The following is a 72,089-nucleotide window of genomic DNA, read 5'->3' on the forward strand; positions in this document are numbered from 1 at the left end:
AAAAGTAGAGTTTAAAAGGGAAAATTCCTTCTAGAACAAATTTCACTTTAATATAGAGTAATAATATAGACAAAATAAATTAATACTCTGTATAATACAAAATTATTAAGTTCTAACAAAATTAGTCAATAGATAGATTCAAAATTAATCGCAATATAAAACTCAACTTAATTAAATACAAAACTAATCGCAAAATAATTAAGGTGAACTGCACATGGCTTATATACAAACAAAATTAAATTATGAAAATGTGATATTATAATTTTTTTTTTTTTAATAGTTTCAGTTATATTCATAAATATAGACAAAATAAACTCAATACACTTTATGATACTGTACCAAATAATTAAATTCTAATAAGATCAGACAGAAAAATTCAAAATTAATCGCGAAACCCAACTAACCAATGTTTATCCCTAATCACCTTAAAATCCAACATATGCATACACAACTACACAAGTCATAATCAATAAAAAGCAAGAAAAAAGAAAGAGTGAGGGCAACATCAATTGCATTGCAATAATAAAAAAAAGGGAAATGGACAAAGTTGTCTCCCCATGGTCAAGAACAGCCATTCCTTTTGTACCAATGGTCATAAAAGTAGGGTTTTAAAATCGATGCTAAAAAAATTAATTTAACCCCCTAAAAGCCAGCTGAAATAATTGTCCTTCACTATATCTTTTCCCTTCTATAGTTTTATCCCTAGGTATTCTACTATGCTATATTCAATATGCTCCATTTATGCTTTATCTTTAACAACAAACGTGAACATCCCTATTTTTTTAGCTTAGATTATTAGTCTTCTTGGCATTTATTATATCCCTCACTAACTTCATTTCTTATTAACCAATAACCATGTATTGTACGAGTATGCATTTTTCTCTCTCTTCTGAGAGAAGGGTTACTTCAATCAATCTAGTACCACGTGAAATGTCACGTTACCTACTGCTGTTTCCTGCTTTGGTCCATGCTCCTGTGTTGTTCTTCATCTTTTGCCCTAAATTTGGGCTGATTCATTTCATGCATTCTTATAACTTAAATTTCCTTTTCTTTCTTTTATTTTAAGGAAATTTGAAAATAAAAATATTAATATTCTGTCTGTCTCAATTTATTTACTTACTGTGGAAGACGATATTAACAAAATATCTTAATACGTGCAAATTATTATTAGGTTACTAATAGACTATAAAACCAATTACATACTAAGATTCCAACTACATATTGCTTTTGGTTTTTCAAATAAAACTTGGTAATCTTTTCTCAATCCTATTACATTCTTGTTCTGGTATTTTCATTCGTAGTTATCTCATAGCTAATTATTTGCACATGATTGTATGTAATTGAAATTGTAGTGTGAAAAATTAAATGAGTAAGTATGAATAATTATCATGTAATTATCTTAAGAAAAATTACATGATTGTATGTAATTTATGAATGTAGCAAGCAAGTAGATCAATATAGAAATGAAAAATAGAACAAGTAAATTGAGACGGAAAGAGTGTTACTTTCTTTTGCCCCACCTTATCATAATGGTTGTCGTACATGTTAAAAATTAAATTAAAAAAACTCCTTTAATAGTTATGTGCTACCCATTATCAACAGCTATATTCAACAAACATCTAGATTTTTCTCCCTCCCTCCCTAAGAACCCTAACTTTTTTTTTTAACACTACTAGGAGTAGTAATTAATTATTAACATAGTTTCAACATCAAAAGACAAATAAATGTAACCATGTTTGATTCAAATTACAATGCAAATAGTATTCTTCCTATTTATCAAAACAATACCCATCACCACCCTTTTGATGATCATCTCTTTAATAACTTTCCTAGTCACTTGCTTGATGATGATGAGCTTTTTTTAGACACCATTTTGCCCTACAACACTCCCCCACCACCGCCACCGCCACCATCACTAGTATCAACTACGATCAATGAAACTACCAACGTAGATCAACACATTGGAGGGAGTAACAATCCCGGTGAGAAGGCGGCACCAAAGAAAGGGATCAAGAAGAAGCAAGACCGTGTAGGAGGATCATCAAAAAGAAGGACGGGGAAGAAAGATAGGCATAGCAAGATACATACCGCTCACGGTCCGAGGGATCGGAGGATGAGGTTGTCTCTCCAAATAGCAAGGAAGTTCTTTGATCTACAAGATATGTTGGGATTTGACAAGGCGAGCAAGACGATTGAGTGGTTGTTTAACAAATCTAAGGCGGCTATTAAGGATCTTTCCGACAAGAGTTGCACTAGTATCTTACCTTCATCTCCTTTAGAAGAAATGATTAAAGGTGATTGTAGTAATAACAAAGAGAAATTATTGTGTGAAGAAATGATGAACAAGAAAATGGGAGAAAATAATAGTAATAATAACAACAATAATAATAAGAAGGGAGGAATAATGTTTAAAATTAATGAGAAAAGGAAGGAGGCAAGAGCTAGGGCAAGAGAGAGGACAAAAGAGAAGTTATTAATCAAGAATAATAATAAAGAATACCCTTTAGAAATGGAGGAAAACCCTAATTCTCTTGATAATGTTATGAGGGTTAATGAAGTAAACCAACAACAACCATTAGAAGATCATATGGCTTCTGTGGGTATCATTGAGAAATTCTTGGCCACCACGGCCTCTTCGTCGATTGATGATTCTCAAGATGAAGCTCTTGCTAGGGCATTTTCCATGGATTTAGGGCAATTTGGGGCGATATCTACTACAATGGAGGGTACAATGGTTGTGAATTCCGAGTACAATAAAGTCCAAGGCCATAATTGTGCATTCATGGACAGGACATACAACCAAGGATATATTGATTAAGGTATGTATGGTTTAGTATTTTCCTAAACTATATGTATAAATCTTTTGTTGATTCATTATTGTAGGGTTCAAGTAGAATGATTAATGACTCTAATTAAGAGTGTGTGGTTTCATGTATGTGTGTTTTCTTGGTTATTTTCCGAGTGTAAGGATATGATTAATTGTGTATAGTGCTTGTTTTCTAAATTAATGGATGAGATTGAAGTTCTTTGAAGTCTTGGAGTGAACTCAATTCTTATTATTTGATTAAAATTCTCTTATCCTTTTATTACATTCTAGCGTCTTCTTATCAATTAATTACAAATTTACAATTAAATTTTATAATAAACAATATAAATGGTGTAGTTGTACATCAATCAACGAAACTCTTTAATCAATCACTTTCATTGTTTTGTTTATACTAAATTTCAAGTGAGTATTAAAATAATTGAAAAGTAGAACGGAGAATTTTATTTTTTTTATAAAAAAAAAAACTCAGTTTGTATCCCTTCTTATCTATACTCCTTACTTTACTATCAGTTGTAATACGACTCTGTTCTCCTTACTTTATTTTCGATCACTTATAAGTTCTAATATGACTCTGTTCTCGTTAGTTATTTTTTACAGAGTATTTATTAAACTAACTTTTTAATGTTTGAAGCAAGCATGTATAGCATTTTCCATTTGAATGAAAAAGTAGAAGATCTAAAAGGGTGTAAGCCAAGCCACAATCAAGCATGTACTCCTATAATGAGTGTATTCAAAACGAGAAAAATCAAATCATAAGGAAATAGATAGGTCTTAGACAGTTGGATGTATTTGCTTATAACAAAAAGTGTGCATTATTAAATTTTCTTTTAACATTTAGTATAACAAAACTCAAATATAAGAAAGAGTAAAGCCTTGTTAGTTCAATAATTCTTTACCAGTGGCATTAGTGGGCCATCTAAAACCCTATTAATTATATTTAATTTAGCAAAAAAGAAATAAAGAGTTACACCAAAAAAAAAGAACTAAAATAAAATAGTTAAGTTTGTTGGGTCATGCATCTATTACTCTATTAACATTAAATGTACAAACATTCTCATAGATCAGCGATCCCTAACAAGTAACAACCCTAATTGGCCTGGTTGAGAATACATCAAAACTGGTGCTCCATGAATACGAACAAAACATGATTTTTCTGATAGTATAAAGCTTTAAATAGATGATTGATCTGAGCCTTGTTTAACAATCAGCGGTTGGTCTGCTGACATTGAATTATATTAGCTTATATTATGAATGGTATGTTATCTTTACTTGAAATAAGGTGTTATGATATGAATTTTGTGAAGATTGGTCTAATTTGAACTTCACTAGTCCGGTTTGATCTGGTTTGAATAAACTTTGGGTGCGTTCTCTCTCTTAACTTTATAAATAAATTTAAGTTTCCTATTCAATAATTTTAGATATGTTCAGCTAAGTTTCAAGTAGTGGTACTTATAAGTTCTACGGAGTAATAAGTTTAGTTTCTCAAATTTACTTTTTCAATTACAATCAATTCCAATAAGTTCTTATAACTCTAATCTCCAATACCTGTATATAAGTTTAGGTCAAATAAATTAAAGGAAGAAAATGCACTCGTATGCAAATTTACATCAATAATAACATAAAAATAATGTTATTAAATGGGCCGGGGTACATGATCTAGTCTAAATCATTTTGAACCGATTTAATCTTACCTAATTTTATTATAAAAGTTAAATTAATTCATGAAATAATGTAAAGAAAACATAACCACTGTGCCACTTTGGTATTAGCTACTGCATTGATAATGTTTGGTTAGATTTTAGTACAAGCTGTTTACAAAATCAACACTCCCTCATTCTCTTTTATTTATTTGCACAATGAGTCCACTTTTTATGAGAGCTTTTTGAGTCAGATAAAAGGATGCAAATTAAATTATAAGGGGCGGAGGGAATACTTCGTAGCATAGTATTTGGAATTTTCAGATGCTGGTTGTTTGCTGTCCATGTGCTAGATAATGGTTAACTTGCTTATTTATTGTGTGTTTTAGAATTGTGTTGGTACTTAAATGAGTTAACTCGTGCTACATATTTATGTCCAAACTAATGAATAATACTACTAGTACTAAATGTGCTGATAATATGAGTAGCACATTATTCAAATTTAAAAACCAAAAAAAAAAATTGTTAAATTGACACAGAGTTTTTGTGGTCCTTGTGGATTACTGTACTATGCTCAAGCAGAAAAACACACCTATTGAACTTATACTTGATATTTTATACCAAGTATTTTTTATATGGTTGAAAATAGGGTCTAGCTACGAAAATATATAAAATACAGGACAAAAAAAATGAAAGAAGTTTGAAATTAAGCGTCAAGATATGGATTTGCTAATTTTATAATAGAAAATATGGATTTTAGATCAATTCTTAATTACAAAATTTCTGATTTGAACATATAGAGCATATACGTTTAATAAATAAAGTCCTTTATATATATTTTTGTTGTACTTTACACTTAAGAAAGTCTGCATTTGTATATTGTACCGAGTACTTGAATAAGGAATCCTATATTTTATTCGGTTTAAATTTGTCATTGTAAGTTGATTAACTCATAGGGTTTGTACACATATAGACACCTAAAGTTCCACACCAACAATTACACATATACAATAGCGGGGTGGTAAAAGTTTAAGTAGATAGATAAAAAGGTACTCATAAATCATTTTCAGTGTATGTATTTCATTACACGTTGCGACTGTTGCAAAGGTAGATTTGGTACACATGGAATAGCATTTAAGAATGTCTATCATAAAGCAACTTAGGGCCTGCTCACTTCAGCTTAATTTCAGTTCAGTTCAGTTCAGTTCAGCTTTTAATTTCATTCTTCTAATAAAATATTCATGTCAGCTCAATTTAGTTCAGTTCACCTTTAATCAGTTCAGTTCAATTCAGCTCACTTCAGTAAATGTGAACATGCCCTTAATAAGAGTTTTACAAAGTAGTTTGGTTAGGACTTAGAAGACAGTAAGATTTATAAAATTGGATCGGAAAGTGTCTTAGGAAGAATATGCGTTATATATGGTTGTATATTTATTAGACATATTATTATGCGTTATAAATGGTTGTAACTTGTAAGATTCTACATGAACTCAATGATGTATCAAGTAAGTATGTCTTATAAAGACTCTAACAGGCAATAGAAATAAGTACAGAGTATATTATACATTATTGGACGTATAATATAGAACATGGCAATGTCTTGACTCTTAAATAATTAATGAATCAAAAGATTTAATTGAATACAACTAAATTTATACCTCGTACTTATACTATTTTATTAGACATTATGATTATAGAGTGTAGTTAATTTGAACTGACATTATATGAAGTATGAATACTCATATTAAAATAACAGAGAGAATCCAATCAAAGTATATTAATATTATGCGGAATACTTGGTAAGAAATAATGTTTGCTAAAATAATTTTATTTTTTTTAAAAAAAAAATAGTTGAACCAATCATAGCCTTAATAACTTAATATAATCATTCTTACAATTATTATTCTGTTTTTAGACATTCCAAAAAGGATTACACGAATATTATTTTCAACCAAAAGGGGTATTTTGCAGTGAAATTACTGAATCTTTTTCTGCAATTCCGTACCATTTCAATGCATGACCTAAAGGGGTAATGCTGACTTAAGCTATAATATTCAAAACCCTAATTTTATGGGGGAGTGGGCTTTATTTTACAGTCTTTTGCACTGGATATCTTCTTTCTAGGAAAAACCGTATATTCCATTTAAATACTTAATAATAAAATAATAAAAATAAATTATGAATTATAAATCATAAAAATAGACAAAAAAAAATTGGAAATTTTTTTAGCACAGAAAGAGTGGAATAGGAGAAGTGATGTGCCACAATTTCAAAGCCCATCACATCGATCAAGCTAGATAATTGTCACCTCACATAAATGTGATTGGGTCGTAGCAATTTTTTTCAACACATAAAATCCCAAATAACATCAATGTGAGCACGTCGATGTTTAATTCTACGCACGAACTAAACTGTGTAACATCTTGGAAATCTAAACATTGTAGCCACCAAACTATGTAAAAAAAATATTGTGAGTTGTGACAGTAGGATCATATCCCTTAAAAACAGGGAAATTTTTTATTTTTATTTACACCATAGTAATAATATTTAGAATAATAAGAGGTGACTCAACTGATAAGCAATTTTATATCGCTTAAGGGAGGTATGAGGTCCTATCCTCACCGTATGCAGAAACTCTTGTTGGGGGACTCATATACCATAAGTGTGGTGTGCTACTCGAGTCGGATTCGGATGTTCTCGGAGCTAAACTTCGGTGAACCGCATGGGCATCATAAAAAAAATAATAATAAATATTTAGGGTAACATGTAAAGTAGGTTTGCCCAAATCAGTCACTCTCTCCATTTACGATAATTTGGCTTTTGCATTAGCCATTATGTACACTTCAATATAAACGCCTTTTTTTTTGTTGTTGTTGTTTAGAGAATAGAGAGCCACAAAAGTGGATAATAGAGAGCTACAAAGGCAAATAACGAGAATTGATTATTCTAGGATAAAAAGATTCTTTATAACCAGGAGAAAAGCTCTAATCACGTGAGCTATCTCTCACTCTTAAACTAATTAGGATATCTTATAAGAATTACAAGAAAAGTAAACTGGATAGGTAATTTATTTGACAATGTAGAATAGATAGTATGTTATTGGTCATTAAAATCAAATTAAAAAATAATGGTGCTGAAATGCAAGAATGCAATGCGATTTTGAATCCCTCAACAACCAACATTTTTAGTAATTGCTAACGCGCGCTATGGCTAGCCTCCTAGCCATGTCCGGTGAGCGCGTTTAGTTATTGTCTTATTGACAACATAATGATGGAAAATAATTTGCAAACAAATGTTAGTTTTTTAACGGTATAAGTGTCCACACACTAATCTTAAGAGTTTTTTTTTTTTTTAAAAAAAAAGACAATTAACATTAATTAGAAAAAATTAGTAAATAAATATTTTAAAAGATATAATTGTCCAAATATTATGCATAAGAGTTAAATCATTAAATCACACAAGGATATGTTTAGAAGCAATTAGAGGTTGTTCACATTTACTTAATTTCAGTTCAGCTCCAATCAGTTCAATTCAACTCCAATCAATTCAGTTCAGTTCAGCTCCTAATTTCCCTCTCTCATAAAATATTCATTTCAGTTCAGTTCAGTTCAGCTCCAATCAGTTCACTTTAGTTCAGTTCGATTAATTAGTTCAATTCGATTTATTTCAGTTCAGTTTAGTAAATGTGAACAGGCCCTTAACATCAAATCAATAGGGGCATTTAGATAAACAAACATTTTAATAGTCCTCATACTATTTATAAGCATTTTTCTTGTACTTTTTAAAAGATACGAATATATATGTCTCCCATTTGATTATAAATGTTTACTAGCATGTAAAAACAAGTGTTAGTATCTTATTATGTTCATCTATATTTTTCAATTTATCAATTTTCATAATTTTTAGAAATGCATAACTAAAATTCTAAAAAATACGGAGTATTTATATCAAAGGTGTGAATTGACAAGTGTATTAATCTAACACACTACAGATGCAAAGTGCCTACAGAAAATCTTAACTACTATGATTAGAACTAGAATGCAATTTTATTTTTATTTTTTTGTTTGGGGGGGGGATAGAAATACTAAAACTCTGGTTTATTATTACATAATGATAATAAGCTATGATACACCTTCATATAAGCTCTGTGTTAATAATATAGGAGTTACTTTATGAGCGTTTTAGGGGTTATTTTGTTATTTAAGGGTTATTCATTAAGTACAATAAGGAATTACTCTTTTTTTTCAACCTGTCTGCATAGAAAATACGTTGTAATATGATTTGCTGTTTTGGACTCTTTTTCGTTCTGAACCAGTCTAATCTATCTTTGGACTAAGGGGTCGTTTGGTTTACACGGGGTAAACAGAATGGAATGAACAAAGGGAAAGAAAGAGAATGGAATGAAATTACCCAAAATTATGTAAGTTGTTTGTTTTAAAAACAAAGGGAAACACTATCACCAACTTCACCACCACACAACCACCACACGCCCACCTTATTTCTTCAATTCCCACATTTCCCAGCCACCACCCAGCCCCCCACCAACTCGCCGCACATCCCCAACCACCACTCACCGCCCTTCGCCCCCACCAAACGCTGCCCTGCTGCTTGTCGCCGCTGCTCTCTACCCTCGCCGTTGCTCGCCCCGCTGCTCACTGTTGCTCTCGGCGAGGGTGTTAGCAGTGGTGGGTTTGGGTTGTGGGGGTCTCGGGGATGGTGAGTCGATATGGGGTGTCGACGATGGTGAGCCGGTGGGTTTGGGTTTGTGAAATTGTGAGGGTGTTAGATCTGGGTCTTATCGGTGGGCAGCGGTGGTCGGGGAAAGGGCAGCGATGGCGGTGGAGGTGTGACTGGTGGCAGTTGGGTGGTGAGGGTAAGGTAAAAGGGTGGTGGCTAGTGTGGGTGTGGTGGTGGATGGGTGGCTAAGGAAAGGGAATGGGAAAGTCTACGAGGGGGATGGGGAATGAAGTTAGAAGGATTTGGGGTAATGGAGGGGGTAAAGGGAATGAAAGAAAGTGTCTAACAAACAACAACAAAGGGAATCGGCTCAGTTGATTCCCATTCCCTTTGATGAAAACCCCCAACCAAACGGCCCCTAAAAATTTATCTTATTTTCACAGCATGGATTCATGTTCATTTGTGTAAGTGTTTCCTGTAAATTGCATTCCTCCAACGTCTCTTCACATTATATCAAAGTTCAATGGTTTACAATCTCTATTGCATGGTATATTTAGAATGAGTATCTTCCCAACTCTCAACTGAAAAAATTCAAATAATTAAATAATTGGAGTAAATGCTATGGAGTACTTATGAAATTTAATAATTAGAGTAAAAGTAACACAACGTTGATTTTTTTAGTGTCGATAGAGCCACGAAGGGTAAATAATTTGAGCATGATTTGATCACATTTTGCATATACCATCTCTGAAATCAACTCCAATGGTTAGGAAAAGGGACTAGCTTGCAAATATAAAAAATCTTAAGCTAGTAGCTACACCATTGTTGCACATGTTGTTGATTAGCTTTGGCAAGCAAATCAGCTTTGTAGAGCTTAGCTTGGCAAATATTTATTAGATAAAAAATATTATTAATTTAAAAATAAATTAATTTACAACTAGCTTAACCATTGGAGCAACAAATAGCTTGAATTTTTATAGCTTAAGAAGATGATGTGACATGCCAAGCTATTAAATAAATTACCCAACGAACCATTATAACCAACTATCCTATTCAATTCGCCTTAAAAAAATATTCAGTATAAATAATTCATTTTAATAAAAATTAGCTTAGTTCAGCTCAGTTCAATTTAGTGAAATTAATTTTAGTTCAATAAAAATCAATAACTCTAAAAAAAAAAAAAAAAGTAGAGAATCAATTATAATAGTTTATGTTCAATAAAATTAATTCTAGTTCAGTAAAAAATAAATAAATAAATAAATAAATAAATTTAAAGTTCTGTAAACATCTCCAATGGTTTACAAAAAGGACATGCTTGCAAATTAAATTAAATTGTAAGTATATAGCTTACTATTGGAGTGACAATATTAATGTAGCTACGTCAAGCAATGTTGCTCAAACAAGCTACGTATTAGTTATTTTTCAAAGAACACTTCACCTACTTATATTATGACATGTGTATAATTAAAACTATTTAATTAATTAATTTATTTTTTCAAACTACAACATTTTATTTATCACCATTAGAGCACCTTGTACCTTAATAATATACTAGCCCAAAATTTTGATGTATCAAAATAAGCTACAACCCTGATAGCTTACTATTAGAGATGCTAAACCTTAATTCTTTCTATGACATGTCTGTTTATTTTTTATTTTTTGGGAAGTAAAATTGACATGTAGTAGTATACGCTATGCTTTAGCCTTTAGGAGTTTAGGCATGGCTTTTGATTCTTCTTGCAACATGATTACAAACTGGTCAAAAACATTATTAAGGCGTGGTCAAGTCAAAATTGATGGTATATAATATCTGGCCTCCTGAACAAAATCAATGAGAAAGGTACAAAGTCCAAAATGTTGGGAGGACATTTCTACATATTCCGTAATTAGGGGTGTTCGTGGTGTGGTTTGGATCATAAACCGCACCAAACCGCAAGAGTGCAGTTTGTAATTTTTTCAAACCGCACCAAACCGTACTTTTAAAAAAACCGCACCGCAAGATGCGGTTTGGTGCGGTGCGGTTTGCGGTTTAACCGTATTTTATTAAAATTGTAATCATTCTTTTTAAAACAAAACTTTTATTTTATATTATAATTATTAGTTGATAATTTAAATATTAAACTCTTTTTATTAACCTTTAATTAACTTTTTTTTAGAAGAACCTTTAATTAACTTATAGTAAAAAATTAGCTCATATATTTTAGTTCTTTTAAATAATTTTAATGAAAATATAGTATAAAAATCACAAACCGCATTAAAGTGCGGTTTGCGGTGCGGTGTGGTCTCAATAATTTTGGAAACCGCACCAAACCGCAAACCGCAGTTTGATCATTTTAAAAAACCGCACCGCAATTTTCAAACCGCACCAAACCGCAAAATTGCGGTTTGGTTTGCGGTTTGGTGCGGTCTAAACCGCACTCTGTACAGCCCTATCCGTAATAATTCATTATAAAAAGTCTTGGGTAAGGCGGTTAGACGATAATTTTTGTAAGGTAGTTAATTTGAAAGTAATTTTAACTATTTTTATGGTAATTTTAACCCTTTAAAGGATAATTTTTAATTTGTTGTTGGTTTGAATCTTATTTTAATGTGTAATTTCTTATAAATTCATGATTACGTAATATAAAGGCTAATATGATTAATTTAATAATTTATAAGTTTTTTGTAAGATAAAAGTTATTATTAGAAAAATAATTACTTTTGTTGTTTAAAGGGTATCTTTAAAATACTTTTAAAAAACTTTAACCCGTCTTACAATAAATTAACATACACCCGCCTTTTTAGAGGATTTGTGAAACTCATTAATTCTACTGTCATACGACAACAATTAACCATAATTCTTCAAAATCCCAGTAGGTATAGAGTACTCAATTATTGTACATTTCACCATTTTCCCTTAAAAGAAAAACCTATCAATAACTATTTATCTCATTGCCACTAATTCCCAATTTTATTACTCCGTATATTTTATTTTATTTAATTTTTAAGCAAGGGACTCCATTATACTTTGCATGTTTTCTTTCACAAATAATATATCTCATGCATTAACCTGAATAAATTCTAGTTATTTAAAATTTTAGACCAAATGTTTGGATAGACAAATCAACTTCTTCTCCTTACAAAGTATTTCTAAATTTTTGAGTATCATCAGTAACAAACTTTTAAACTTAAAATATTTTTTTCATATTTAAATTATTTAGCTTTTACCTCTTCTAACTAAGATTTATTGATTTTTAATGTACCGTTATAAAAAATTAAGAATATGACCTATTTGTAAAAGAGAAAGAGCAATAGAGGACATACACTTGTCCAAATGGCCGTATATTAAATACGAAGAATACTAGATGTAGTCTTATAAACATGAGTAGAATATAATAAAATTTCTTAACATCAATTTTAACATTTATTAAGTGACAGACTTGGCTTCAACAAATAATAATAATAATAACTACAGAAATTGAACAAAAAATACAATATATTTGCACATAGCTACATACATCAACCCGTATCATGCAAATTACCCTAGCTTATATATATACTAGATGAATTTTTATTTTGAATTCGATGGATAACAACAAAGGAGCTAGCAAGATATATAGGCTTAAGTACTAAACAAAATAAGACTATTCAATTATCTTCTTCATTTTTTTACTTTTTTTTTTTTAACACGTTATCTTCTTCATTTGTTAATTTAACTTTTATTCCTTCCCCCTTTCTTCATTTCCTAAAAGGGATACACTTTTCCTAATATCTCACAATCAACCCTAGGAATTTAGGAAATGGTTTGGCCAAACAATACAAGCAAAAGCCTGTATACAAAGAGGGTATTATTTATATGTTATTTCGTACAAGTTTATCAATTCCGATTAAAGAGAAAGACGGTGTTATTGGGGTAGACATTGGGACAACACATTAAAATAAGTAAGAATTATTTTTTAAATTTATATATTTTCAAGTATTCTACTACTACAGGAATAGTATAGACATAGGGAAAAGAAACGGGAGAGAATGGAACATGACTAAATGAGTATGCAATGTGAAAAAAAAAAAAGGAAAATGAGTATTAATAAAAATAAATTAAAAAAATTAAAAAAAAATAAATAAAAACACTAAAAATATAAAACAGGAAATAGAAAATATGGGGATTCTGTTGCATACCTTTTTGCTTCCAAACAAGGCCATCTTAAAAATCGGAGCCGTAATACTGTACCTCTTTGTCCCTATTATTTTTATGCATTGAGCACACACTCTTTACTGTTTGATTCAGAGTATTACGTAACAACTCTGCTAATAAAATATTTTGATTTTCCCACCCACTAATAATAAACTAGTCTACAAAATCATAACATACAAGTTGATCTTAAATTCCTTTTACGCTTATGTTACTACATGTTCTTTAAGGGTCTTTAATTGCATACATGAATTTGAAGTTCAGAATTTATCAAATATGAGCGAATTTAAGAGAATCTACTGATAAGTGTGTTTTCAGTTTTTCACCAAGACTATCGCATATGTAGAAATTGGGGTTGTGATCAGTAAGGATGTACATTGGGAGAACGAGTGCTAGCACAAACGTAACGCTGCTGGTTAATAATTCGGTAATTCCTTACTCGAGTTAGGGCTACAAATTATGTTCTGTATATGCTACATTCGACAATCGAATCTTAAATTTCAGACACTATGGGTGGGTATTGAGTAACATTGATATGGGAAGAGTATTATACGAGTACCCCATAAACTAGAGTATGGACTAATTTAGTTAAGCATACTAGTTAATACTTTATGCGAACTACCTTTGAAATCACTTCTTGATTTCGCTTCTTGCGGTCATTTTGTGCACGAAGGGGAAACCAATCAGCATACCAACTTATCGTATAAAAAACTCATAAAAGATTACACAAACTTACAAGACCTATAATATATACATGTAGAATTTGGAAGGCAAAGTTAAAACCAATTTTTTGTAACAAATTTGCCATTCCATGTCAGAGTTATACCATGCATACAAACAGAGGCCAATTTGTCACTTCATTTGGAAAGTAGGTACTCAAGAAACTGGCGTGACCAAGTTTTTGCTCTGTTAAACTTCACGAATGCATTTCGCCATTCATGTTTCTACTAGCTTCAGTCACCTAGTCTCTCAGGCCCTGTGTCTGCCTGAGGAAACACCACTCTTTGTCCATGAGGGCTTGTATCCTCCAGCCAGCAGATTTGAAACTTTACCCGCTTTGATCTTTCTTCTTTTAGACTCAAGCACCAAGCGCCTATTATCTGTTGAGGAAGATCCAGATGGTCCACCAAAAATCGAGGAGGTCGAAATCAATGCTCGTTTTAGTTTCCTATTTTCATCAAACTTTGTTGAAAACTTCACACGGGAAGCAGTGGCAGCATCTTCACTGGATCCTGGCAGCAATCGTATACCAAGACCCCTTTTCCTAGATGCAACTTCTTCTTCAGCGACTCTCTTCTTTTGACTCTGTAAGGTTGTGCATGCAATCAATACAAAAGTGTAGTATTTCAAAACAAGTTTGGGGTGAAAGAGAGGAACGCGGGGGGGGGGGGGGGGGGGGGGGGGGGGGGGGGGGGGAGGGGATCAGAGGGACACCGTCCAAGGGCAGATATACCCAGAGCTCTCCACTCCCCTTCCACTAAAAACCCTCATATCAAGTCAGATGTACAAAGAATAAGCATGAGACAAGAGTAAGCAGAGTTTACGTAAACATACCCTCAACCGGGCCCGTAAGGCTTTATTAATGGAATAGTCATCAAAATGCCTTGCATCAGATGCACGCTGAAGACGTACAAGTACCGGCTCCTCTTCCTTTTTCTTCTTCAAGTCCTCCTCTTGATGCTCAAGACGGTAAAATGGGTCCACAAGTTTACCTCTTTCTGAACAGGAAAAAAACAATGAGTTATAAGCAAAGCTAACAAGGGGGAGAAGGGTCAGGGCATCCTTAACTAAATTTATTGGACTTCTAAACAAAAGGCCAGTAACTTCTTGGTTTTTCCAGGGGTGGGTCTGGGGAGGGGGTCAATAGAGTCGGTAAGTCTAGCCCCTGACTTGAGTGCGAGATAGAACCTTACTTAACAAGTAAAACCAATTCAAAACTTTCAAGATTTTTTTGGCTAAAATAGTCTCTACTACAACTTATAGAGATATATAAATACACAGTTAAAATACAAGCACGTACAAATAAAATACTAAATATATAGAACACAAACAAATTTTGATACAGAGGCAAAATATTTACATAAAACTGATCAAAACCCACAAGATCTCACAAAAAACTTTATTTTCCATATTTAATCACCAAACAATATCTTTGAAATATTTGTTTGATATTAGGCATAATTAAGCATACAAATCCAACAAAGTTCTTCTAAAATAATTATTGGGGTCTGAGAAGTATCCAAGACAATTTAGTATACGGTCAGTGTAGGTTACATGGCATGCCGCCAAATATTATCTAAGATGCTACTTAGACAGGCATACAACTAGAGTAACTCTAAAGATTTGTGATGGACTATTGAACATGGGAAAAAAACATTTACCAACCTTCTTCCGTAGGAAGTTCCAATATCTCTGCATCCTCTGCGTCATACTCTTCGATCTTTCGTCGAGCACCCTTGACGATCACATACTCACAATTTTTAGGATCTGTATGAATCTCAATCTCATGCTTGCAGCAAGCTGACTTCATGGTGAAGCTCCATATCTGAAACAAGAATGAAGTAATCAATGATAAAGACTAGTCATCATGAAAAAACAACTTACATAGTGCTTCATTACCTAGATACAAAACACGTTAATATTCAAACAGTTACAAAGAGGACGAAGCAATTATCAATAAACCCAACCAAGTTACAATGAAATCAAGAGAGTGCCAAATGTGAGATGATCCTTACAAATATGAAAAGAACACAATAACTTCCATCAGTAACATCTCATTTACAAGCTTAATTTTAGGGGTTATAGGGTTGAATCTTTTGGAATGGAGTTAAAGTCCATATCATCCAATTTGTTGTTTACTTAGGCATTTATTCGAAATTTGCTACGGTTTGGATTGTACCAAATTCTAATTCAGTTTGGTTTCGGTTTGGGCCTTTATCCAAACCGTGCACCGAACTTTCACCCCTAGTCAAGTGGGGTCTTGTAAAGTTGGTCTCAGTGTATATTTTTTAATTATAAACTTTTGTTTTTTAAAAAATAAAAAAAAAAATATTTGAAGATATTAACATCTGAAATCATGCATTGGCAAATGTACAGTGCTAACTAAAAGAAACAGAGGAAGTACATTTTTAAATAATGGACAATTGTAAAGTACAACATATGCATATATTCTTGATTCTTAAGGACTTTTCCAAAGTGCCTTTCATGTTACAAATTACAAGTACATACTGATGCATTTTACAATGATTAGTACTCTGAATCTTACTTTAAACCCTAATGTCCAAAAGTTAGGTTGTATAACAAAGTTATCTCTTCCCTTTTCCTCTTTTCCACATTTCTCTTCTACCACCAATATATAATTCGATAAAACTAAGATGTCAAAATGAAAATAATCGGGTATACACTACAAGAAAACAGCCAAATAACGATGGAAAAATTCCGACGGAATTCCGTCGGAACGGGTTATCGCAATATAATTCGTAGGAAAAACAGCTTTTTCCGACGAAATTTCCGTCGGAAACACTATTCCGACGGAATTCAGTCCGCCGGAAGATATTTCTAGGGCTGGGAAAATCCGTCGGAAATTTCCGACGGACTTTAATCCGCCAGAAATTTTCGACGAAAATTCCGTCCGAAATCTGTATAAAAAAACAAAAAAAAAAGCTTACCCACCACCGCACCACCATCCACCACCCCACACCACCAGCCCCCCTTACCCAAACACCGCACCACCATCCACCACCCCACACCACCAGCCCCCCTTACCCAAACACCGCACCACCAGCCCCCCTAACCCACACCACCACCCACTACCCAACCACCAAAACCTCCACCAGAACCCCCTACACACCAGATCCATCCCCTAACCACCCCACCACCCACCAAAAACCACCACCGCCAACGACAACATACAATCACAACCCGAAAATAACAAAAAAAACAATAAATAAAGAAACAATTAAATCTCAACCTAGTAAATTAAACACCACCACCACTAAATCAGTAAATTAAACACCACACACCACCACCCAAATCCCCCAAAATCGGAAATTAACACCCAAAAACAAAAATTAGCCCATAAATCTAAAAATTAACAACAAAATCGAAAAATTCCACACAAAATAAATCAAAACAGAATTTCGTTTAGAAAAAAAAACATTAATTTTATTACAATTATCTAATAAAATTCATAAATTTACATAACAATTACAAAAAAGTAACTAGATCTACAATCTAACCTAAATTAAAACTAGATCTACAAAAAAAACCTTGAGAGTGGGTGGCTCGAGACGGTGGTTGTCGCCTTAGTAATTGTTGCGGGTTGATGTTGTTGCGGGTTGAAGTTGTGGTGGTCGTCGTTGTTGTTGCGGGTTGATGTTGTTGCGGGTTGAAGTTGTGGTGGTCGTCGTTGTTGTTGCGGGTTGATGTTGTGGCGGTCGTCGTTGTTGTTGCGGGTTGATGTTGTTGGGGGAAAGAGGCGAAAGAGATTGAAAGAGAGGAGAGAAGAGGAAATGGAAGAGGAGAGAAGAGGAAACGGAAGAGGAGAGAAGAGGAAACGGAAGAGGAGAGGCGAAAGAGATTGAAAGAGAGGAGGAGAAAACCAGAAATGAGGAGAGAGAAATGAGAGAGAAGGAGAAGTGGAAAAAGAAAGAGGCGGAAATAATAAGAGTTGGGGGAAAGAGGCGAAAAAAGATAGGGTTTGGGACTTTTTTTTTAAAAAAAATTATTATTCCGGCGGAATTTTCCGTCGGAAAGTTCCGACGGATTTTTATTCCGTCGGAAATAGTACTTTCCGGCGGAATTTTCTGTCGGAAAGTAGATATATTTCGACGGAATTATTTTCCGTCGCAAATTTCCGACGGAATAGAAATCCGTCGGAATTTTCGACTTTTCCAACGGAAAAATGTGTCCGTCGGAAGCAGTCCGTCGCTATTTACCTGTTTTCTAGTAGTGTATATACGTCAGGTCCACGTCAAGTGTCAACGTATGAAATTAGTTACTACTCTTTCAGTACAAGGTATGAATAAAGGTAGCGATAAGGAGTGAGGTTATAAAGTATTTAAAAATAATAATAATAAATGTCCCTCGACAATTCCCTTGATATTATATACCTCCACTCTCAAATATGCAGTTTCCCTCCTCCTTAACACTTTCTTTACCACCTCTAGAGTTGGTAACGAGAAGAAATGAAGACCAAACGACGATTGAAAGTAATACTATATTACTATAGACATAGGCATGAGTTTTTCATTGCAAAATTACAAAAATCATTATACTTATGAATAGTAGTAGTAAATATGAAAAAACAAACGAAGTGTAGAATTGTTTTAATTAATAACATGCATCAAAGACAATACCTTCGTGGAGTAGTAGTTTCCAACTTGTTTTTTCTCTGCATTGAACCTTACACCCTTAGCTATCATAGATTCACATCCCTCACACCATATATTGAAAGGCATTTCAAACCTATTAAGTTGAGAAACAAATCACTGATCAGATTTCTGTCTTTCCTTTTTGATATACAGAGGTGTGTTTTTAAAAATAAAAAATAAAGAAAGAAAGAAGCAGAAGGCATGTCAACCATTTTCAAATGTGGCCAAAAGCCATGCCCCCTAAATTAACAAGTCTTTCATACCAAATAAAGTATAGACATATACACAAGTTTTCAATCTAAAAAGTCAATCATTATCTTATCAACGAAATCAAGAAACAATAACTAACCCCTCAAAAGTCTTTCATACTGAATAAATTATAGACATATACACAAGTTTTCAATTTGTAAAGTAATTCATTATCTTATCTACAAATTTCAAAGAATGATAATTAACCCTCATGCCGAAGCACTAGTCCAAGCTTTTAACAATACAAGATCCTCAAAAAACGAATTATATACTTAAAGTGATAATACCCCTATTTCAAACAATCTTAACCAAGCCAACTGGGAAAAAGAAAAGCCCTCTACTTAACCAAGATTTGGAATAGTGGGTCATAAAAACTTGAAATGGGAAAAGAAGAAGAAAGAACTAACTTCAACACATGCTCTCCTAACGCTAGAGAGCCATAGAGATGCTAACAGCGGACCTCATACCCAAATTTTACCAAGGTACGAAGGATTAGTAATCGGTAAATAAGGAGAAAACCATGGTGAGTGGTAAATAATGCTTGTAGGGGGAGCCATACACTTAAACAGTTATTAATGCAGGAAAAAAAAAAAACAAACAAACAAACTATTCTGTATCAAAATTCAATACAGTATACAATTTTTACTTATCAAAAAATTCAAACTCCACGCCAGATTTCATCTGCAAACAAAACTCTGGAAGCATGGATTAAATTCCAGTTGAAAAGAACAACATACCTTATAATTAGGATGCCTAGATCTATTTTTCTTGCCCTCTCTCTTAAAGCATGCTGACCATTGAACTTGTTGAGACCGCCCTGTTTAAAAGAATGTGCTTGTAAAAAATGGATGCCGGACATTGAAGAAAAAATTTCAAACAATAGAATTATCAGATTAAATCATCACATGTAAGCACATCTTCACAAGGAAAATGCAATAGTTACCTGACTTGGGTCCCATTCAGGAGGATAGTAGAAATTATCAGCTCGAGCTGCTGCAAGAGAAGACTGTAACAAAAGCAAGCAGGCAGAAGTTAAAAAGAGTATAGTATACAAAGCAAATACCAGAATTAGTGCAATCTTGTGAGAAGCTCGGCAACTTATTCAGATGCCAAAAACAATACAAGAAAAGCTTTTTTTTCTTTCAGCTCCAATACTCAAGCACAGTGATAAATTTATTCTCTCCAATTAGCAGGTAAGGTTGATTACAAAGCCTTTTTCCCTAATCAGTCGAGACTATACAAGATATCACTTCTAAGAGAGCAACAAAAAATCAGAAAAGGAAATCGGAGAAAGAAAATAATGAGAAGGCAATAAAAAAAGTACCAAAAAACACATACAAATGAGTAAAAAAAAAAAAAAAACAATCAAATAATCACATACAAAAAGGGAGCAAAGAAGAAAGTAGGGAATTTAGTCACTTGTAAGACCTAGATTAATTTGGACAAAGAGAGCCCCTATAGCTTATACTGAACAAATTCTGAAATTTCACATGTTCAAAAGCCCAAACAAGAAACGTATTAGGATAAAGCCAACAGGTACAAACTTTCTTAGACACAAATTAAAGCCCAGAGAAAAAGAGTAAATGTCACTAATCAACAAAACCATCAATCTAAATATGTTCAAGCTTGCCACCTCTTCAAGAGTAAATGTCACTAATTAACAAAACCATCAACCTAACAATCCATGCTCTCCACCAAGTCAATAAGTACCATAAAGCAAGTCCATGCATTTGTTGATGCCATGCTCATCCTTAATCAAATCAATGACACATAAAAGAATCAACAACATGCTGTTCTCTTGAAGATTCAATTGAATTAAGTTGGTTACAAATCATGCCAAAGAACAGATGTCACATTCAAGGCCTAAGTGAGTGGCACTAACTCATATAGGTCATACTTTCAAGGCGAGAAAGCACCAAATTAATGAGGTTTTATTAGTAGCTCATATCTCCTCAAAGGAGGTCATTACTAAAATTCTGTAAACAGAGTATGGAAAGCAAGGTGGCTGAAGTAGATTATATAGTAATTTAACATTTTACCTTCTGTCAACCAACTACAATCAAACAGGAAAATGCCTACCAGCTCCATGACTGATAGAGCCAAAGTCTAAATTATTAAACCAACAAATTTTCAACTCCCTAAAAAGTCTTTGTCAACTTCACTTATGGATTGTTCAACCAGTACTTGTTTTGGTTTCCACAATACCCCAAGTTGTTTACAAAAAAGTTGTTTCTTTTATATCATTGTCATGTGGTCCAATCTCCAAAAGCTTCCATGCTTCATTCTTCCCATTCAGAACAACAAATTTTTTTATCTCACACTTACTTTCTGATTTTCCTCTCTCATTTCTTTCATCTTTCATTTGAGGCAACAGGAGGCAGGAGTCACTCGACAAGCCAACCTTACTCCATCCAAACGTAGACAAAAATGGCATATGCTTTGCTATATGTCAAAACATACATACTCCAAAAAGGAGAAACGATGAAGGGAAAATATGACCATTTCGTGGAAGAACAGCTACTGAAATATATAATTTAGAAGCATTCTACAATTCTTACACACGGAAAAATACTGGGTAAACATATTTACTGACAGATTGAACATTGATTATGCTCAGGTGCTTAACTCGGTATGGCATGCTAGTAAACATGTCAAAAGAACGTAACAACAAAAAAACGAGACATAAAATTTTGAATTTAAAAACTACTTGAATAAATCTAATTGCCTTGAAAATTTCATACCTAGATAGTTTTAAAGTCAAGGTACAATCCGTTTTATCAAACCAAAAAGGAGGTGGGGGGCTTGTTCATTAAAGAATAAAAATTTGCCATCAATTGAAGGTAAATCAAGGCACAAATTTGAAAGATCTAATAATTGATATGTTTCTATTAATCTTCCGAAAAACCATATTTCTGGCAAGTCATAAAGAACTTGTTCGCTACTCACATGACCGTAAAAACAAAAAATTGATATTATCAATATTAATAAAGCTTGTTATTAATAGAGTTTTCCTTAATATTTACATTTATATGAAGTTGTTAAAAACTTAAGTTATTGAAATAATATTAACCCGGCGGTTCAATTCGAATCTTTAGATGTTATAGCTTATGGTAAAATTGGTGACACAATACTACCCAAATCATAACAATGTAATATAAAAAATAAAAAATAAAAAAATAAAAATAAAAAAAAAAACATTCTACACCACCTATAATGATCAATCAGCCACTATGAACACTTTCAAGAAACATCCTTATCTCAATTGTCTACAGCTTTATAAAATATGAGAATTCAAAAATTCGATAATCGGATATTGAGTAATTCAAACATTAACCACCATATTCGTGATCAAATGTTCTCGAACCTAATCTAAATTGTATACACCAATGATTTCATCCAACAATTAACAGATAAGCTTGACACATTCAGCAATTAGGCACAATAACAAATTATTCAATATTTATATCATTCAAAAAAGGAATCTACAAATAATTAGCCACAAACATTCAACCTTAAGCAAATTTTACAGAACCCTAATTAAGCTAACACAAGCTAAAAGGAGACAGATAATTAATCTAAAATTCAATCGAAAAGTGAGTAATTAAAGGTGTTGCGTACCATATTCAATTGCTTCGAATTGCTTCTGCGTGAAAAATTAGGGTTTCGAGTTTAAGATAAAGCTTCCAATTTGGGGATTTGGATTTCCGTTTGACAAGCGATGAAAAACAGTAGGGACGCTAATGCGCTCGTGGCAGTTTTCGTCAAATTTAAGCTACAGAGTAGTAATGGAAGAGTTTATTTAAACAAAACAAAACAAAAGTAATGGAAGAGTTTATTTTAAAAAAAAAAAAAAAAACAAAAAAACAAAATAACAAAAAACAAAACAAAAGTAATGGAAGAGTTTATTTTTTTTTTAAAAAAAAAAAAAACAAAACAAAAGTAATGGAAAAAATAAAATAAAAAAATAAAATAAAATAAAATAAAATAAAAAATAAAATAAAATTACTACGTAAATATTCATATAGGTAATACTTATGGTCTTAGACAACAATTTTTTTTCTATAAAGAAAAATTTTGTCTAAAACCATCCATTAAATCATTTTTTTTTTGTGTCATCTAAAATCACCCACAATAAAAAAATTTAGGGTTTTTCTATATAGTAACCTGTCTTTTTTTCACTTTTCTACGTTGTACCCCAACATATACCACTTTCTACACTGTAACCCCAATATATTTTTTGTTTCCATACGGTAACCTTGTCGTTATCCTGCCGTTAAAAAATTCCATTAGTAGGGCCCACTCTTCATTATTAATATTTTTTTATCAATTTGTGCGTTGAAAAATATTCCGTCAAAGGTTTTGGGGGCTATTTTGGTTTTTAAGGGTCTAAATTGAGCTCAGATTTGACAAAAAAAATAACGTAAATGCCTCGTTTTGCTTATTAAAAATATCTCGATTTACGTGTTCACAATTTAACACACAAAACGAGGCATTTACGTTTGTTTTGCCAAATCTGAGCTCAATTTGGACCCTTAAGGGCCAAAATAGCCCCCGAAACTTTTGACATAATTTTTTTCAACGCACAAATCGATAAAAAAAATATTTATAATGGAGAGTGGGCCCCACTAACGGAATTTTTTAACGGCAGAATAACGGTAAGGTTACCGTATGGAAACAAAAAATATATTGGGGTTACAGTGTAGAAAGTGATATATGTTGGGGCACAACGTAGAAAAGTGAAAAAAACAGAGTTACTATATAGAAAAACCCAAAATTTAAAAAAAAAATTGTCTAGGACCACCAATATTAAAATTTTGTTGTCAAATGCACCTGGCACATCGTTCCGATATTGACTCAAAACTCTGGCGTTGACTACTGCCTAGCCACAAAAAACAATGGGCAGACATCTACACCACCTCCCAACCACCAGCGGAAACATCGCCCAAACACTTGCCACCACACAAGTACACAACCACCATCCTTCCCCACCAAAACCACCAAGGAAAAACTCATCCACACCCAAAAACCACCCCCCTCCCCGCCCCAAACTACCCAAAATCCACCCGAGAAAAAATATGCTAACAAATGAAGAAAAATAATAAATATTATTTATTTTATAAGTTGTTGTTTAGAAGAAGGACCGGATCATGAACTGTCTATTATTCCATATGTGTTTTATATGACCTAACACGCATGTCAAGACACGTTTTTAACCATTATTTTATCTAATTATATGTTAGTAAAGTATAGAAAATCTAATATATATAAATAAAGTAGGCATTTTTAGAGAGCATTCGGCGCGCCACATAAGCAAAGGTATATTTTTGACCAATTAAAAATTAGATTTCTATTTTATTTTAGAATTAAAAAATTCACTTGCCAACTACATAAAAGCGACGAATGAGATTTAAGAAATTTGCCAGTACATAAAAAACAACGAATAATGATTTATTAGGATTTAATTTATTTTAAAAACTAAAAATTATCTTTTAAAAAAAATCATCTTAAGATATAGGATTTATATATCTAAGATAATCTTTAAAGTGTTTATAATAAGAAATAAAAATTATTCCTTAATTATAATTAAATTAAAATTTGTGATGTCTACCACTATAAATTGACGCATCCTACAACACCAATAAAATTTCATAACAATACAAAACCAAATCAAGCGAATTTTGTGTCAGTTGTGTCAGTTTTATGTCATCAATGGTTCTGTAATTCTTAATTTAATTTTTAAAATCCATGTTTAAATGTAAATTTGTGATTATTGCTTACATTGTGTTTATTTAGAATACTTAATGATTATATGTTTATTTTTTATTTATTGAATTTTGTTTTTACATGTAGATCTAATATAATCAGATAATTAAATTCGAGCAAAAATGATTGGAAAATCAAAGTAAAAAGAGGTATTACATCTTTATATATCGTTTACATTTATTAAATTTTTTATAAACCTTTTTAGTTTTTATTAATTAATTATATGATTAAAATAAATTTTTGTGATTTAGGTAGCATAATCAAGTCATCAAATTAACTTAATTTTTATTTTTAATTACAGGGTGATTACGTTCATGCCGCAATTAAAGCCAGCCTTGTACAATTTCGTCCAAAATTAATTGAAAGAAAAGTTTACCCCATTAGATATTTTTCAATCGTTACAAATAAGAAGCAATATCGCAAGCATTGTCAGTGACAACAAAATAATGATTTAATTTTTTAAAATACTATTGTTCGGGCGATTGAGGACGATGAAAAAATTCCAATGCATAGATTTGATTTTTTACAATTAAAATTTTTAGATCAATTTCACAATAATTTTTCACTTCCTGGTAAATATATATATATTGATTTATTTACAAGACTATAAAGATTAATTTTATATAAATTTATTTTTGCTAACATGTTTTATTTATCCATTTTGATTAGATGGAAGAGATATGGGTGTGAATGAAGTTGGTGATTCTATCAAAATAGAAGATAAATAGTATACATGTTTTTAATATTTTTTTATAATATTTTTATCTTTTAAAAAACAACAAATAATGATTTAGGATTTAAATTAATTAAAAATAAAAAATATCTTTTCACATTAAAGATTTTATCCTAATATGTAACCGATAAAATATTACATTTACAATTATTTTTTTGAAAGATATCATATTTACAATTTAATCATATTTTTAAATCCAATTGTTATATAATTAACAACCACAATAAAATACAAAACAACAATAAATAAATTCGCGTTAAAAATTACATTTAAAAAAAATTGTAATAGGCAATAACACTTTAATTAAAATATTATGTGTTTTTTTTGTCTGAAATTATTAGATAGTAAAATAAATCAAATAATTAAAAAAAATATAGATTCTATACAAAAATATATTTTCTTGAGATTTATATATGAAAAAATCGTGCATCGCACGGGCTTTCATCTAGTTTGATATTATGAAAGTATATATAATGACGAATCCAACAATGTATTATACTATAACATTTCTTTTTTAAAATTAGAAAAATAATCAAGTCAAAACGAAAAAGTCCCATTTTATCTCCTTGATAAATTGTAATTAAATCAACAATTTCTTCACTAGTCAACATGATATTTTGATAAATAATAAAAACAGTGGGACCCATATATGATTAAAAAGTTGTTGATTTATTTATATTTTTGTCTAGTCATTATGCCAATGTTTATTTTTGCTAATGTTTATCAAAGAGATAGACTTGTATTTTCTCAGTCAAAATCATTATGTTGACATTGAAAAAGTCAAAGTGTAATACTTAAAAAAACACGGAGGGAATATATGTTGCAATTCTACCACTTACCATGATTTTATATACACTATATGCTCTTATTTGAATCGCATGGTAATTATTTTGACTTTTACAACAACAACAACAACAACAAAAAAAAAAAAAAAAAAAAAAAAAAAAAAAAAAAAAATTGAAAGAAAAGAAAAGAAATTGTTTTTACTACCAAAACTTCTAAGAATTTTATTTTACCACCAAATAAAGATCTAAAATTATTTTTTCACAACCCGTTAATATAAGCATTTATGGCTTATTCACATTTACTAAGCTAAGCTGAACTGAACTGATTGGAGTTGAAATAAACTGAACTAAACTGATTGGAGCTGAACTGAACTGAAATGAATATTTTATGATAGAGGGAAATTAGGAGCTGAACTGAACTGATTGGAGCTGAACTGAAATTAAATAAATGTGAACAAGCCCTAAGATTTTTTATGCCAAATACATAATCTTTATTAGTTTTGGGAGCCATTTTGGATCTGATTTGATATTAAAATTGACAAAAATTTATTACAAAGGCTTTGTTTTGCTTGCTAAAATAAGCTTGGTTTGCGTGGCACATACAAAACTAGGCATTTTATATATATTTTTTGTCTAACCTCGAATCGGAATTAAAAGGCTAAAAATCCTAAATGACTCCCAAATCTCTATAGAGCATGTTTTTAGCCCAAAAATTGAAGATTTTTTAAATTGTTGGATTTAATGATTAGGGACAACACGTGGTGAAAAACAATTTTTTGGCATTTTTGGATAGTAAAATAAAAGTTTTCAAAATTTTTGGGGTAAAATAGTAAAAGTAAATTATCCTAATAAAAATTTCAAATTACTTCTTCTTTAAGTGGTTGGCTAAAAAATGGGCCTAAATGATATGTTCCAAAAGCCTAATCCTCAAATTTTACCCCTTCATCTTATAAATAATCTCAAAAACTATCTATAGTTTTGCGTTTTAGTATAAAAGAACACTAGTAGAAAAAAAGCATTAGGCACCCCCCATATGGCACCGGTTCAGGCTAAACCGGTGCCCAAAACCGGTCCAGAAATGGGCGGGATTTTAGAAGAAGAGAAAAGGAACCGGTTTGGCCTGAACCGGTGCCTAAAATTTAAAAGGCACCGGTTTGAACCGGTGCCAATTGAACCGGACCCAATTCAAAAAAAAAAAACGCGGACTACCTTATTCTCCTTCCTCTCTTTCTCTTTCTCTTTCATTCCTTCTTCATTCCTTACTGTTTCATTAGAGCTGGGTTTCGAAAAACGGCGGCCTTCAATCCTTCCTCTCTCTCCCTCCACCACAACCGTCACCTTCACCGGCGGCCACCAGGGGTTTCGAAAACCGGCCGCCTTCAATCCTTCCTCCAGCCACCAACATTCTCCCCTGCCCTTAATTCTCGAATTGAAACACCGCCGTTGTACGAGTTGAAACACCACCAGCACTGTACGAATTGTCGAAAACCAGCATTGTTCGAAAACCAGCACCTTAATTCTCCCCTGCCCTTGTCTTTTCCCTTCCCTGCCCTTCTCTGTCTTTCACCGCCCTCCAGCCACCAGCATTGTTCGAATTGAGCAGCAGCGCACCGCCTCCACTTCCGCGTTGTTCCCTCCACCAGCGCGCACCGCCTCCACCTCCACGCTACCTCCACTAGTCGCACCACCGCTGCTACCTCCACCGCCGCCTAAGGTATATATATAATTTTTTTTTATTTTTGCATTGGTTGTTTATTTAGAAATTTTGAATACATATTATACATTAGAGTAATTTTGTATGTTTAGAGTAATTTTGAATACATATTATAGATTAGAGTAATTTTGCATTACCTTGTTCCTTTGTTGAAAAATTTATAAGTTTTAATGGGTTATTTTGAGGTTGATTTAATGAGTAATTATGAATATAATAGAGATTAGTAAGAATGTTACTTAAATAGTTGAGTTTTTGTATGTTTTAATGTGTAATTTTAGGTTGTTTTAATGGGTAATTGTGAACATATTAAAGAATTAGTGACCTTGCTACTAATTAGTTGTGAATAAATTAGAAAATTGTGAATAAATTAGAGAATTGTGATTACGTTAGAGATTTGTGAATAATTTAGAGAATTGTGATTAAATTAGAGAATTGTGCATAAATTAGAGAAATAAATAGTGATATTGCCACCTAATTAGTTGTGAATAAATTAGAGAATTGTGAATATATTAATTAGATAATTAATGACGTTGCTAATTTTTGTTTTTTTAATATATAGATTCATATGTGAATTGAAGCACGAGTTTAATTAGCTTGAGGACTACATATTGAGCTCAAGTGGGTAGTTGCATTGCTATATTGGTATGACTTATAAACTTTACTTAGCTATATTTCTTTCTATTTATCCATTTAATAAAAGTTTATTCATGAAATTGCAACTTGTGTATTGTTTAATTGCAAATAAATACAACAATATGTAGAATACTTGCATCATCATATGCCTAGATACCCGTTCAAGGCTTTCTCATTTGAAATTACATAAAAATCGCCAAGTTCTAAGTTTTTGGGTCAAATTCATAAAAAAAAGCCATTTTGACCCGAAATGGCTACTCACTTGACTATTTTCTTCATTTCTCAACTTATAAACTCCTTGCATCTCAAAACAACTCATAATTAAATATTTATAAGTGTTTGTCATTTGAAATTACATAAAAATCGCCAAGTTCTAAGTTTTTGGGTCAAATTCATCAAAAAAAGCCATTTTGACCCGAAATGGCTATTCACTTGCCTATTTTCTTCATTTCTCAACTTATAAACTCCTTGCATCTCAAAACAACTCATAATCACATATTTATAAGTGTTTGTCATTTGAAATTACATAAAAATCGCCAAGTTCTAAGTTTTTGGGTCCAATTCGTCAAAAAAAACCATTTTGACCCGAAATGGCTACTTACTTGCCTATTTTCTTCATTTCTCAACTTATAAACTCCTTGCATCTCAAAACAACTCATAATTACATATTTATAAGTGTTTGTCATTTGAAATTACATAAAAATCGCCAAGTTCTAAGTTTTTGGATCAAATTCATCAAAAAAAGCCATTTTGACCCGAAATGGCTACTCACTTGCCTATTTTCTTCATTTCTCAACTTATAAACTCCTTGCATCTCAAAAAAAACTCATAATCAAATATTTACAAGTGTTTGTCATTTGAAATTACATAAAAATCGCCAAGTTCTAAGTTTTTGGGTCAAATTCGTCAAAAAAAGCCATTTTGACCCGAAATGGCTACTTACTTGGCTATTTTCTTCATTTCTCAACTTATAAACTCCTTGCATCTCAAAAAAACTCATAATCACATATTTATAAGTGTTTTTCATTTGAAATTACATAAAAATCGCCAAGTTCTAAGTTTTTGGGTCCAATTCGTCAAAAATAGCCATTTTGACCCAAAATGGCTACTCACTTGGCTATTTTCTTCATTTCTCAACTTATAAACTCCTTGCATATCAAAAAACCTCATAATCACATATTTATAAGTGTTTGTCATTTGAAATTACATAAAAATCGTCAAGTTCTAAGTTTTTGGGTCAAATTCATCAAAAAAAGCCATTTTGAGCCGAAATGGCTACTCACTTGGCTATTTTCTTCATTTCTCAACTTATAAACTCCTTGCATCTCAAAACAACTCATAATCACATATTTATAAGTTTTTGTCATTTGAAATTACATAAAAATCGACAAGTTTTAAGTTTTTGGGTCAAATTCATCAAAAAAAGCCAATTCGAGCCGAAATGGCTACTCACTTGTCTATTTTCTTCATTTCTCAACTTATAAACTCCTTGCATCTCAAAACAACTCATAATCACATATTTATAAGTGTTTGTCATTTGAAATTACATAAAAATCGCCAAGTTCTAAGTTTTTGGGTCCAATTCAACAAAAAAAAGCCATTTTGACCCGAAATGGCTACTCACTTGGCTATTATAAGTGATTGTGAGTTGAAACTTATTATTTCTCAAACTATTTCAGATTTCCAATGGAAGCATAACTTCAAAGAGAAAGAGGGTGGAGAAGCCTAAAAGAATTGATCAACCTAAGAAGAAGCTTAGTGAACAACAGTCCAAGAGTGAACAAGCGTCGAAGTTGCACTCTTCGAAAGGTTCACCCATGCCACCTACTCCAATTGTTGAAGACATTGTTCTTCAATCGCTCTCTACTGACATGACCTTTCTTCACAACCGTTCTTGTCATTTGGTCGATCCCATGGAAGTTGCACTTCCTAAGGCAATGTTCCACTATGATGAGGATGCAATTGCATGGATCAGCAAAGAAGATGTGAAGGAATTTCTACGTGGTGCAAAGCTTAAATTTTCCCTCATTCAAACATTCATGAGGTACTTCAATGCCCACATAAAGTTCATACTTTTTTCAAGTTATTCAAATTGATGGTGATTATCCTACATCTGATAAATTAATCAATGTTCATGCAGAGCACTACAGGAGCACTTAACTGACACTGATTCTCCTTGTAAAGTTGGGTGGTTATGCCCCGAGCAGTTATCCACTACTAAAATCATAGGCAACCCCCATGACGTGTTGTACTATGTTGAACAGAGTATAAGGGAATCAACGCGTGCGGGAGACAAGTTCATATTCGCCCCATGTTATAGAGAGTATGACTAACCATGTCAAATTCAATCGATTTGGCCTCATTATATGTTGACTCCTAAATATTAATTACCTTGTCTATTGTGAACTTATGTAGGGAGCATTGGAGCCTCATGGTGATTTGTAATTCCACTAACACAATTTATCACCTTGATTCAGCTCGATCATCGGAGAAGTGGCTCGTGAAGTCTATATTGCAAAAGTAAATATATATAGCAACTTATAGTGATGATTATTGCTAATAATAACTAATTTAGTAATCATAAGACTAATCAAATTTGATTGTATTGTTTTTATAGTACAGTGTTATGAAGAAGCTACATTGTCGTGCTCCAAAGGGTCCAACATGGAAGACACCGTTGGTAATTTACATGATATTATTGTGATTATCTTGAAAATCTATGGTAGTAAATATTTGCTCATTTTCTTTGCATGTTTCACTGATGTGATTTGTTTGTCATATGCTAGTGCGCACAACAAGAGAATGGACTTGATTGTGCTTTGTATGTGATGAGATTCATGCTTGACATTGTGACTCATTGTACGGACACTCAACAACTTGATGAGGTAAGTCCTAAAACTTCTTGAAATGCTATATTGATGTGATTTCACGCATTAGACACTTAATATTACCCAACAATGGCATGTTATGAGAAACAAAAAAGCTATTTCACAAGAAAGGTAGAAAATGGGCTGAATAGAAGTCATATGGGCCATGTTAGGGCCATTTTGTGTTAATATGCTCTTTTGATGTGATTTCTTTCCTTATACACATATAACTAGATAATATTGACATGTTATGAGATAAATAAAGTTCATTTAATAAGAAATGTAGGAAATGGGCAAAGTAAGGTCATATAGGCCATATTCGGGTCATTTTGAGTAAAAAGCGTCGTAAACCTTAATAAAATGCTCTCCTATACAATTTTAGGGCTTACACACATACAACTACCCAACATTGATAGTTCATTTGATAAGTAATGTAGAAAATGGGCTACATAGAAGTCATATAAGCCCTATTTGGGCCATGTTGAGTAAAATGCGTTGTTAAACTTCTTGAAATGCTATATTGATGTGATTTCTAGCCTTAGACACCTAATATTATCCAACAATGACATGTTATGAGAAACAAAAAGGCTATTTCACAAGAAAGGTAGAAAATGGGTTTAATAGAAGTCATATGGGCCATATTAGGGCCATTTTGTGTTAATATGCTCTTTTGATGTGATTTCTTTCCTTATACACCTATAACTAGATAATATTGACATGTTATGAGATAAATAAAGTTCATTTAATAAGAAATGTAGGAAATGGGCAAAGTAAGGTCATATAGGCCATATTCGGGCCATTTTGGGTAAAAACCGTCATAAACCTTAATAAAATGCTCTCCTATACAATTTTAGGGCTTACACACATACAACTATCCAATATTGAAATGTTATGAGAAAGAAATAGTTCATTTGATAAGTAATGTAGTAAATGGGCTATATAGAAGTCGTATAGGTAATATTTGATAAAATACATATTTTTTGCCTAATTAATTATTTTTAAAATAATGTTTTTGTATTTCAAGTTTTGCAAGGTCCAAAAGGATGGTCCGTTGACAATCAAGGAGCTTAATGAAGTTCGTGACATGTTGGCGTCTTTCATCACCTTCAACATGTAAATGGCATGCATTGTAATTGTAAATTATTTATGTTATTAACTTTTGAACTATATATAACTTATTATTCATTATATATGTGTACTTACTATTATTTGTATATGTAAGCAACTTTTTTTTTTTTTTTTTTTTGTATTGCGTTTGGGAATATTTATATCTATATATATATAATTGAATTCTTGTATCTAATATTATTTTTGTATATAATAATTAATAATATTATTATTAGTTATTATAATAATAAAATTATTAATTATTATATTTAATATAATTGCTGGAATTACAGGGTATTATTATTGCAGGTTTTTTTTTAAAAAATATTATTGCACGATGGAAAAAAAAAAACGAAAAAAAAATAAAATTATACAAAAGGCACCGGTTAGGCAGGAACCGGTTAGGCAGGAACCGGTGCCTAAACTATCCACCACCCAAAAAAAAAATGGCGGGAGAGCAGTATTAGGCACCGGTTAACCGGTGCCTATTCCACCCTATGGCACCGGTTAACCGGTGCCTATTAAACCCTATGGCACCGGTTTTGAACCGGTGCCAAATAGGGGGTTTTTGGCACTCCTCAAATAGGCAGCAGTTCAAACCGGTGCCTTAGACCGGGTTTGAACCGCTGCCTAATGCGTTTTTTCTACTAGTGGAAGTCTATATGGTGTTCAATATATAAGTCGGTACTCTATTACTCATTCTGTCTCTAAATAAAAATTTACTTGCCTTTTCACATGGATGAGTCTTAAAATTTTAAGATCTAATATTAAACAGAGTAATAGCGTTTATGAGTTTTAATGATTACTTGAAATTAAAAGAAATATAAGCAATATCTCTAAAAAAATTTAGTATTTTTTTAAATCACCATTTTCAAATATATTAAGTATTTGGCAATAAGTGAGAGCAATTCACCAATATGACAAATATGATCTGAGGCATCATCCTCCACACATTGGGAATAATCAAGAATATAATAGAATAATTTAGGTGCTCTAATTATGCTCGAAAATCCTAATAGTACATCATTCTTCATTAATTGAGGATACATAACGTCTGTCTATTACACTAGAGTCTCAACAAGATCTACTTTTAAATTAATTGAAAACCTAATTAAAAAAAACTATGATCGTCCCATCACCCCTAATAACTAGTGATCAAGAGAAGAATTTATACGTATGACATTGAACAATTATGTCTCTCGTAGCTCCTATAGGAGCTAAAATAGTCAACATCACGCCAAATATGATGAAAGTCTGCAATATATAAAAAAAATCATAAATTCAATAGTGAATTTGAAATTGTTAAAAAAACAAAATAGGTTAAATAAAATGTAAAGTTAAATACTTACCCAATTGAGAAACCATGATAAACTGTATCTCTTTGGTTTGCATATTATTAGCCATATTATACAAGGAATCTGCAAATTAAATAAAATTTTATTAACACTAGACAGTTTTATTCTTCTATTATTAATATAAAATGAAAATGTGGAGTAAATATTTGGTACTCACATAAAATGAGGTTGGTGCAAAAGCAACTCCTCCTAAAACTCCTAAAAGGGAGCCAAAGAATGGAAATGCTATAGCAATAAACATGGTAATTCCTGCATATATAGATTAGACATATTATATATATTATAATAATTAAACGTAAACAAAATTATATAATTAATTCATTATTTTATAAAATCAACTTACCGACATATGTAGTACGAGTCACAACACGAAGCGCACTACTGGGTTTGCATTTCATTTTCAACACCAAAAATGATTCGAGCATGTCAAAAACTGGCATTGCGAAAACCTAATATAATATAGTGGAAAATTTATTACTTCTTATAATCCATATAAAACTTGCGATCCATATGAATAATTGCAAAAAATTATTAAAAAAAAAACTTACTTGATAGCTCCCAATAACATGTATCACAACAAACAAATTGGCAGCAGCAATAAGCCAACCAGGCTTCTCAAAAGAGATCATAACATTATCCTCAACATGGCTTCCAAACACTAGATAACCAAAAATAGCCACTGGAAAATCACATAATGCCACAACTATATAAGCGATAAAAGAACCTTTCCACATGTCTATTTTAGATGGTTTTTCCGTAGTGGAAGGCATTGTCGCTTGAATCTCTAGCACTATATTATGCCCAGAAAAGGCAAATGCAACAGTTCCCAATCCACTTAAAAAACCAAATATTTGACCCGCATCAGTGTTATATCTATTCCCATAACTTATGTCGGGTTGTACTCCTTTTATCAATGAAGCTATCCAAGCGATTGCTGAATAACTGAATTTACAAAAAAAAAAAAAAAAAAAAAAAACAAAACAAAAAAAATTAGTTACAAAGGTAGAATTTTAAATAGATTTCAAGAAATTTCAAATTACTATACAATTTATTCTAACTAATTTTTCAAAAAACTATTTAATAAAAGAAAATTATGTTCATGTATATATCATTCTATCATTAATTAGTCTAGTGCAAATGAAATATCTCCAACTCTTATATATTTTTGGAAGGTTTAATAGCAACACAAATCTAAAAAGTGTTGGGTTGATTTCAAACATGATTTCACAAAAAGTTAATTTTAATACGGATTTGGTGTATTTAAAGCCACAACTCCTCTAATTTCAAAACATAATTCAAAAATTAGTTAATTTGAAGACTTAAAAGGTAATTTGTATCATCCTTCCAAAAAAAAAAGTAATTTGTATCATACAAACTCACACCAACAATATATATTATAATTAATGATGAATTCGTAACGATATTAAAGGATGTAAAAACATACATCAAAGACATAATAGCCGCAGCGAAAGAGACACCAGCAATGGAGTTGAAGTCTGGTAAATTAGACAAGAAGAATTGAACGGACGCATACATCATGATAAAGTAAGGAAGCTTGACCGGTTGTCCACTCGGATAAACAATATTATAGAATTTCATAAGTGAACTCCCTCCCGTTAGCATAAAAACGATATCACATCCAACTTGAACCATAAGTTGTTGTGGAACAATAACCCATAGTCCGAGTTTCTCCCCAAATGCATATTGCCCCAATTCGTGATATCTATCAAACCTCTTTCCTGGCACAATCTCATGCATTTCAATCATTTCAATCATTTCAAACCATAAGGTAAACCGAGAATACCAGCACCAACCATCAATGACATTATGAATGGCAGCGAACCACCAATTCCCTTTACGATTCGCCGTAATTGGAAGCCAACCGCTAAGGTCCTCACTCTTAGTGTTTTCCATATTCTAGTTTTTAAATTCTCTCTACTAATATGATTTTTCGGATGTAGGTTTTTTATGAGTTGAATGATTTTTAGGTGATGGGAGACTAAGAGTGTTAATTTATAAGAATGAAGCTGAAACAGAAATACATGGGATATTTTAGTGATTTTAGGAATTTATTTAGTGAATCTTTTGACTTGGCTCACTCATCATACTATTTTGTGTACTGAAGAATAGGATGTTTGGTTATTACTCTTTTATTTTTTTCTAAAAAAAAAAAAATTATTTTATCTTTTTAGAAGGTTATTATTATTTTTTTTAATATTTATATTTTTATGAAGGGCAAGCATTTATAGGCGTTAGTTGTCCGATTTATCAAATTATTATATACTGAATGGTAACTTTTTGCCATTTTGGGTAGATTTCACTTATTTTTGATGACCCTTAAATCAAACACGTAGTATATGGTTTTAATTTTAATGCATATAGACAGTGCGTGTGTGTGCGTGGAATAAGATTTGAGGTTTCATTTAAACAAATTTATCCTAACTTCTTATTTACCTGCGTGGGATAACATACAACTCCTCCTTACCAAGTGTAGTCTTAATCATCACTACAGCAACATCCAATCAGTCCTTAAAACAGAAATATTAATAATGTGTGTAATAGTTTAAATAACTCTTTCAACCAAGTCTTAATAGATAAATTGAAATATTGTTGTAAATAGGCTTAATTGGAAAAAAAAAACTAGGATATCATTTTTGAAAAAAAAAAATGAAAAATAGAAAATTTAAAAGGCATGTATTTTGACATTTGCATCAATCTCGCATCACCCTATAAAATTGTGTGAATTAAATTTTGACCATTTGTGTTTGTCTCTATCATCTCTATTTTATATGAGAAGGGAGCCGGAAGTCCATCAAAATATACAAAGTACATTTCTATTCCTCGTCGTTATTTATATCATATATACTTTGTAATTTGTAAGTTACAACTCGAATTGATCATGTTGTTTATATCATATGATTATTGAAGTGCATCATATTAAAGTTGTTTTTTTAAAAAAACAAAGCATTATAGCAAATTAAATTAAATAATAGACTTTAGGCGCTATAAATTTATAACACAAACTTTTTATTTATTTTTGTAAGGTATTTTCAAAATATTTTTTTATAATTTTAATGGTAATTTTTTTTACAAAAGTATTTAAAGAATTTTTAAAATTCTAACAATATAGTTTAAAGTGTTTTGTACAAAGTGATGAACAAATCAGCATATAATAAATTGAAGAAAAAAAATAGTAAATTTTTTTTTATAGAAGAGCATTATTTTTTATAAAAAAAATTCCCATTTTTAAATGCTCAAATTAAATGTCAATTACAATCATTGTTGGAATTTTAATAAGCGTGTGGTACCAAATAATAGGATGTTTGATTATTACTATTTTAATTTCTCTAACAAAATAATTGATTAATTGTAAAGAAGGTTATTTTTTAAAACAAAAAAAAAAAAAAAAGTGGAGTACGTTTTTTTTTTTTTTTAATGTATATATTTTGAATTTTTGGTGGTGGACGTGCTTTTATTGGCATTAGTTGTTGATATAAAAACCAAACTACATATGTATTCTTATCTAGAACTATATATATATATATATATATATATATATATATATATATATATATATATATATATATATATATATATATATATATATGTATATTTGTATTTCCGTTTTATCAAATTATTGCATATTGAATTGCAACTTTTTGCCATTTTATTGTAAATTTTATTTATTTTTGAATAACTTTAAATCAAATATGATTTTAATGCATATAGATAATGGTAAAGCATAGATTACATTTGTTTATCTTTATACTATGGTCACTATCCTTTATATTAAAGTAATTTTTAATTCATTTAGGGTCGGGGTAACTTTTGTTCAATTGGAAACAAATTAATAACAAATGTACTATATTTTTTTTGTGTTTCAAACGGTTCAACCTTTGGGCTAACCGAATTCAGGGATCAGTTTTGGATAATTAGGTTTCAGTCTAATTTCAATTGTTGTTGCGAGGGATCAAACATGCGGCCCTCCCTACCAAGTGTAGTCTCAATCATCACTACACTGACAACCAACTGGTACTATATTTATTGTATACGTGATTATTTTACAAGTTTTAAAAATATTGGTCTTACTCAGCTACTTTAATTATGAACTAGCATAGTGCCCGTGCGATGTACAGAATATAATTTAATCAAATTATTAAACCCGTAGGAAAAATAAAAATAAAAACAAAGGTAATTCATTTACTATTAAAGGACTTGTACTAATGGTCAATAAAAAAAAATTAAAGGAACGTTATTTGAATAGTATTTTATGTTATTTGACTTTCTTTTAATTTTTTATAATGTTATTTTATTAATTGAAAAATAATTGAATAATACTCCACATAGCTATATAAGAAGTGGACTAATATATTTATATCTCCCGTTGAGAAAAAACTAAAATTTTCTTATCATACCATCCGCATCAGTAGCTACAATCAATCTAATATATACATGTTTTATTTACCCGTCACACTCATTAAATCTATAGACACAATAATAACCTTATATTTGACCTACCAGAACATATATTTTCCTAAGTTAAGCATTGTGCCAAAAACTATATATTACACGTTTGTGAAACTCTAATTATATCTACAGTTTTGTACATATCTTTAAAAAAATATTGGTCTTACTCAGCTACTTTAATTATGAATAGTGTTAAACTCGTATTCCCTCATTTTCTATGTGGTAGTGTGGTACCATTGTACTTTAGGCTTCTGCATTTGATACCCATTTTCCTTTTGGTTTCCACATGATACTTAGCTTCTATATTGTTAATTTTTTTCTAACATAATAAATTTGTTTTGTATTATTCCATTTGGGTGCCATGAAATTGCTCAATTAAAATTTTAAAGAGATGTTTAAGCCCTCAAGATTCAAATTTGAGCCAAAATTTATAAAAAAAAAATAAAATAAAATAAAATAAAATAAGGTCTCAGTTTACATGGAAGAATAATGTCTCAATATACATATTTCGATTTGTTTTGCGCTATAAGAAGTCTTATTAAAGTTTTAGGGCTCATTATGACTTTTTTATTTTTTACAAGCGCATTATGACCTGTTGTTTCAATAAATACTACAAGAAGGGGGGTTGAATTGTAGAGCCTGTTCTCATACGTTTATTTTCAGTTCAGCTCCTAATTTCCTTCTCTTATTAAATATTCATTTTAGTTCAGTTCAGTTCAACTCCTAATTTCCTTATCTTATTAAATATTCATTTTAGTTTAGTTTAGTTCAATTCAGTTCAACTCCTAATTTCCTTCTCTTATTAGTTATTCATTTTAGTTCAGTTCAGTTCAGCTCAGTTCAGTCTAGGAGAACAGGCCCGTAGTATGACCGTTTTTGTCAAACTTTTTGCGGAATTAAAATTAAGTAAACTAAAGGGACAGAAAGATAGCTAAAGGAATTAAGGGTCTTTTCTAATAGACTGAAATCAGCTGAACTGAACTGAAATGAATATTTTATAAGAGAAGGAAATTAGAAGCTGAACAAAATTGATCTGAACTGAAAATAAACGTATGAGAACAGGCTCTAAAAGTGCAAGAGAGATTTTTACGCGGAAAACTCCTTGGCTCTAAACAAGGAGAAAAACCACGACCACTTGGGATTTTAGAAAACGGATCTTCACTAGAATAGGGCAAATGGACCTATTACAAACTAAAGACTTTAACTTCAAGTTCCTCAATGAACTCCAAGCCCCAAGGAACAAGTCACCCAACTTGTCACTCTTCTTTTCTCTTTCTCTTCTCTATCTCTCTTCTCTTTCTCACTTCACTTTCTCACAAACAGAATTTCACTCAAACTTCTCCATTCCCTAAAATACAACTCGAAAGAAATAATTCTAGTATAAGAACATAAGAACACTATATTTCACTAATGTGGAATTGGACTCTTAACTCGATTAAAGAAAGCAAAAGCTAAAACTTATTTGAGCAAGGGCGAGTTTTTCCAATTGAGATCAAAAACTATTTATAGAACAATAAACGCATTGGAAAAACCTCTTTGTGTAGCAACTCCATTATGCCACTATTCCAACCCACTAAGAAGATCATGTTCCTCAACTCAAGGGACATGAACTCCTCAATAAGTCTGACCATGATACGAAGAAGATCATGGGGAGTAGGCCGCAAGTTTAGGAAAACTTAAACTCAGATTTTATTTAATGAAAAGATATTTCAAAAATCAAAATAAAAATAAAATCCTTTTTAGTTAAGAAAAGGTAAACATTAAAACCAACTACTTTCCTAAAAACATGCTTGCACTATTTTATCTTCTAAGACCAATTCCACACAGTTATTTTGTATGTAACTTAATTCTTATACTTACATAAATCCTAAAATATAAATATATATTTAGTCTTCATGTTCTCTGATGAAGCTTCTACTCGGAGGCTTCCAATTCTATTCCTCAAGGGGAACTTCTCTTTTCTGGTGAAGCATCTACTCTGAAGCTGAGGGGAATCTTCTTTTCTCAACACTTCATTTCTGAAGCACCAGTTCCTGCAAAGGAACTCTTCTTTTTGGATAGCTTTGCTTCAGGCTTTCCTGTTTCTCATGGTATCTTCACAAGACACTAGGGGTGTTAAAAAATATCTGGTCCGAAATATCCGATCCGAAAATCCGATGATCCAATCCGAAATTTCGGATATCCGATGCGGTTTTTAAGGTTTCGGATATTTCGGATCGGATATCCGAAAAAATTTCGGATTTTCGGATCGGATACGGATCGGATTTTGTTTAAAAATTTTAACTACCCGATCCGAAAACCCGACTATTCGATCCGAATATCCGACTATCCAATCCGAAAATCCGGATATCCGAAAATTTTGGATCGGATTCGGATCGCAATTTCTCCGATCCGAATTTTTGGATCGGATATCCGAAATTGAACAGCCCTACAAGACACTTAGTTTTCCCAGTCATTGCAATTGATCACACACTCAAACAATCAAGCTCTTATTAGTTTGTAAGTAGGTGAGGTTGTGTCATCATCAAAATCATTAAGTCCAACATGACCTTTAAGGATTAATTTTGCCGTATAAATTAGAAAAACAGGACCACAAGTGTCCTACACTAATGTTTTATTTAATGAGATGTTATGGTAAAGAATTAGTCCAAATTATGGTAAAATATTAAAAATAAATTGGATATCAAATTGAAAAACCTAAAAGTACAATGATACCAAATGAAAAATCTCATACTACTTTATATATATATATATATATATATATATATATATATATATATATATATATATATATATATATATATATATATACACACACGTTTTGAGCTACTTCTATCGCTCCAAAAAAAATATGATATTATAAACAAATTTATATAATAATTTTTTAGAATTATAATCTAAAATATTTTTTGAATAAAATTATTATTCAATTTTACAAAAAATCTTGTGTGGACCTAAGGTTTATACACACGTAACTAACATTATATTCAACATAGTGACCCCTAATTTTAATATAGTAACCTTTTTTAAAACTCGTGTGACTTTTAATGTTATTACAGTATGAATTTAAAGTACTACATTATGTTGAATAGTGACCTAATTTTAACATAGTGATCATTATTGTTCATACTACCTCTGTTACAGGTTATGTGCAACGGTTAGACATTTTTCCTCTCTGTTTTATGTCAAATCATTGCACATAACCTGTAACGGAGGTAGTATTATATTGACCATTATATTAAAAATTTCATTAAAAAAATTAACCTCTTATAGCTTTTATAATGTCACATTAACTTTATTTCAACATAATAACCTTTCTTTTAGTATAGTAACTTTTTTTTTTATTTAATAAAACAATCATATTGTCTCTAATGTTGGTGGTTCGTAATAAATTAGTATGAACCAGGTCCATTTAAGAATTTGTATAAATTTTACATCTAAAATATTGGTATTTTATCGAAAATAAAACTCTAAATAAACAAATTTATCCTAAAATTCTATCCAAATTTGATCGAAAATAGAATTCTAAACTATTTTTTTTATCCCATGAAGTCTATCTAAATCTATCCAAATTTGATCGAAAATAGAATTCTAAACAAATTGATCAAGTGTCACTGTCTCGTGGTCTGCCTAAAAGTTATATAAGAACCAATCTCATCCGTAGGATTATATCTATATTATAATTACAGAGTCGTTTGATGAGAGTGCTCCAAAACCCAAATGCTCAACTCTCATGCATTTTTTTTAAGAAAAAAATAACTATCCATCCCACTACTTTATTTTTTATTTTTTTTTATCATTTTTTTTTAAAAAATCAATAACTACCCATTCACTATTTCCTTTTGGTTTTTCTTTTTGTTTTTTTTTCAAGGGACTACGGGCATGTTCTCTTACGTTTCAGTTTAGTTCAGCTCAGTTTATTTCAGTTCAGCTCCTAATTTCCTTATCTTATAAAATATTCATTTCAGTTCAGTTCAGTTCAGTTTAGTTCAGTTCAGTTCAACTCAGTTCAGTTCAGTTTAGTTCAGCTCAATTCAGTTCAGTTCAGTTCAGCTGAGTTCAGTCAATGAGAACAGGCCCTACTACTAACATTTCACTTTGGTACAATAGTATATATATATGTCATACATTAGCACGAGTATACAATTCTTTTATCAACAATTCACTATAGTACTTAAATCCCCAACCCTTCAATTATACTTCCTCTGTTCTTTTTTACTTAACCTGTTTCTTTTATCACGCTTGCCAATGCAAAACTTTAATGGTTAATAACTTTAATTCTCCATAATTAAAAAATATAAAAGTTATATATTATGATACTACTTATTGAGACGAATTCAAAATGATCCAATATATATATGTTTTTCCTTGCATATTATTCACAAAACACGGTCAAATGAGGGGTGGTGAATAGTGTAAAAGTCAAAGTGGGTCAAGTAAAAAAGAACGGAGGAAGTATGCATTTTTGTAGGGACTACCCTCCAAACATTTTCCACTTCTTTAATCATCTAAAACAAAAAAAATGTACAACACGTTTTTGTGCAACTAATCTCATCGAATAACTACTTACAACAGAACAAAGAATGTAACTCCTAGAGCAAGACACTAACCCATATGACACTAACCGAATAACATGAGTAACCCCTATAACACTGAACGGGTAACCTCTATAACTTTGAAAAAGTAAACCCCATAATAGCATTGCGTGGCCACCGACATAAAAGAGTAGGATCCTTTTTTTGAGATTCTAAGCAAAACATAGAATATCATATTTCAGCATAGCACAGCAGGTGTCAGCACATTATTAATACGATTATTAATACTCAGTACAACATAGCTGAGTTCAACAAAACCGGTCAGTCCAAAATCGACCATTACAGTTCAAGTCTAAATAACAATATCAAAATTAATTTTTCTTATTTTAAATATATTTTTTTTCTTATATATCCTGTGTCCTGCATTTTGCACGGGTACACCCTAGTTGAATTAAATGGTCAAGATTTTAAAAGAAATCAAGTACTCGTATTAAGATAATATTGTACTTCATAAAATCATATAAACCATAATTTTCTCTCTCCTCTCACAAAAAGAAAAAGCTGTCATGATTTTCTCTCTCATCATTTCATATCTCCTCAAACTTCCAAATTCCTCCATTATTAGAGCAATTTGAAAGAAATTTTCAGCGATTCTAATCAATTATCTTGCAATTCGGTAAAAGGTATGCTTGCTCAAGCGATTTTTTGAGCTATTATGTAATTTTTTTTTTCCGTAATTTTTGTTACGAAATCACATCAATTATGTTTGATTGTTCGAAATTGCATCAACAGTTTAATTCCAGCTACTTTAGGGCTCGAATTTTCAACTGCAATGTTATTTGATTTTTTCCCCAATTTCAATATTTTTGTACTGCAATGTTATTTGATTTTGTACTGCCATTTTGTTCGACTTTTAACTGTTGTGAGGGATTTTCAATATTTTCATTCTTATCAAGTTTACCTTTGAAACATATAAAGGAACTTTTGGTTTCGATAGTTCATTATTAGAGTTCATATTAGATTGCAAATATTGAAGAATTTATTGTTAGCTATGCAGATTTAATTAGTCACTTTTGATGTGAAAATAAGAGTATTATGGTAAGAAATAAAGTTAACACTTTTGTATTAGATAAATTTGCATCATAGTTTATAAAATGGATGAACAGAAAATTCAACTATATTTTCCTTCATTTGACTGATGTAATCACGTACTACCTAGTAGTTGTGTTGGGTAATTTCACTAATTTTTGAGCATGTGTGGGTAATATGTGAGTTATGTGTTGTAGTAGTAATGGGGGCATTTGCGTTTCTTGTTTTCCCCCCTTCTATAGTTTTATGGGAGGGATGGTGATCAATATCAAACGGCTAAAACCTATTAGCTCAAGTGGTAGAGCACTATACAAATGCATAGAGGAGGTAGGTTCGACTCCTACACAGGTTACATTTATAAATAATTAAAAAAAAACTTCAAAAATAAACCTAATAATTATTTTTCCTTATAGCCTAATTTAGAGCATAATGTAATAATTTAGATTATAGGAAATAATTTAGAACATATGGAAAAAAAAAGAACATAGGCTCTGAATATAGATTTAGAAATTAGAATATAGGAAAAATTTATAACATACACAAAAAAAAAATTTAGAATATAGAAAAAAAAATTAGAACACAACATTAAAGTTTAGAACATAGAAAAAAAAAAATTTAGAACATAGAAAAAAGGTAAAAAAAATTAAAACATTGATAAAAAATATTTAGAAAACATAGGATTAAAATATTATAACATAGGTAGAAAAAAATTTAGAACATAAGAAAAAAAAATAGAATATAGGAAATGTTATATAACATAGAAAAAAAAAATTTAGAACATAGGAAAGATAGTTTAGAACATGAGAGAAATTTTTTAAAAATTTAGAATATAGGTTGAAAATTTTAGAACATAAACTCTATATTTTATGTTCTAAATTATATACTTTATGTTCTAAACCTAATACCTTATACTAAACTACATATCTTATGTATATTTTTTTTTTTTGCATATATACTAGAACATAGATACTGTATAAGATCAGAACACCTTATGTTCTAAACTTTTTCTTATGTTTTAAACTTTTTGTGCTTATGTTCTAAAGTTTTTCCTATTTTCAAAATTTTTTCTGCTTATGTTCTAAATTATTTCTTATGCTCTAATTTTTTTTTTAATTTTCAGCTTATGTTCTAAATTTAATTTTAAGCTTATGTTTTAAATTTTTTTTCCTATGTTCTAACTTATTCTTATGTTCTAAATATTTTATATGTTCTAAGTTTTTTCCAGTGTTTTAAAAAGCCTATGTTCTAAATTTAATTTTTTTTCTTATATTCTAAATTTTATCCTTTGTTCTAAAGCCTATGTTTTATATTTTTATTTGGAAAATTTGCCAAAAATAACACCACTTTTTGGCGGTCTTCCAATAATAGCACCACCTTTCGATTATTCCAAAATAACACCACCATTCTCATATATTTGCCAAAATGAAACAAAACCGGTTAATAATTGTAAAACAGGTTACTAGTGACACGTGTCACAATGTCATTTGACAATTTTTTTTAAAATTTTTTTTTTTAAAAAAACCTAAGTAATTAAAAAACAAAGTTAAAATAAAAAAAAACTAAAAAATCCGCCACCTAGCCCACCTGCCACCCTCTCCTTGCCCACTCCTTGCCCAGCCCCCACCCCCTACCCACCCTCGTCACCGCCCCTCCCCCTCCCTACCCTCGACGCCGATCGACCTCCCCATCCTTCCCCCTCCCCTGAACGACACCCCTCCACCCATTCCCCCGCCCTTAAACAACCCACAGCTCAATGACATTAAAACCAAACCCGACCCTACACTACTAGAAAAAGGCCTGTTTCTCACGGAATTATGCTGACGGACTTGATTTTTGTCACAAAATTTAAATTCAACGACGGAAGTAAGTGTGTCGTAAAAATCGGTTGGAAATATTAATTTGCTACGGAAATTCCCTCGCAGAATTACCGACGGAATATATTTCAGTCTGAAAATGTAGTTTCCGACGGAATATTCCGTTGCAAATAATTTTACAATGGAAAATTCCGTCGGAACTACATTTTCTGACCGAAATATTTTCCGTCGGAAAATTTCGGAAAAAAAAGCACCCAACCCTTGTTTTTCACGACAGAAACAGAAAAAGGGGGAAAAGAGAGAAAGAAAGCAAGGGAGAAAGAGAGAGAAAGAGGAAGAGAAGTTCCCGCCGCCACTGGAGCCCAGCATCGCCAGCCGCCACCGCATCCCACCGTCGCCAGCCCTCCCGTAGTTCTCCCTGCCGGTAAGTTTTGTTTTGTTTTTCTTTTTTTTTTTTTAAAAAAAAAAAATTTAAAAACGCCACCACTAACCACCGGTCGGTGTGAACAGCCACCACCGGCTTGTAGTAGCCGCCTGTCACACGTGTTTCCCGTCGGCGGCATTCCAAAATGACGGCAGCCGCCGATGAGTTTTTTTTTTTTAAAATATCTGTTTTAATTTTTATTGTTTGTTTAAACCTTAACCACCACCACCCCTTTTTTTCAGGGTCCTCCACACTCCTTCCTTGCTTCGATCAGAACCACCACCACCTTCATCCTCCCGGCGTTCTGCCGCCGGTAAGTGTTTATTTTATTTCTTTTTTTTTTTTTTCATTTTTTTAAAATAAAAATTGACATTTTACACCCTAAATAAGGTTTAATTGTTATTATTTGTAGGACCTGTATCTTTTCCTTGCTTTGAATCTCAATAAAAAGTGCAGATCTAGAGGTTAGTGACATTATAATTTCTAAAATTCTTAGTTTAGTTTATACTTGGCACGTTAGTGACTTAGATATATGTTAGTTTATTCAAGTATTTATTTTATGTTAGTTTAGTCTGCTTTACTTTATTATAATAAATAATAATGGTTGATATGTTAGTTTAGTTTGGTTTGGTTTTTAATAATAATGTAAGACATGACATGTTAATTTTGTTTGGTTTAGTATAATAATGTATGACATGATATGTTAGTTTAGGTTGATATTTTATTATAATATTGTACGGCATGATATGTTAGTTTACATTTGTTTAGTTTATTATAATAATGTATGTTAGTTTAGTTTAATTTAGGAAAAATTAGAAAATAACACCAAAAAATTGTCACAATTTTGATTATAACACCACAAATTTTAAAACTTTAATTATAACACCACAAAAAACCCAAAATTTTGATTTCACCACCACTTAACTTTTTCATCCAAAAAATCGTTAGTGGGTCCCACATTGTACACGTGTCAATTATTTATTGGATTTTGAAAAAATTTTTTAATTTTTTTTTAAAAAGGAAAACCTCTAAAATTACCCAGCCACCATCGGTGGTGCCGATTTCCACCGTCGCTACCCTAACCCAGCCCCCATCGCCATCACCCAATCCTAACCGACTACCCTCAACCCACAAAACCAGCCAGCCAGCCACCCTAGACTGTTGATTTGTCGAAATCAGCCAAACCATACCCACGAAACCAGCCCCGATTTGGTTTTAGGTGAGGGTGATAGGAGTAGGGCGGTTTGTGGGTTTAGGTACGCGTGTGCTGGTGTGGCCTGGTTCGGCAACGACTTTGGTTAGGGAGGAGCTCGGCGACGGCGGTTGGCTGGTTTGGGTGGCTCGACGATGTACCTCGGGGAGACAACAATAGGGGCTGGCTGGTTTGGTTGGGCCTGGGTGATTCGGCGACGGTTTCAGGTCGGGGAGATGGCGATGGGCTGGGTTGGGTTGACGACCGTGGTAGGGTAGGGTTGACGGCGACCGTGGAGTGGTGGGGGTGGTGGCTGGGTTAGGGTTATAGGGTTTTAATTTTTTTTTTTAAGCCAATAGTTGATTGACACGTGTCCTGTGTGGGACCCACTTAACGGTTTTCTTGGATGACAAAGTTAAGTGGTGGTGAAACCAATTTTTTGGTTTTTTTTTTTTTGTGGTGTTATAAACAAAGTTTATTTTTATGTGGTGTTATAATCAAAATTGTGACAATTTTGGGTGTTATTTTCTAATTTTTCCCTAATTTATTATAATTTAATAATGTATGTTAGTTTTGTTTAGTTTAATATAATGTATGTTAGTTTTGTTTAGTTTAATATAATGTATGTTAGTTAATTTAGTAAAAAATATTTGTTTTATATAATGTTTAATGTAATGATTAATAATTGTTTATATCAATTTAATTCTGAATACTAATTGTTTATATATGATAGTTTATATAGGTTTACTTATAATGATTATTATAATTTAATTATGAGTGTTCTTTACTTTATAATGGTTGTGTTATTTAATTTGCTTGACATATATTTAAATGAGCGTGTTATAATTACTTTATATATATTTGAATGAATCATTTGCATAATCATTTGCCTAGATACCACTTCAAGGCATACTCATTAGGAGAATGTATTGAATAGTCCCCGGTTGGGACTGTCCTTGGACGTTTATTCTCACTTAGGTGGTGAATGTATGCCTTGTTATTGATTCTAGGGAATATCCTGGCTTGTCATTTCTTTACAATGTTCTCTGGGTACATATGACGGGTTATCTAATAGCCTACATCGTGTACTTGGAGAACTTAAGGGAAATGCTGCCAGATTTTTCATAGAATTGAAAACCAGGCATACATTCGCTAGTGAGATTAAATGTCCAAGGATGGGTTAGGTTGGAGTGATAAGGACCTTTGGACATCATTTACAATCTTATTTGCATATTTATAACATTTTGATGGATAATGAATATTCAATACACGTTGTGACTAATGTGATTATACATATTCGTGAGTTGTGTAGAAGTTGTAATCATGAAACGAACAGAACGTAGCTAGATGTATGAAAGGAAGGTTGGTCTGGAATTTGTGAAAGGGGTAGATGAATTCCTTAAATACGTGGAAGATCATCCCGAGAGCAGCAACCCGAATGAAGTTAGGTCTCCATGTTTTAAATGTAAGAACAAACGGCTTTGGGATGCGGAAATGGTTAAGATTCATTTGTATCGCAAGAGTTTTGTACCTAATTACTATGAGTGGATGTGTCATGGGGAAGGGTTTTCGGAAGTTCCTGAAGGACCGTCAAATGAATATCGTGAAATGGTTTTCGATGCTTTTGGTCATAATGAAGATCAAGGGCATTTAGAGGAGGAGCCTAATGCACAAGTTAAGCATTTCCTGGATTTGTTAAAGGCTTCCGAACAACCATTATACGAAAGGAGTTCATTGTCTGTGTTAAAGATGGTTGCCCGAATTACTAGTCTTAAGTGCGAGTATAATTTTCCCCATAGATATGTTGATGGGTTTGCTTCTTTGGTCAATGAGACGATTCCTAACAACAACCATATGACCGACACATTCTATGAGGTGAAGAAGATTGTGAAGGGGTTGGAGTTGCCTCATGAAAAGATTCATGCATGCCCGAAAGGATGTATGTTGTTTTGGAAGGATGATGTTCAGCTATCTACATGTAGGGTGTGTAGTAGCGACCGATACAAGAAGAGTTCTAAAGGTAGCTTAGTGCCTTAGAATGTATTAATTTATTTTCCGATCACACCGAGATTGCAAAGGCTCTATGAATCCAAGAACATATCGGAGGAAATGACGTGGCATTCGAAAAATCCTCGAGTTCAAGGCACAATGGCGCACCCTAGTGATAGTGAAGCATGGAAACACCTCGACAATTGCTTTCCAGAATTTTCTAATGAGCCTCGTAATGTTCGACTTGGCTTGTGTACAGATGGTTTTGCTCCTCATGGTAAGTTTGGGGGACAATATACTTGTTGGCGTGTCATTTTAACCTCTTATAACTTGCCTCCCTTAATGTGTATGAAAAGACAATTCATGTTTCTTTCGTTGCTCGTTCCTGGTCCTAAGAACCCTAAGTGTAACTTGGATGTGTATATGCACCCATTGGTAGAAGAGTTGAAACAATTATGGGAAGTTGGCATAAATATTCATGACTTTTCGAGGAAACAAAATTTTAATCTTCGAGCAGCCATCCTTTGGACCGTTAGTGACTTCCCTGCTTACGGTATGTTGTCTGGTTGGACTACAGCGGGTAATAAAAAGGCTTTGTATGGATAAAAGCATATTATTGGCCATTTTGGCTTTAAATGGCTTTATTTTTATGATTTGACCCTATAAACCTACAAATTAGCTTCTTTTTTGTCATTTCAATTCATAATCACCTATAACTATGTAATTATGAAATGACTTGAGAAAGAATTAGTTCATAAGTTAAGAAATGAAGAAATAGGCATGTTAGAAGTCATTTTGGCTTGAAATGGCTTCATTTTGATGAAATGAACCCAAAAACTTAGGGCTTGTTTGACATCATTTTTGGTTTTCAGTTTTCTGTTTTTTTGAAAACCAAACACCAAAAAAGGAAACAAGAAAAAAATGTTTCCACTTTTCTGTTGTCAGTTTTCAGAATTATCATGATTTTAATAAGTCTATATATTTTTTGATTCATTATGTGACATATATAATACACTTTTAAAAAACAAAAAACCAAAAAATAGAAAACCACAACGATGCCAAACGAACCCTTAGAAATTAGCTTCTTTTATGTCATTTCAAGTCATAATCACTTATAAATATGTAATTATGAAATGATATGAGAAAGAATGAGTTCATAAGTTAAGAAATGAAGAAAATAGGTACGTTAGAAGCCATTTTTGCTTGAAATGGCTTTATTTTGATGAAATGATCCCAAAAACTTAGAAAATGACTTCTTTTATGTCATTTCAAGTCATAATCACTTATAACGATGTAATTATGAAATGGTTTGAGAAAGAATGAGTTCATAAATTAAGAAATGAAGAAAATAGGCATGTTAGAAGCCATTTTTGCTTGAAATGGCTTTATTTTGATGAAATGAATCCAAAAACTTAAAAAAATGACTTCTTTTATGTGATTTCAAGTCATAATCACTTATAACTTGTAATTATGAAATGGTTTGAGAAAGAATGAGTTCATAAGTAAAAAAATGAAGAAAATGGGTACGTTAGAAGCCATTTTTGTTTGAAATGGCTTTATTTTGATGAAATGAACCCAAAAACTTTGAAAATGACTTCTTTTATGTCATTTCAAGTCATAATCACTTATATGTTTATTTTCTTTACTTGTAACTTATGTTTTTAGTAAATTGTTTAAACTATACATTATTGTATAATATATTTCTTGTAGTAGACCTACCAGTAGAAGAAGATTGAAGAAGCTACCACTCAAGGGATTAAAAAGAGTCCTGATGAGTTGTATTGGGAGACTGTAGGTGGTCGCAACAAGAAGGGTCGGGTGAGGGGACTTGGCCAAAGTGCAGAGCTGTACTATGGCAACCGGATGGGTCGAGTTTCTAGGTCTTCACAGCAGTACACACCATTCGTTGTTTTTTCAGGAGCAGGATCAGATGGAGCATAGGGTGGAGGCTCTTCGTAGTGAAATCCGGAGTGAACTCCAAAGTGAAATTCGGAGTGAACTTCGGAGTGAAATGGAAGTCGAGATGCAAACCCGAATTCAAGCTGAAGTGGCCAAAATGGAAAGGAGAGCCAAGGAGAGGTGGAATGAGTTCATGAGTCGATTCGGCAACAACGACACATGTTCCACCTTTCAGCCTCAACGTCGAGACCCAGGGACAGGTAGTGGAGGAGCAAGCCAAGGTACCCCGACAATTGTTTAGCATAGCTTTGGTTTATGCAGTATGGACATGTACTTAATTGTCGCGACCACCTACAGTCTCCCAATACAACTCATTAGGACTCTTTTTAATCTCTTGAGTGGTAGCTTCTTCAACCTTCTTCTATTGGTAGGTCTCCTACAAGAAATATATTATACAATAATATATAGTTTAAACAATTTACTAAAAACATAAGTTACAAGTAAAGCAAATAAACATATAAGTGATTATGACTTGAAATCACATAAAAGAAATCATTTTCTAAGTTTATGGGGTCATATCATCAAAATAAAGCCATTTAAAGCTAAAATGGCGTATAATATGCCTAATTTCTTCATTTCTTAACTTATGAACTTATTCTTTCTCAAACCATCTCATAATTACATAGTTATAAGTGAATATGACTTGAAATGACATAAAAGATGTTAATTTCTAAGTTTATGGGGGTCATATCATCAAAATAAAGCCATTTAAAGCCAAAATTGCTTCTAACATGCCTATTTTCTTCAAATCTTAACTTTCAAACTCATTATTTCTCAAACCATTTCATAATTACATAGTTTTAAGTGATTATGACTTGAAATCACATAAAAGAAGTCATTTTATAAGTTTATGGGGTCATATCATCAAAATAAAGCCATTTCAAGCCAAAATAGCTTCTAATATGCCTATTTTCTTTATTTCTTAACTTATGAACTTATTCTTTCTCAAACCATCTCATAATTACATAGTTATAAGTGATTATGAATTGAAATTACATAAAAGAAGCTTGTTTCGGGTGTACTCCAATGGGAATATCCGAACCACTGACTGCGCTGCTAGAGTCTCGAGCTGCCTGTTGGGTCTCGGGGTGCCCGCAGGGATCTCAGGCTGAACCGCCGAAAACTCCGTCAACACCAATGGAGGACCTACAAGAGAGAGAACACCACTGGAGGAACCCCCCTCCGATGGCTAAGTAAGTGTTTGCCTTTTGAGAGAATATAAAGCTTAATATGCTTAGAGAGAGAGAGAGAGAGAGAGAGAGAGAGAGAGATCGACCAACCCCCTTTATGTGGCATATGTGGGGGTATATAAAGTGTATGATAACCCTCATTTCAGTGGTCAGCCAAGGCTGACTTACTCTCTCGGGCTGGCAGTCGGGAGCCTGGAGCCGGCTTACCATGGTCGAGCTGGCAGCCTGGAGCCGACTTACCCTGGTCGAGCCGGGAGCTAACTCACCTTGGTCGAGCTGGCAGCCGGGAGCCTGGAGCCCACTCAACAGGCTCAAAATGGTACTCGAGGTGTGCCATCCCTAGAGGGGCTAAGAGCGAAAGATAGTCACAACTATCCCCCTAGAGATGGTATGAGGTGACTCATGCCAATTCTCTTGGTCGTCATTCAACCCTTGAGTGAGGCCGGAAGCGAAGGAATAGCTTAGCACGAGCTATCCCGTATAACTAGCCCCCCAAGTGGTGGTATGAGCTTACTCATGGCAGCTCTTCGAGGTTGTAACCTTATCGGTAATTACTCAATAGGTCGTCTGATTGAGGTCCTCCCTACAACTAGCCCCCTAAGTCTTAGGAATGCCTCTGCGGTTCTAAGACTTAGAGAGATGTGTTGCCAAATGATAAAGTTGTTGTTGTTTACGCAAAGAACTGTAATTATGAGCTTAAGTGAGGAATTTCTGTTACTCCTGATGAAAACCGAGAAGTTACGGGCTGAATCAAGCAGCTTTGATTACTCTCACTGAAGTTTTAAGTAATTACAAGCTTAAGCGAAAAATTTCGATTACTCCCGCTGAAGTTTGAGAAATTATGGGCTTGGGCAAGGAATTTCGATTACTCCCGTTGAAGTTTGAGAAATTATGAGCTTGATCAAGGAATTTTGATTACTCCCGCTAAAGTTTGAGAAATTATGAGCTTGAGCAAGGATTTCGATCACTCCTTGCTACACTCTGAAAAATTACGAGCTGAACTTAGGCGAGGAATTTTTATCACTCTTGCTGAATGCTAAAAAATTACGAGTTGAACTTGAGCAAGAAATTTTTATCACTTCCTATTGAATGCTGAAAATTTACGAGCTGAACTTGAGCGAGAAATTTTTATTACTCCCTATTGCAGGCTGAAAAATTACGATTTGAGCTTGAGCGAGGAATTTTGATTATTCCCCGTTGAATGCTGAAAAATTACGAGATGAGCTTAGGCGAGATCACTCCCCGCTGAATGCTAAAAAAAATTATGAGCTGAGCTTAGGCAAGGAATTTTGATCACTCCCCGCTGAATGCTAAAAAAATTATGAGCTTAATTTAGGCGAGGAATTTTGATCACTCCACGCTGAATGCTGAAAGATTACGAGCTGATCTTAGGCGAGGAATTTTTATCACTCCTCGCTGAATGCTGAAAATTTTCTAGCTGAGCTTAGGCTAGGAATATTTATTTGATCACTCCCCGCTGCATGCTGAAAACTTACGAGCTGAGCTTGAGCGAGGAATTTTGATCACTCCCCACTGCATGCTAAAAAATTACAAGCTTAATGCTGAAATTTTTTTGAGGAATTTTGTTTTGGCTGTTACTTATTGCTTATGCTCCTTGCTTAATTTTATGTAAGGGCTTATGCAATGGTCTTCTTTCAGCTTGTTTTGGTTGTGACCTTTTGCTTGTGCTTCTTACTTAATTTATGTAAGGGCTTATGCAATGGTCTTCCTTCAGCTTGTTTTGGCTGACATGCTGAGGAATCAAGTGGAGCAGAACTAAGAGTGCCTTAGTAGGGCTGTACAGAGTGCGGTTTAGACCGCACCAAACCGCAATCCAAACCGCAATTTTGCGGTTTGGTGCGGTTTGCGGGTTTGAAATTTACGGTGCGGTTTTTAAAAATGACCAAAATGCGGTTTGCGGTTTGGTGCGGTTTCAAAAAATATTGAGACCAAACCGCACCGCAAATCGCACTTTAATGCGGTTTGCGATTTTGTACTATATTTTCATTAAAATTATATAAAAGAACTAAAATTATATGAGCTAATCTTTAACTATTAGTTAATTAAAGATTAATTAAAAGAGTTTAATATTTGAATTATAAACTAATAATTATAAAATAAAAGTTTTGTTTTTAAAATAATTACAATTTTAATAAAATACGGTTAAACCGCACCGCACCAAACCGCATTTTGTGGTGCGGTTTGGTGCAGTTTGAAAAAATTACAAACCGCACTTTTGCGGTTTGGTGCGGTTTATGATCCAAACCGCACCGCGAACACCCCTATGCCTTAGTGCCATTCAACTCTATCCTTTTTGCCTACAAGAGTGTCAAAGAGAAGTACCTAAGAGATCCTTGGCACCCCTCACTGATTCTCTGCGATGTGTGCCCGAACAGCTATCCTCCTGCTTGCACTTAGTTTAGGGAGCGAACTTTGAACTAGAGCTGACGAAACAAACAAGACATGACCCAGACACGAAAAATTGGGTTTATTTAAAACATGGGTATGAATTGACACAACACGACACGACACTATTGTCAGCTCTAGAATATTCTTATCGTCCCCTTTACAGAAGCAAGAACAGTGAGGAATTGTTGCTGCTTGTTGTAGACTTCAATCTCTCAGCTGGACCTAGTTAAGACCAGGTCTTGGCTGCTGCTTTTAGTGTGACCTGGTTAAGACCATGTTTTGGCTGAATTTTGACATGCTCATGCTGGACTTGATTAAGACCAAGTCTTGGATGCTTTCTTCATTTTTAGCCTCATATTGAGCTGGAAATTCTTTGGATCCCCACTTTGATGAGTAAGAATTGATATCATGTTTCTCACTTTGATGTGTAGGGTTCCATATCAATTGTCACTTGACTTGGTGCTCTTTTCTGCACTATGTCACCCAGTAATCCTTTATATCTGTTATGCACAAATATTTGGCATAAAAGAGCATTAGTGTAAATAATTTATAGAGAAGTCAATGAGCTCCTCTTTGAAGGAACTTTTAAGGGAAGAAGCAGTTTTGTATAGCTTAAGTTGTTCTTTTTTGGAGTAGAAGCAGTGTTTTGGAGCAGAATCGATTGTTGTAAGAACCGAATTTGTTAGTGATATGAGTCATATGACTCGGAGAGAGTCATTCCACATAACAAAACCCCTAGAAGATGAAGCACTGTAGAGTTGCCCCCCTACATCTAGCCCCCAAGTCTTAGAGATGCTACAGCGGTTCTAAGACTTAAAGGAGATTGATTATTCGCAGCAGCTTGGAGTTGCATTACTCTCTTCTTGCTATCTGGGAAAATTTGCAGCAGCGGTTCTTCCTTGGAGTTAGATTTCTTGGCATACTGGGAAAATTTAGGCTACCTTGCTGAAAACTTTAGTTTTTGCTGAAAAGTCTAATTGGCTTGTTGAAGATTTTCTGAGACACCAAGTTACTATGGTGAGATTTTGATTTTTCTACTGAAATATCTTAACTGCTTCGATGAGAATTTTACTTTCTTGCTAAAGCATCGGAATATCCTGCTTGCTGAAAAAATTCTGATTTCTGCTGGAAAACTCGATTTTCTTGCTGAAACCCTAACTGATTTGGTGAAAAATCTGATTACTCTTGTTGAGAAACCTTGCTGCTTTGCCAAAATCTTGAATTGTCTTCGGAGAAGCTTTCTACCTTGCTGAAATTCTTATTTTCCTGTTGAAAAAACTGAGTGCTACTGCTTAGATTTTGTGAGAATGTTGATTTTTCTTCTGAGTAATCTTACTATGAAATTTCTAATTTCTTTTGCTTACAAATCTTGCTGCACTGCAAAAAACCTGAATTTTCTTTCGAGGAAGCTTACCATCTGGTTGAAAATTCTTACCTCTCCTTTGAATATATTGATATTCTATTGAGAGTTCTGATTTCCTAACTGGTAGTTTTGAATTCCCTACTGGAAAATCTTGATTTTTCTCACTGAAACCTTAATTTTCTTGCTGAAAATTATGATTATATTGCTGGAAAATCTTCATTCTTCTAACTGAACCCGCTGAATATTCTGATTTTCTTGGTGAGGAATATTGATGCATTGTAGAAATTCTAAATTTTCTTCGAAAGAAGCTTGCCACCACGCTGAAAATTTGGAAGAAATCTGCTTGCCATGCTAAAAAATTCTGATTTTCGGATTGAAACTTCTGTCTATTCCACAAGAAACTCTGATTTTACTGCTGAAAAAATCTTGTTGCTTCGAGGAGATTTTGAATTTTCTGCTGAACACTCTGACTATTCCCCCTCTTTGTTGGGCTCCGATTGCTTTCCCCTTGATTTAAGTGTGTATTATTCATTTCATCAGAGCTTGATATACTGCAGACTTACTTGTCATTGTTGATGATTTCTTTGAGCGTTCTCGAGGTGCCTAAGATGCTTCCTGTTCTTGTATCTTCTTCTCGAAGTCTTGTATGCTATGTTGAGGATTTGCTGATCAATTGAGCTGCTGCTCTTCTTGAGATTTTTTTAATTTTTTTATTTGTTCCTTTCTCTGAACTATATGCTGCTCATAAATTTGCTGATTCAGTCTAAGCTTGTTCAGGTTGCGTTCCAGTTTGCATTGCTATTGATGATTAGTCCGGCTGTACTTTCTTCAAAAAATATCTTAGCAGAGACTCCAGCTAAACTAGTATTCCCTGGAGCACTTGCATTCTGATCCTCTTGTGATCAATGCTTAGCCATGGTATAGGTGATCTCCCTTAAAACGGGCGATACCTGTTGCGCAGATGAACTTAGCTTCAGGCTTATTGTCTCCTAATCACTTTTCTGAACATTGCAAATTCCTTTATGCTTTTATCCTCTCCACCGACAATTACTTAAAATTTTGTGTAAACCAGGTGGAAGCTTACTGCTGCAAAGCTGGACTTTGTGCACTGAGACGTTATGCTGGCTGGCAGGAAAACTCTTAGAGCAGACTACTTCTGTCGATCGTAGCAGAGCAGGAGCGTTTACTTCCTTTGTACTTACGATCATGACATCCTAGGGGGTCAAGTATCGCTTTGACATTTTATCAAAACAAATATACTCTATATTCAGTAGAAAATGTTTCTTGCAAGAGGTATAAATTCTTGTAGAAAGAGCTTGTCAGAGTTTGTTTTGGTAGGGGAAATTTCCTTTATTTTAATAGAACACAACTAGCATTACAATCTGCCAAGCCACTTTACCAATAAGCTGTAGCTGCAAGCTTCCGGGTCTGCAGGCCTTACTAATCACCTTTTGCTACTGCAGCTGATCGTAGAAGGGCGGCAGAGTTTATTCACTTCTAGGAATCGAGCAGGCCGTCTTGCCCTGTTATGATTCTAGTATGCACGAGAACTTTTCCATGCCAATTGTGATTGATTCTAAACCTTGCAACAGCTCTTTCGCTCCTTAGCTGCTGGATACCCCCCTGATTATAGCATGTAAGGTGGCTTTGAAGGTACCTTCATCCACTTCCTTTGCCAAAATTTGCAACCACTAAGCGTAAACTTGATGGTGCTCAGATAGTAAGTAGCCATTCCGTCCATTCTCCCTCGAAAAACGATATAAAACTTGTTTTTGTGTGAGAATGTAACTGGAAGAAGTCAATATTGCTTGAGTAACTGCCTTGAACCTGTCTACCCCTGAGCTGCAGTGTGCTTGCTGTGTGCTAGCTTGCTTGCTGATACACACCATAAAGCAGCTCCGTAAGGTACTTTTTGAAGGTCTAGCAACATTTTTCAAACCTTATGGTCTGAAACTGATCTTGCTTTCCTATCTTCACAATGCTGATCAGACGATAAAGTAGCTTGAATTACTAGATCGCTTGAAAGTCTTCTGGCAGATTCTCTTCAGAGTTTTTGACTCTTAGCAATGCGATCTCATTGTGTTCAGAATGACTTGCTATAGAACTTGTATCATCTAAACTTATGCTTAGGAGGATTCTCTAGAAACTCACGAGTAGCTTGAGGTAAGAGAATACAACTTTATAATTAATAGTCCTCCTCCAACTCCAAGCTTTGAGCACAATGTTACCATTAATTTGCTGCTATACAATTGCAGCTCCACACGGAATGAGGTTATGCTTTCGAAAGTAAGCTGATGATGACACTCAAACGATAAGTAGTACTTCTGTCCATTCTCCCTTAAGAGAGAATGAAACCAGAAAAAGACCTCAAGACCGTTTATGAGCTTTAGTTAAGTTGAATTTTTATCCTCGAATTTGTTGCGTGCCGGACCAATCAGCTATATTGTGGCTTATGCTATCGGGTCGAGGAATTTTGATTCTTTGTACTCTTTGTAATATGGATTCTTATAAAGATAAGGATACTTCTCTAACTATTCGGCTGCTTACAGCTGCTGGACAGCTTCCCTAGAGGCTCTCTTCTGTTGGTAATGCCCCTAGTGCAGCTCACGCAAGTTCTATTGATATCAATCGATGACTGTAGTACTAAGATTAGGCTGCAACACAATGTGAGCTGATGATGAGCAGTGGTTTCAGTCTCTTTCGACCAAATTCTAATGCAGATATTAATCATAGGCTTCGTCTTGTTTAAATGGTTATTCTCTCTAAGTGGAGGTTCCACCTAAAAGCATAATATCAGTACAGAGCTTGGGAGCTTTAAATAGAGCGGCTTCGATGCTATATTGTGAGGTGAGGCGATTGATCAGATCAAATTTTGCACCTCACGCAGCTACCAATACACAATCGCATCAGAAGTTTGCTGAAGATCAACTTTATAATTGCTTATTCTTCTTGAGTTTTTTCATTCTAAAGTTTTCACTCGTTGTAGATTCTGACATGATCTAAGCTTCCGCATTCTGGACTGGGCATTAAATTAGCTCTGACTTTCTTGGAGAAGTATACGGTATCGCCGAATTATTGTGCGATGCTATCAGCAGTTGTTCCGATGTCCGCTTGTAGCTACTTCAATCTCAGGATAAAGTAATGCTGCTTTTAGATTACTCGGTGAAGCATCTATCTCGTCATCTCGAAACATAGTATAAGCAGTTCAATTATTTATTTATTGAGTTCGCATCCATCATATATGCCTTGGTAATTAATCACTTGCTTGATCATCTTAGCTAATAATCTTTGGTTTCTGAAATGGCCAAAGTTTCGAAGTACTCATAGCTTTTCGATCATTGTGAAGATCTTCCGGGGGGAATTCCCCTTGCTTTGATAAGACATAGCAAGCACCACAATTAGCCATGCAACTCTACTAAGGAACTGTAGCCGCGAGCTTCAGAGTCTGCAAGTTTCACTCATCTGAAGAATCGGTACTACAATAGTAATGTTGTTTTCGAGTATGCATAACATAATCGACCCTTTACATTGCAATTGACCTCGCAAATTTATCATAGCAACTGAATCCTATCACTTTGCATCCGTTTTTACCAATAACAAGAGCCATAGACAATGGAAAGTAACTGATAATGTAACATTCTTCTCTTCATCAAGCCCAGCTATAGTATTATGCTTTAATTTTCAGTCAAGGTCCAAATAATCATTTACATTGTCCAGAAATAACACGAGTAATGCCAATTTCTAACACCCAGCTTCGAAAATGTCTCTTAGGAATTTTATCGAACACTTATCGTACGTATTTAATTCCCCACATTTAATGATAGCTGATGAAAATGGTTCAAGAATTATGTCTCCTCGAACAGATGAGGTAACCTTTGTGAGTGATCTTATCGACTTTGAAATCATGGACTGGAATCATGAGCTTATTGCCAGAATTTTCAACGAGTGACATCAAATGTATCCTTTCTATCCCCCTCAGTTTGAGATCCCCAAGGGACTGCATCACTTGGGCTTTCTCCAACACCGGTCTATACTCTGTGAAAACCGCATACATGTTGGGTAAGTCTTGCAATCTTGAACTTTTTCACCAAGCTTGGATTAATTTGTGGAAGCTTGAGACGACTCCAAAAGTAAGGCACCTGCTATGGCTAGCCTGTACAAACTCTCTTCCTGTACGAGCTCTCCTCAAGCATAGGCATATGACAGATGATGACAAATGCCCCTGGTGCCTGACTGAAATTGAGACGCTTAGCCATGCCTTCTTCTCTTGCTCTGCTGTTCGTGATCTATGGAATGCTGCCAACTGCGAGAAGCTTGTGAGGGTGGATGATTTTCCAGACTTCAAGGACCTGATTGAAGCCTGAAGCAAGGAGAATTTGAAGACCCAGCAGCGGGGTGCAGCCCTGCTTATTCGCATAACAAAGACACATCTGGGAGAGACGTAACAATAAGGTCTTCAGTAACAAAGACACATCTCACAACTCATTGCTTATTCGCATGACTAATTTGGTCGAGGATTATGACAAGTATGCGAAAAGAATTTATGGCTGCATAACCCCCAAAACCCCAACAAGTCCGAAGACATGGAAGCCTCCTTCCCATGGGAGCATCAAAGTAAACTGTGATGCTGCTCTAAATGTCGAAGGGTGGGTGGGTCTTGGTGTTGTGGCTCGCAACCACAATGGAGAGGTCTTGTTCGCTGCTGTGAAGAGATACAAGGCATACTGGTCTCCTGAGCTTGCTCAGCGTAAGGCAGCAATTTATGCAGTTCGTTTGGCCAAGCAACATGATCTCAAGAACATCATTCTCGAGTCTGATAATAGCAGCATTATATCCAGGCTCTCCAAGGCATCCACATATCTCTCGAATTTGGACTCCCTACTTGATTATGTCTTAGATATTTGTGCTTTCTTTGATTTTATCTCTTTGTCTCATGTTAAGCGGGAAGGGAATTTTGTGGCTCACCATTTAGCTCGTATTATCCCCTATGGTGTTGAGCAAATTTGGGCGAATTGTTGTCCTAACGATATTTCTCCTTACTTATTAATGGACAATTTGTCCAACAATGAATGAAATCACTTCCCAGCTTTCCCTAAAAAATAAAATAAAAATAAATAAATAAAAAATAGATAGATAGATATATAGATATTTATAGATATTTCTTTTTACTTTATTAAAATAGATTTAGTAGATTGTTTTCTAATTTTTTAAATATTTTTTCCTTCTGTTTTTTAAACTTAAATATGAGTTCACTTAAACATTATAATAATACTAGATGAAGCCCGTGCGATGCACGGTTTGTTAGTATTTTTTTTTAAAAAAATATTTTTCATATTTATGTGATTAAAATTGTTATTATATTAGTTTTAAAATATTAGATAAAATTCCTATTCTCAAAAGATAATATTTTGTATTTAATTAATTTAAACTTTAAAATCTCATTCGTCAATTTTACTTACGTGGCATTTGAATTATTCAATTGTAAAAGAAATTAATAATCTCTTATTATTTAATTGGCTACCACTTAAATTTATAATCTTACCTGGCGCGCTAAGAAAATTAAATCCTACATGGCGCTCTAAAAACTCGGGAAAAAACTCCCCTTTAAATATATACTAGTTTTGTGCCCGTGCGATGCCCGAGTTGTTTATTGAATTTAAAGATAAAATTTTTAATCTATATGTCAAATTTTAAAATATACTATTGATACAAAATTAGTTTATTGATGTGCTTTTGTGACGATTTGCTATCTAGTAGGCATGTAATGGCTAATAGTAATATTGGTGGAAATGTTCGATTTAATACATTAAAAAATAAACAAAGAATAAATTAAATAAGATAAATGTTCAAAGCCCGTTGGGTTGACCCGAACCCAAAACGTTGGGCAAGAGTTGAACATTTCTTAACTCGTAACGTAAAGTGACCCAATCCGAGATGAATCATGACTCAACCCTAACTGACAGGTCTATGTAGTAATAAAATTCTATTAGTTGTGAAGTATATTATTTTATCCGATTAGTATATATTATAAATAGATGTTTTACACTTTAAACTTATTCCTTCGCTCCAAACAAAATATTATGACATAAAAAATTAAATTTATATGATAATTTTTAAGAATTATAATCAAATAATTTTTTAAATAAAATTATAATTCAATTTGACTATCTGAAATATTGATCTTTTATCGAAAATAAAATTCTAAACTTAAAATTTTATCCTAAAATTCTATTTTTTTTATCTTATGAATTTTATTTTTATCTTATGAAATCTATTTAAATCGCTCCAACGTGGCGCGACACTTGGCGAAAAGTTGGAAAGCCAAGTGTCGCTACGTCGTAATCTAGCTAAAAGTTTAGCTTTATATATTAGTTATTATATGATATTATATTTTTATATGATCAAGTAGTGATAATGTCCCGTTTATTTTTTTTATATGCTTAACTGCCTAATGCCTAGGTTTAAAAAATTGTGCTGGTACCTATCTTAAATTAAAAATCAAAAAGTAAACACTCTTAAATTCAAATTATATCATAATATGAATCCATAAATTATTATTATTATTATTTTGACAAGAAATTATTAATTTTGTTAAACATACAATATCTTGAAAAATAAAACGGGAAATCAGTTTTGCCACCTTACATTATTTTAGTGTCGGGGTTTGTTCTAATGTAGTCATGTGATTCTGGGCCGGCTATTAGGATGTGCAAACAGCCCAACAGCACAGGACCTCACAATTTTTGGGGCCCCAAATGTCTGACAAAAATACATCAATAAGAAACCAACGCTAACAAAACCATGTAATTGAACATGGCATAATTGGCATAAGATCTCTTTATAAGATCCTTGACGGGCAAGGATCGAATCCCGCTACCTGTGCATATATTACGGTGTTTAGCTATTGTGTAAAAAAAAAAAAAATTAGCTAACGAAATTTACAGTACTAAGTTTTGTAAATAGCACAGGGCCCCCTAAATGTTTAAGACGGCCCTACTACTCTGTACTACCTTAATATCTTGTCAACCATTAGATACTAGTATATTTCTCTTTTTTATGTAACTAATAAATATTAGAGATAAACTTCTAATAAAGAGACAGAGCGAGTATATAGCTTTGTCAAAGAAAGGCCAATGAAGATGAGCAGAACATAACTGATATGAACTTAACAACATTAATTAAACTAAACTAAAATAAAATGAAATTATCATTAATTCATATTACTACCCCCGGTCCAAATTACTTGCAACTATTTCTTTTTTGGGCTGGTCCACATTACTCGCAACTTTCCAATTTCTTTCCTTTTTGATAAATTTTTGAGTGGTAATTGACCAATGTACCCTTACTTTTTTTTTTAAACAACCATATTAAATTATAAATCTGATTTCATTAGATTAAACCCCAAGCTTAATTGATTAAACTCTCATCCCCTTTAATTTTCTCTCTCCTCCTCCAACCCCATTTTCATGGTGGCTTGGTGGTGTTCAGAGCGGCGGGGTTCGTCGATAATAATGAAGAGAATGAGTTTTCTCTCTCCTCTCCTTCCTCATGGTTTAAGATTACGGCCTCGTGGTTTAAGAACGGTGGCCTCATGGGTTTCAAATTGGTGGGTTGGGGTTGGTGGTTCGGTGTGCTGGGTTGGTGGTTTCAGTGTCGGTGTGTCGGGGTTGCTGGGTTGGTTGTGTCGGTGTGATGGGTCGGTGGTCGTGGCTGGGTCGGTGGTCGTGGTTGGGTGTGGTCATGGCTGGGTCGGTGGTCATGGTCGGTGGTTTGGTGGTCGTGGCTGGGTTGGTGGTCCGTAGGTTAGTGGTCGTGGTCGGTGGTTTGGTGGTCGTAGCCGGGTTGTTGGTCGTGGCTGGGTTGGTGGTCGTGGGTTTCTTTTTAAAATTGGGTTGAATTTGTTTTTTTTACTTGATTAATATTTAAGTGTATACCCTTATCCGATCTTTCAATAAACATGCTTAGAAAATTTTGCCTCGGCCTTCGCAAACTACTCCAAAGTTGCGAGTAATTTAGACCGAAGGTAGTATTATTGTGATAAATGTCCTAACTATTGATGAATGATACCTATATTTGATCTAATTTGTTAAGTACTCATCTAGTAAATTTTGTGGAGTAAAGGTTATGAATTTTTAATGATTTTTTTTTAAAATAAAAATACGGAGTATATATGTATAAAACAAAATTATACTACCTCCGGTTCTGAAAGTTCGTCTCACTTACTATTTATGTTGTTAAAATAAAATAATTTTGACCACATATGTTATGATTTATATAATAGTATAATACAAATAAATTAGCATGAGGGATCTTATTAGATTCCCCTTATCATAAAATTTTTAAATATCAACTTTCATAATTTTCAATTCACTTACTTGTAGCCCAAGATATTCATGGTCAAACATGTTTATTGAAAACCGCGCAAATGCAAACTGTGTCGAACTTTCAAGAACAGAGGGAACGCAAAAAAAAACCTCCTTTAGAGCCTTTTCACTTCAGCTTAATTTCAGTTCAGTTCAGTTCTTCAGCTCCTAATTTCCCTTTTTTTATAAAATATTCAGTTCAGTTTAGTTCAATTCGCAGCTCCATTCATTTCAGTTCAGCTCAATTCAATAAATGTAAACAGATTCTTAGTCCTTTGGTTGGTTGGTCAATGGATTCTTTTTAATAATTTTTTTCAATTTCGTAATTATCATATATATATATATATATATATATATATATATATATATATATATATATATATATATATAGAGAGAGAGAGAGAGAGAGAGAGAGAGAGAGAGAGTTGAGATCATGTGAGAACCAAGGTGAATAATAGGAACTAGGAACTAATCTCAGCCATCTATCTCACATTGCACCCGCTCTCATTAATGGCATTCTCGTAATTTCGATGTTTTAAAACTTTTTTCCAGTTTTTTAAACTTTTAAGGCAATTTCATTTACTTTAAGACTGATTTCATTTACTTTTACTAAATTTTCATTTACTTTTGAAAAATGAAACTGTAAACTACTTTATAAAGTTAAAATATTACAAAAATGCCATTAATGATACGGGAAGCATGTGAGCCGTTCGATTAACATGATCTAAGGGCCTAGATTAGTTCCTAGTTCTTATTTTAGCCTTGGTTCTCATTATAACTTGATTATATATATATATATATATATATATATATATATATATATATATATATATATATATATATATATTAACGCTAATAGTCAAGGAACATATCGTGAAATATACTTTTACTAGGTGTGAAGCCCGTGCGACGCACAGGTTTGTTATTAAGATTATTTAAGATTTGTGTCTTATTAAATACTAATAATAATAATAATAATAATAATAATAATAATAATAATAATAATAATAATAATAATAATATAAAAAGGATTAGAAGACAATAGGATAGTTGGTTAGAGTTGTGTTTTGTGTTCATTTTGGATTTGGATTGCAAAAGATGAAATTTGTTAAGAGGTAAGAATGCTTTAATTTACATGTGTGTTACAATTGATTTGAACTGTAGGAATGTATTAGTTTCATGCATGCCAACACAACTACACAAGTCACAACTCTATCACTTTCATTAATAGACCGATGACCGATTATACAGTATTACAGTATATTATATAGTTCACATAGCTACTAGAAATTATCAGCATATAATAACAATAATGTCAAAAATAAAAAATAATAATAATATTTCAATCTTAAAAAATTATTATTATTATGATATTATCAAAAATCTATACTAACAAAACATTTTGTGATGTTCAAATAGAATGATCTCTTTTGTTATTAAGATTATTTAAGATTTGTGTCTTATTAAATACTAATAATAATAATATAAAAAGGATTAGAAGACAATAGGATAGTTGGTTAGAGTTGTGTTTTGTGTTCATTTTGGATTTGGATTGCAAAAGATGAAATTTGTTAAGAGGTAAGAATGCTTTAATTTACATGTGTGTTACAATTGATTTGAACTGTAGGGATGTATTAGTTTACATGTGTGTTTGTTGATGCACGTTAATTTATCGACTTTGATGATGCAAATATGTGTCAAAACTGTCAATATGTGTGTTATGCTTGATAATTTAAGTTTATTTTTTTTAAATTATGATAAACATTAATATGCACGTAGGATCAATTTGATGAATTGGATTGTTCTTTTTCATCTTGACTTTTATAATTTTAATATTTTAATATTTTTTTAAACCTATTTAATTATGATAAACATTAATATGCACGTAGGATCAATTTGATGAATTGGATTATTATTTTTCATCTTGACTTTTATAATTTTAATATTTTAATATTTTTTTAACCCATTTAATTATGATAAACATTAATATGCACGTAGGATCAATTTGATGAATTGAATTGTTATTTTTCATCTTGACTTTTATAATTTTAATATTTTAATATTTTTTAAACCTATGTGGCACACATTAAATACCAATCCTACATCGCACATTTATGTGGCGCTCTATAATTTTTTTAAAATAACAAAATCCTATGTGGCTCTATAAAAATGCGGGGAAAAACTCCCCTTTATATATATATATATTAGATTTTGTCAACAAATAGAAAATGCTAACACAAGTTTACCTAAATTTTACTCATAAGACTAGCGCCGATCAATACCTTCCTTAATCCCATATAACACACAACCATTCACCAGAATTTGATCACCACATGCTGAAGATCAACGTCAACAAATTTTATTATTATTATTATTATTTAAAAACAAAAGGCAGCAAAAAATGGATCACAAAAAAGTATTTGACATTTTCGAAACCAGATCAACGTACAAATCATCATTAATTCCAAATTCAACACGTAAATTAATTTCAAATTATACTCTAAAGTTTGACAATCCACTTATTATATTATAATAATTATTACTTGTATAACTATATTGTAATACCTTAGATTCTAAGGCATGATTTTATTGGGAAAAGATGCTTATTTACACCGCCCTTCCTCTTCTTTCTCCCCTTGTTCCAATGTCCCACAAATTAAGCCTCAAATTTAAGCAATTATACATACACTCCCAATTATATAAATTAAATTCATTCTTATTATATAGGAATATATATTTATTTTTCTTGCATATTTCAAACATTATTCAAGCTGTCAAAAGTACTACACATAACTTCAACATTTCTCAATCTTTCAAACATTAACAATTTTTTTGTTCAAACCATATAATAATTTTTTTTGTTGTATTATTATTGCCTCATGCCTCTTCTCAAACTACCCCTCATCATCCTCACTAATAATTTCCACCATGGTGATCTCCAAGACGTATTTCTCATGCATATTCGCGGTGGTGCTTACGCTCTTAGCCCTCATCGTTTTTTCTCATATTCATCTTCATTATAACCATCATTTACATTTGGTAAATAGGAAAGTCGGTCCATCCAAGGAATTATTTGATTTTACACCATTTTATAAGCATGATTATAATCGATTTCGGCATCATCATCATCATCAAGGCTCAAATCCAAGTGGTGAAGAAGGGATCGATCATAGATTTGGTGTTCAAAAGAGATTAGTTCCTACTGGTCCAAACCCTTTGCATCATTGAAGATTATTCAAGAAATATGCATGCAAAACAAATTGGTGTCATATTGATTACTTTGTGTAAGTTTATTTTTATTTTTTTCCTTATTATTTTTATTTTGTTGGGTGTTTACTAGAAACAAGTTTTTTTTTTTTTTTTTTTTTTTGGCCTCACTTTTAATTTTTTTTCCTCGTATTCATAGGAGAAGATGTATGATATGTGTATACGTATACTTTTGATTGGTCATGTGTAAATTTTTTGTGCATCAATACCTTTTTTTTTTTAATAGAATTGCTTTTTATAATTTTTTATTTACAAAAATTATTAATGATAGAATATTATCAACAAACATTATTATTAGTATTGGATATATGGGTTGATGAATGGATATGATACAATAATGCACCCGTTGTATACAATGATGATAAATAATCAAAGTTGATTGTATATTTATTTCCCGTTGTATACAAGATATACAAGCGTTGAATGATAAATAATTGATCCTTTGCTATCATTTGATTTACTTTTACTTTATTTTGTGGGGTGAATGTCATTGATTAGAGAATTTCATATCAAGGGAGACATGAGTAATGGTGACGGCACGGCAAATGAATGAAAATCGAGCAAGATTTTAGAAATGAAAGCAATAATAATAATAATAATAATAATAATAATAATAATAATAATAATAATAATAATATAGCATAAATTATAGAGTACCAAGTATTAATCATGCTTTACTCTATGTATGTATGTATGTATGTTAATATGGAAGTTGGCTTCAACTTTTTTTACACTTTACGTGATAGTAACCCATCTGGCAGTCTACTTCAAAACGATGACCCCTAATAAGAACCTAACAAGATTACAAGACTATTATTGAATATATACTGGTATAAGAGTTTTTTTTTTTTAATTTTTTATTTTTTATTTTTTAATTTTTTTATTTTGAAGACTTGTTATATTTTTTTTTTGAAAGATTGAAGACTTATTATATACAACCTGGTGTATTGGAGTGTATCGTACACCAATGAGTATTTTATTCTCATTTTAATGATTGTTTTTAATTTAATCACCAAATAAAGAGAAAACAATAATCTTGGCTTACTTGGATGTAGGGATGGCAATCTAGTCCGGATCCGACCCTACTCCGCCCCGATCCGAGGTAAAATATCCGCTTCGAGTCCGAGAAAAAAGTAATCCGAGTTCGACTCCGTTAAAATAATTTGACTCCGAGTCGGAGGAGGGTCGGAGTCGGATCCTATAAAAAATCCGAGAAAAAAATCCGACTCCGACAAATGTTCAACTTTAACGGATTATCCGACTCCGACTCCAATAAATAGTGGATTTTTGTGTGGGTCATGGTGGCATTGGGTGTGGGTTGTAAAGGCCCAAATAGCCCAACATCTCAAAGTATATTGAATAATGAAAAAAAACTCGGAGTCGGGTCGGATCGGAGTCGGAGTCGGAGGTTGGATATTGAAGTCGGATGTCGAAGTCGGATGTCGGAGTCGGAGTCGGAGTCGGATGTCGGATTTAACCTCCGACTTCCTGTCGGGTCGGAGTCGGATTTAGCATAATCCGCTCCGAGTCCGACTCGTTGCCATCCCTACTTGGATGCGTGTACGGTACGCTTGGGTGTATATAACAAATTCTTAATGGTGAATGGATAGCATCCAACCACTAACCCAACCTTTATTCTCACTATTACCCTCATAACTATAGGATAGAGTATATAAATTAATCATGGGTTTTAACCATCAGCTTAAATTTTTTGTTAATTTAATTCTTTAACATGATATGGTATTAAGAGTTAGCGTAACACAATAGTCGTCATGGGTTCATATCTCATTCATTCCTACTTTTAAGTGGAATTTTTCGCACTAGTTTTAGAGGGCACCTGCTGCCACACTACAAGTTCAAAGGGCTTATTTTTGTTGAAGTTGAGAGAGGATAATGTGAGACTAGCAGAAGACGAAATCGCAATCTAAAATCATCGCCATCACCACCAACATAGCTCAAAGCCTCAAAACACAATGAAAGAAAGTGCATAATAGTAATGAAAAAAATGGAAAAAGCTTCATATAATTAATGTTCAAAATCAAAATTACAAACCCTAGAAATTTCTACAATAATAAACAAAGATTGAAAAGTTCAGAAAGCAATGGAAAACAAAAGTCTTTGGGCTAAGTCCATTGTCCTAACCCCAGTGACCTGAAATGATGAAAATACCCCTCCATAAACCAGCCCATCATTAATCATTAGAGAAGTACATATTTACCCTTAATCTATATGTCCAACTAAGTACAGCTTTAACACCTGAAAAATACAATATAAATAGCTCCCCAATCATTAATGAAGGGGAATTTTTTTTCGATTCTCTCTCTAATAATTACACTCACTCTTTCTATTTTCTCTCTCTAATTACACTCACTCTTTCTACTTTCTCTCTCTAGAAAGTACTCTTTCTGGCTCAAGCATCGGAGGGGTTTCTCGAGTCACACCCCAAGGCAGTTTACCTTCCTTGTTTGCAGGCCGAGCTCTAAGACGTACAAGCGAAGCCTCGGGACTTACCCTAGCAACGCGGAGCCCCAAGACTTGCCCAAGCAAATCGAAGCTAAAGGACATTTGGGAAATCGAACATTAACTTTAGGACATCTTGATATACCTTGCAATGCCCTAACAAGCTTAGGAGGAGTCTGTATCTAGAAGAAATAAAAAAAAAAAGTAAAACCTCTTAGAACAATTTGGAGGATAAAACAAGAGGTGCTGAATAGAAGATGAGAAACGGTTTATAAAATGACATTAACATACTTGCATATCGAGATTAATATCATACATGAACATAGAACAATTGATTCAATATAATAATACTACAAGATTCTCTCTCTAAAACCTGCGCTCCTTTTCTTTAAAAAAAAAAAAAACACTCCCTTATTCCCTTTGCTGCTGGCGACCAGAGTACCCTTGCTCATCAACGGTCGTTGGCGAGCATCAATTAAAGGTTTATTTCAGTTTTTTCATTCTCCCAATACAAAATTAACTCTAACGCTTTGATTGTATTCTGGAGTAAAGTTAGGGTTAGGGTTTCAAATTTAGGGGTTTTTCTTTAATCTTTTCTTGAGGTTTAGGCCAGTTCCAGCAAGTTAGTTTTCTTTCTCGGTGGGTTTTAGTCCGGGTCTTTACGTTTTCAGGTTACACTTCTCGGGTGGCCGTTAACTGGTGTTTGGTAGTGTTTTCGCGGTTGAGATAAGGAATAGGAAGGCTTTGTTTCGAGTTGTGTTCAGATTTTCCATTTCAGGGACGAGGTTGATGTTTCTAGGGATATTGGGATAGCACTAACGCCGTTGTCAAGGGATTACCGGAAAAAAGGTCATCGCGACGTTTATACGGTGAAGTTAGGGTTACGGTTACATGGGTCTCTTGGGGTTGACTTCGAAATCTCGGTTTGATTTTCGTTATATGCCTTTCCTTTAGTTTGTGCATCCTCTTCTTGCCTTGCTTGTTGGTTTGGTCCATACAAAAAAAAAGCTTGTTTCCAACAGAAAAATTCCGTCGGAAAAACCGCGAAATTCGTCGGAAATAGGCTTTTTCGACGGAATTCCGTTGGAACGGGTTGTCGGAAAATGGTTCGTAGGAAATTGGACCCTTCCGACGGAAAATTCCGTCGGAAACACTATTCCGACGGAATTCGGTCGTCGGCAGAGGTGTTCCGGCACCGGATAAATCCGTCGTAAATCTCCGACGAACACGATTCCCTCGGAAAGTTGCGACGGAAATTCCGTCGGAAAATTATTTTAAAAAAACAAAAAAAAAAGCATCCACCACCTTCACCACCTGCCTAAACCACCAGCTACCATCCCCACCACCAGCCCAAACCACTAGCTACCACCCCCCACCACAAGCCCCTAACCCGATCCACCACTCACACCCATAGCCCACCCCTAACCCGTTTCACCAGCCCCCCTAACCCGTTCCACTACCCACAGCCACAACCACAGCCACAACCACTAGAACCCTAACCCGATCCACCACCCACACCCACGAGAACCCTAACCCGATCCACCACCCACACCAACACCCACCAGAGCCCCTACCCACTTAACCGACCCCCTAATCGAACCACCCACCAACCTAACCCACCCCCTAATCAAACCCACCCAAACACACCCACCTAAAAACACCAGCCACCCAAAAATAA

The 72,089-nt window shown here is 33.0% G+C and overlaps 3 protein-coding genes and 1 long non-coding RNA gene across 7 annotated transcripts; 2 read left to right on the top strand and 2 right to left on the bottom strand.

The window, feature by feature from the left end:
- The first annotated feature begins 1,397 nt into the window (after positions 1 to 1,397).
- LOC110694086 (transcription factor TCP12-like) lies at positions 1,398 to 3,040 on the top strand. The gene has a single exon (XM_021871270.1). The coding sequence runs from the start codon at positions 1,733 to 1,735 to the stop codon at positions 2,816 to 2,818; it is 1,086 nt and encodes a 361-aa protein (XP_021726962.1). The 5' UTR covers positions 1,398 to 1,732; the 3' UTR covers positions 2,819 to 3,040.
- Positions 3,041 to 13,987: 10,947 nt separating this feature from the next.
- On the bottom strand, positions 13,988 to 22,714 carry LOC110720083 (coiled-coil domain-containing protein 130-like). The gene is made up of 7 exons (XM_021899087.1): positions 22,552 to 22,714; positions 19,877 to 19,939; positions 19,671 to 19,750; positions 18,670 to 18,778; positions 15,698 to 15,857; positions 14,867 to 15,030; positions 13,988 to 14,617 (listed from the first exon to the last, which is right to left on the bottom strand). Exons 1-7 carry the CDS (start codon positions 22,552 to 22,554, stop codon positions 14,282 to 14,284), a joined length of 915 nt encoding a protein of 304 aa, XP_021754779.1. The 5' UTR covers positions 22,555 to 22,714; the 3' UTR covers positions 13,988 to 14,281.
- An 11,291-nt stretch (positions 22,715 to 34,005) lies between these two features.
- On the bottom strand, positions 34,006 to 35,804 carry LOC110734449 (lysine histidine transporter 2-like). The gene is made up of 4 exons (XM_021914638.1): positions 35,335 to 35,804; positions 34,439 to 34,832; positions 34,234 to 34,339; positions 34,006 to 34,139 (listed from the first exon to the last, which is right to left on the bottom strand). The coding sequence occupies exons 1-4, from the start codon at positions 35,802 to 35,804 to the stop codon at positions 34,006 to 34,008; spliced, it is 1,104 nt and encodes a 367-aa protein (XP_021770330.1).
- A 7,580-nt stretch (positions 35,805 to 43,384) lies between these two features.
- Positions 43,385 to 59,297, top strand: LOC110720094. 4 transcript variants are annotated; one of them, XR_002511266.1, is made up of 5 exons: positions 43,385 to 43,575; positions 46,073 to 46,219; positions 46,462 to 46,532; positions 46,632 to 46,683; positions 57,099 to 57,674. It is a non-coding gene; the product is annotated as an uncharacterized LOC110720094 (long non-coding RNA). The 4 variants fall into 4 exon arrangements; XR_002511264.1 differs by lacking the exon at positions 43,385 to 43,575 and adding an exon at positions 58,577 to 59,297 and having other exon boundaries at positions 45,607 to 46,219; positions 57,099 to 58,484; XR_002511270.1 differs by lacking the exon at positions 43,385 to 43,575 and having other exon boundaries at positions 45,617 to 46,219; positions 57,099 to 57,245; positions 57,394 to 57,674.
- The last annotated feature ends 12,792 nt before the right edge of the window (positions 59,298 to 72,089 follow it).

Source organism: Chenopodium quinoa, unplaced genomic scaffold (genome assembly GCF_001683475.1).
Source record: "Chenopodium quinoa cultivar QQ74 unplaced genomic scaffold, ASM168347v1, whole genome shotgun sequence".
Lineage (NCBI taxonomy): Eukaryota > Viridiplantae > Streptophyta > Magnoliopsida > Caryophyllales > Amaranthaceae > Chenopodium > Chenopodium quinoa.

Coding starts and splice junctions, on each gene's coding strand:
- LOC110694086 (XM_021871270.1), top strand. CDS start 1,733: ATGTTTGATTCAAATTACAATGCAAATAGTATTCTTCCTATTTATCAA.
- LOC110720083 (XM_021899087.1), bottom strand. Junction 15,031..15,697: donor GGAACTTCCTACGGAAGAAG/GTTGGTAAATGT, acceptor TTTCCTGTTCAG/AAAGAGGTAAACTTGTGGAC. Junction 14,618..14,866: donor CCTTACGGGCCCGGTTGAGG/GTATGTTTACGT, acceptor ACAACCTTACAG/AGTCAAAAGAAGAGAGTCGC.
- LOC110734449 (XM_021914638.1), bottom strand. CDS start 35,804: ATGGAAAACACTAAGAGTGAGGACCTTAGCGGTTGGCTTCCAATTACG. Junction 34,833..35,334: donor GCGGCTATTATGTCTTTGAT/GTATGTTTTTAC, acceptor TTGTAAATTCAG/TTATTCAGCAATCGCTTGGA. Junction 34,340..34,438: donor ATGTTATTGGGAGCTATCAA/GTAAGTTTTTTT, acceptor ATATTATATTAG/GTTTTCGCAATGCCAGTTTT.